Source organism: Parasteatoda tepidariorum, chromosome 4 (genome assembly GCF_043381705.1).
Source record: "Parasteatoda tepidariorum isolate YZ-2023 chromosome 4, CAS_Ptep_4.0, whole genome shotgun sequence".
Taxonomy (NCBI): Eukaryota; Metazoa; Arthropoda; class Arachnida; order Araneae; family Theridiidae; genus Parasteatoda; species Parasteatoda tepidariorum.
Window position 1 is genome coordinate 17,954,518 of NC_092207.1, and position 72,089 is coordinate 18,026,606.

Here is a 72,089-nt window from a genome sequence, read left to right on the forward strand (position 1 = left end):
AAAAAATCTGTAGTTTATAGAAACAAATTGCAGACATGAAATCAGTGATACGAAAATATTTTAAATCTGTCAAGAAATATCTCACTAAAAAAAATTGTTCCCCATTGTAACTAACATTATCCAAATCATATAGTATTTGCTAGTAACATGTACATAAACTATTATCGAAATCCTATAGCAAACTTTGCACTTTGCTTAACACATACATTGATTATAAATAATTGATATTATCCGAATTATACTGTATTCTCTCCTCACAAGATTAAAAGCGTCTTATATAGAATTGTTTTTGTTGAAAACTAACACAGTAAAAGTAGTGAATTATGATGTGTTAGTTTTTAAATAGTGTGTTAATTTTTATGATGTGTTAGTAGTAATTTTAAAAAAAAATTAAACCAATTAGTTTAAATATATTTATTTTAAACTATTTTTAAAATATTTTGGTAAATATTTCCTACTATTTCTAGATAGACGAACAAATAAAAACCTCAGTCAATACGTTTTGATTTAATGTAGGGCGCTATAATCTTTTCTTCTCGTTAAAATAAATGATAACCATAATTTTCATTCCGACCATCTATCAATGAGTTGGGAAGTTCAAATTACAGTTGTCAAAACACCGAGTCAAAAAAGAGCCATGAATAATTTTTGACATCGGAATTCTGTGTTGTGAATCAATAAATCAGCAAATAATAGTAAGAAAAAGTCTTCTTCATAGGCCATATTTCTTGATCTGTCAAACTTAAAATATTCTTGATGTCTTTTAAATGTAGTTTAAATTTTGTAATTTAATTCGATCTTTCCCTTATTGATTTATTTTTGAATGAATATTTCTACAAAACGTAAATAAATAAAGGCTGTAAATAAACAAAGAATTTATTTATTGATGCACTCGCATTTGCAAGAAAAATCCACTCGATTTGTTCGGTATTAAACAAAAAGAAATATCCAGATTGCTTTGGTTGTAATCAGCATAAAATTAATTAAATTTATAACTTAAACTATTTATCTGTAACCATGTATTTATCATTATTTCTTAGTAGAGTCTTAGTTTTAGTTACATATTTTAATTTTTGTTACTATTTAAAATTTGAGGTTTTAAAAATTATAAGGTTTATAAAAGGTTAAGCTAAAAATCGTATTTCTTAATAAATATATATACTTCTTTGGTGTGGCACCGTAAATTTGGGTATATAAGGGTAACACTATCATTATTAATTTTGTAAGGTTATCTTCAGCAATAATTTAAGTAGTGTTACAAAATTATCTATTCGTTAGGCATTTATTTTAAATTCATTTTGTTACGTTGTTTTAAGTAATAATTTAAACTAGAAGGCTTCGCCCCCTGCTCGCTCGCCAACCCCCGGAACTGCTTTCGCAGTTCATTTCGGATTGCTTCGCAATCNGCATTGCGTCATGGTAAATGTTATTCCTACTAAGTGGAAGTAGTTGTGTTTTTTTTATATTATACCCAATTACGTATTTTAATTTTTGTTACTATTTGAAATTTGAGGGTTTAAAAATTATAAGGTTTATAAAAGGTTAAGCTAAAAATCGTGTTTCTTAATAAATATATATATTTCTTTTGTGTGGCACAGCAAATTTGGGTATATAAGGGTAACACTATCATTATTATTTTGTAAGGTTATCTTCAGCAATAATTTAAGTAGTGTTACAAAATTATCTATTCGTTAAGTATTTATTTTAGATTCATTTTGTTACGTTGTTTTAAGTAATAATTTAAATAGTGTTGAATAGTTACGTTAATTATTTATTTAAAATAATTCTGTATGTTTATAGAAATGACTGTCGTTAGATATATACTAAAAGATACTCAAGTTTATAGATCGAAAGTAGTACAGCACTCAATGTTGCATTGAAATGAGTTTTCTATTTTATCTGACGACAGAGTGGGAAATAATTTTGATATTTCTGCTGCTTACTAAGCTGAAGTGTCCCGAACTTATACTTATGGCGATTTGTTTGATTTAAAGGTTGCTGGACATATTTTAAATTATTACTAAAATTCAATAACTAAAGAATTTCGGTAATATTGCGGACATATCTTGAAAATTGTTAAAATTGAAATCAAAGTACTTCTGTGGGGGCAAAGCTGCGGACAATTGTGAAAAAATTTAATTAACATATTGTTTAAAACTAATGAAGGTGTTGGAATTGGAGGAGGGGTTGTATTAGAATATTAATAACAATATAATTAATAAACATAAGAATCAGAATATTTTAAACAAATCTGATATGTATTCGGTTTGGTAACCATAAAAGTTTATATGTTCACAAAATAATTTTGAAAGGCGAATAAGCTGAACGCCAAAGGTGACAAGTTATATAATAAAATTCTAAGAAATCTATTTCCTTAAAATGCATATTTTAAGATAAATATATTTATTGATTGAAAAACTTCAATTTACTTTTTGACAATTATTGAGGTTGTAAACAACCAATATTTACATTTAGAATCAGCTTTACGTAAGTCCCACAGATTGTAAAGACAGGATTCCCAGTAGACCATTGAATTCGAGAATTACTGGCTGCTGTCAGTAAGAGGGTGGATGACCATTTTGATTATCTTGCGTAGGGACCAAGGGTGAGCGGAATCAATCCTCGGAAAACTGTTAAACCGTAAAGCGGTCGAATTCGCGAGCAGATCGTCAGCTACCAAATCAGGGGAGCCATCCACTCTGCATAGGATCAAAAGTGTGATGGCTTCTCTTCAGATCATAATCAGGGAAGTTTCCTAGACCGACGCCTATAGCCCATTGTGAAGTTCTAGTGCTACATAAACGAAGTACCTACCAACCTTATGTAAAACTGCACTCAGTTATCACGTACAACTTAAATAATGAATACAAAATAACTATTTTAAGATGTAAAGCAATGTTAGAAATTAACTTTTCGCATTGCCGATTGCTTTAAGAATCTCTTCGGCGAAAAATATTTTAGTAATTTTCATAGTGACTAAAACAAGTTTGAACAAGTTTAAAAAACAAGTTTGTAAGTAATTAGCTGAAATGGGCAGGGAATTGACGAGCGAAGTGGGCAGGGGAGATGTTCCTAATAAGGGTATGAAAAATTTTAATTTACTAAATGTAAAAAATGAGTTTTCAGAAATTTATTTGTAGGGAAAATAAATTATATAAAAAAAAGACAAGTTGGTTATTTAAGTACATAGATAACTGGCATAAACAGAAAATAATTTTTTTTTCGATGGAAAATAGAAAAGAAATCGAATATTAATCGTAAGCTGGATTAAAATTAAATTTGTGTGGCAAGGAAAACTTTTAATAAATGTCAAAAATGATTTGTACCAGAACCCTTTTATGAAATACATAAATGTTTTAATATTTCTTCCCATTTTTTATTCTTTTATGATTGTAACTTTCCTAATAGTTAAATTGAGAAATGTAATACCGAAGCTATATGCTTTTAGTCAAGTAGAATTAGACTTTATCTTCAAAAAGATTAATACTCAAGATTTTTTTTCTTCATAGAAAGCTTTGTTATGTTCTCATAAATTATCCTTGAAAGTTCCTCTACTCTCCTTTATACGCTTCCCTCTTTTTTGAGGAAAATCGGTGGATTTGAGAAGGACAATTAAATATCTCCTGAACAGGAGAAAGAAGCATCGTTTCTGATATATATATATNTTCATGTTAATTTGTGTTTATATATATATATATATATATAATTTTTTTTGCTAAATAGAATTAAGCCTATGATGAGATGATTGAATGAATAGTTTAGAAGTTATAAGGGTTCTATGTATAAAAAAGTACAAATTTGAACTTGTAGATATTTACTCAGTTGATATATCTATATAAAGTGGCGAGCGATTGTATTCTATGTATAGCTTTACGCTGAATCTAGATAATAAAAATATACACGAGACAATAGAGCGGATAGTTCAAAAGTTACGAACGTTTTCATGCTTAAAGTACTGTTTTTGACCTGACTTCTGTACACCTCTTACTTTGTTATCTAAAGGTAATCTGAACATGTGATGCACATTTTCCGATCATAAGTTTAATACTTAATTGAATATTAAGTATATTACTTTTAATTGAATACAAAGTTATAAAATTTGAGTTGATAGGATAAATCGTTTTGAAGGTATAAGGGTTTTCTTCAAAATAAGTACAATTCAAAAATATTATCTTAAAAACAACTTTTGAAATATTAGCCCTTTTATTTGATGTCAGTCAATAAAAATGATTAAGGAACACTACCTCACTTGTCAGTAGAGCAATGTATGATGTGTAAATAAGTGCAAGTACAGCATCGTATTTTTTGTACCTAAAATGGTTTTAACTTCTTAACTATTAATTTAATCTTTCCTACATTTTAGCGTGAAAACTTACACCAGAAAGAATACCTCAGATGTTCAGTTACTCCGTAGACAGTACTGTAAAGTGTATGTATAAATGCATATCAAGGAAAATACTTATTATACATAAAAGCTCGTGTGGCTCCTGAACTGTTCTTTCTATTAACTCGTGTATAGTATTATTCGATTCAGCGAGAAAAAACACAAGTACATAATTGTACAGCGCGCAGAAAAAAAAGAAGAAAAAACGGACCACCCTGAATAACTTTTAATCTAATGATCGGATTTTCACGCTCTATGACTCAATCTTAATGGTTTGAGGGGGTGACCTTAAATATGCTGATTAATAAGTGCAGACGATATTTTAAATTACGAAATTAGACGCAAAAATTAATTTCTCTGAATGAACATGCCTTTTTAATCGGCTCGAATTTTAAATGTTTAATTTTTTTGAAACTTAATTTCTAAAGAACTACGCAACCGAATTTGCTCAAATTTTGTATTTTGTCATGCAAAAGTATATTCTTTAAAATTATGCTAAAAATTGTATGCTTTACAATTCAGCACTTTTTTTTTTACCATTATTAAATAAAATAATAGAAATTAATAAATATTTACTAAATATTATTTTTCGAATAGAATGACTTTTGGATAAGCGAATTTTATAACTGTGTGAAAAAATTTTTCAATTCGCTTAAAAAGTTCTCGAGACATGCCGAAATACGCAAAAGATAAAATTAACATAAAGGGGTTCAAACTTCGGAGCGCTCTCCTGATCGAACTATGGAGATCATATTTCCCAGATTGTGGCTACCTCCCCCATACCTTGGGGGTCAGAAATCCGAATCCGTCGAAAGAAAGGTATGTTTATTCAGAGAAAGTACGTTTTTGTACCCAATTTTGTAATTTAAAATGCCGTCTACACTTATTAATTAGCATATTTGAGTTCCTCCCCTCGAGCCATTAAGATTGAGTCCTAAGATGTGAAGATCTAATCATTAGAACAAAAGTTATTTAGAATGGTCCGTTTTTTTTTGCTCACTGTAAATTATTTTTCACTGAAAACACTAATAACTTCTAGACCAGGGGTTTCCAACTTACATGAGGCTGCAGGCCGCGATTAAAAGCACCAGTCAAATGGCAGGCCGCAACTTATTCAAAATTTTATGTAGGACTTTTTTATGTTTGAAGGAACATTAAATATTACTGTCAAACTTTAATCAAGTTATACAAATCAAAAGTATTAAACTACAAATTAAAATAAGAAGTAGATTTTTACCTGACAAATGTTTTTTTTTTTGCACCGTTGGTATGTTAAATTTTACAGAAACGAAGAAATTAGGGTTTTTTTAACAAAAGAAATGTATTTTAAACCCATATAGATTTTTTACGAAAATTGTCCGCAAAAAAAGACAACTAATATATTTTAGTCCGCCGGCCACAAAAAAGGCTTCGCTAGCCGGATGTGGCCCGCGGGCCACCAGTTGGCAACCACTGTTCTAGACTATTGGTCGGATCGTCTTGTGAATGATTTTGTTCGATTCACCATAAGAAATATACACCAGAAACAACACCTTAATTGCATGTATAAATGATATATAATTCTCTCCCCTCCGAATAACTCCTATTTACCCTATAAAAAGAAAGGGTGAAATGTACGGAGGAAAATAGGGGAGTTTTCAGATAATGTTTGCAATGACATAACAAAGTTTTCTAGGAAAAATAAATAATGTGTATTAATTTTTCCGAAGAAGCAACTTTTTTTTTATATATCTACTGGAATATTTAATTTATTAATAATTGTAATAATATGTACCTTAAAATATATCAATTTTATGCAAATTTATGTTAGCCGTTATTTTTAAAAGAGGAATGCGCCCATTTTTGAAAAAAAATTTTTACTTGAAATTTAATAAGACATAAATATCATCGTTTTATACATTGAAGTAATCAAAATGATTTTAGATAAAAATGCTATCCGTTTCTAATAATCTAAGTTAAAACAACATTTAATTACCTTTCTCAATTTACTGCATGTCTTGGAAATAATCGCTCGTTAAGCAACACTGTCCGAGCATAAAGACCCAATCGAGCATGCATTAAACGAGTTAGCCAACTTTCGTACCAATTCATATTTCTAAGTCATTTACCGTTTATTGTTAAGCATTCTTTCGCAAGTCCTACCGAGTGATTTGTGTTACCGCTGAAGTATCGAAGTATTTGAAGAGTGGCAGGCTTTCGTCCTACCTCTCTCTCTTATATATATANGAGAGAGAGAGAGAGAGAGAGAGAGAGAGTTAGGGAGAGAGAAATGCAAAGAAGAATTATAAAATAAAATAAGAGAGAAAAGGTTTTTAATGGGAAAACGCAAAGGTTCTCTTCGGGACGCGTTCCTTTACGATAGTAAATGTAATATTTCAAAATAAAGAATCATTTTAAAATAAAATTTATTCTTTATAATGCGCCCATATTGCTAAAAAATAAAAAGCAATTGAAAATGGTTTTGAGATAAAAGAAAGAAAACAAACTTACCGACGTGGTGTAAAAGTTGAAATGCCTTAAAAATAGATACACTAAACTAAGCTATATATATATATCTATGTATGTGTGTGTTTTATTGTGTTCGCTGCGACATTTGAAACCAAGAGTTTTCCCATCTGTCAGTAATAGGGACGTATATTTCCTCTACAGGGGGATATGTAAGGATGATTTGGTAACAGTTTTCACCAAGGAAATGCTAAAGCTCGCATGAAATAGACATTTTGTTTTAGAACTCAAACACCCAAAATTATCGATTTTTTAATTGTAAATTTAATTACACAAATATTGTGTAATTAAATTCACCCTCCCCCCTGTTTCGTGGTTCCTGTGTGTTTATAGCATTCAATCGCAATTTGCGTATTATTCAAATAATATAATTATTATCAGAGCAAATTATCAAAAAAGAAAATAAAAGAACTGAACTAGATTACGATGTTGCCGCTGTACAAAACGTCAATACCTCTAACAAGAGAAAAGTGCAGCATTATGAGTCTACTGCCTTTCGTACCACATATTTACCCTAATGAATACTTAATTGTTATTAATTATTAGTCAAATTAATTTGTGTCGTTGCATCACAATATTTAATTATTATTTTTTAAACTAAAATATGCGTTTCAGTAAAGCCCATCTGTAAAAATGCTTACTCGACTTCACGCTTTTTTTTTATTTCTTGCAAAATGCTCTTAAAAATAAAATAAATCCATTTTGATCTATAAAAAAAAATATTTTTTTTCTGGATTTTAATAATTATTATTACATTTTAGAATTTAATCATATTATAGTCTTAGTCAATATTTTTTAATTCAATTTAAACACTATACCCTAAATATGTTGACACACGAAACAAATAGACTGATTCCATTTTTAAAAATAATGGCTCAATTGATAACTTCTTCAATTACCAAGTACAGGATATTACATTCCATAAAAATAGAACAATTCATTTGATTCAGCACTCAGAAATAAATCCCTGACTTTTTTAGACTGATTTTATTGTATTTCCCTGATTTTTATAAACGTTGGCATACATTTTGTTAATAATTTTTTCGTTATGCCGTATACATATATAATACAAAACACTTATTAACTATGAGAATAGAAAATAAAACGATTTTGCTTTAAAAACCTCTTACAAGGCCAAATCTTTTTGGAAAAGGTATCGGAATTTTAGGTACTTCAATTTATGTTAGGTGCAGCAATTTACATTAATTGCTTCAATTTATATTTAAGTGTATCAATTTACACCGAAGAGCCATTACATTATGACCACCCTGCTAATAACATGTAGGACCACCTTTAGCCCTTAAAACTGCTATCACCCGCCGTGGCACTGATTCCGGAAGGTGCTGATAGGTAGTCTGAGGTATCTGGTACCAAGCCCTAACCAACTGGACCTGCAATTCCCTCACATTGCGAGGGGGTAGCGTGGCAGCACGAATTTGGTTTTCCAAACAGGAACACAAATGCTCTATTGGATTAAGGTCAGGTTAATTTGGGGGCCAAGACATGACTTGAAAGTCACTGGAATGTTCCTCGAACCGATCCATGACGATTCGACTCTTATGACGTGGTGCATTAACCTGTTGGTAAACACCATCCCCCGCAGGAAAAACTGTTGCCATAAATGGGTGAACCTGGTCTGCAACTATGTTCAAGTAGCTTACAGACGTCAGGGATTGTGGGTCCTAATGTGCCCCATGAAAACATTGTTCCCGGGCGAGAAACCATGAAAACCTGGGCGAGCCCATTGCTATAGATGGAGGGTGGTCATAATGTAATCGCTCTTCGGTGGGTCGCTTCATATATATTGGGTGCTTCATATTAGTAAAATTCCAGTTCTCCCTGCATCATTAGTTCCGTCTGCGGGTTTATTTGACGGTTATAGCGAAGTAGTTTCCGTTACAGTAAGGCTACTTCGATTGAATTTATAGTTTTTAATTAATTAAAAGACAAACTATGATTTTTAATGCATTTCTTTTAAATGTCGTAGTTATTTATTTATTTAATCCTCTGTAAGTGATTTCTACTCTTAGTAACAAAGAAAAGTGTAGATTCCAATCAAAAGCAAACCTAATTTTTAACTCGGAGTTCCCTTGTCTTCTAATTCTGAACCAAAAAGAACAAATCAAAATCTTGTGTATTGTTTGGCACTCACGAGATGAGCTCCTGACTAAACTTGTTGATGAAGGTGACGAACTAACGGATTGTAATGTATTAATTTGTTTAACTTTTAGTTTTTATAACTTTTAGTTTAGTTAATAACTTTTAGTTGGTGGTAGTGCTATGGTTAGCGACCCTTGCTGAACTAAATACATGTTTCTGCTTGCTGATTGGTTTTCACCTTACTCTTATACTCCGCAAAATTAGCAAGTCTTTAACCTCGCTCATTTGTTGATGATCAGTTTGTTTCAAATCTGTTCTATATCGAAAGAGAAAAACAAACAACTAAAAAATGAGGCTCGTTTAATTTCAGTCGCAGAGGCAATTTTTTTGTTTTGGACATGAAGTATTTATCAAATTCCATTGTTTTATTATGGGAAATAGTTCCATTTTATTTATGCCCAAATAATGAATGCATACACTAGAAAATAAATAGTACAGCACAATGTTTGGATAATTTGGCATTTTTTGAAAAGCGGGATTTAATTATGTTTAAAAGGGCACATTGTTACATTTTCACAGCTTCAAGGTTATAAATTTTACAAAAACTTTGTATGGTTGCAATAGTTTTAAAACTGGTTTGCAGCTAAAAGTTTGAAATTATAAAATTATTCCAAAAATACACTTTCTATCAACCTTCTAAAAATCCGTTTAAAAAAATATGGCTGTCACTACTGTTTTTATAAATATTTACCGTGAGCTCTTCTTACTTTCATAACGCAAAACTATGTGTTTAAAAAATATGAAATTATGCTCATATTTTCTAAAATTCATTAGCTGGATTTTAGAAATATATTTTAGGAATATTCTGATATAAAATAGTTTTGAGTTATTCTATATCAAAGTTGAAGTTAATAACATATAAGAAAAAATGATAAGCCTCTAATATGCAAGAAAAAAGATATATAGCCTATAATAAAAAAAGGTTTTACATACGTAATGTTTACATAAATAATGTTTTAAAGATTTAACTGCTTTAACGCTTTTTTCTTTAAACACAACATTAAAATTGGAAATAATTCTTTAGTCTATGCTAACGAATTAAAAAGAAACTTCGCTGTTAGACTAAGTTTAAAATTATTTCTGAGTAAAATAAAAGAATAATCAAAAGTTGTAATAATTAATATCCAACTAACTTAAATAGTAATTAATAATTAATGTTATAATAATTGTCGAACTAACTAACTTCTATTCATTAAATTTCATTTGAGTTAAATATCTAATATTTCCGAAATATCTGCAGCGACTGATATTTGTTTCTTCTTTTTTAACAAAGAGATTTCCTATTTAATCAGATATCTTTAAGGGATTTCCTAACTGCATTTTATGTTTTTTTCGTTGCTAGTTGAAAAATAGCTAATGTTTAATATTTGAAAGCGTCCAAAGTTAATGAGACAAAGAATTAAATGATTAAATCTAACGATTTTTTAAAAGTCGTTTCAGTTTCACTTATTTATTTTTTCGCACAAACGAAGTTAATTTCTTTCTATACATTTCCTAAAAAAAGGAGTCATTTTTAAGTAAATTTTATTTCTACAGCAAAGTTTAAACAATAGATTAGTCATAGAAATGATATTAGGCTAATATTTTTTGAAAAATTAGATAAATTTCATAGAAAAAAAATACCTTAACTGAATTAAATTAAAGTAAACTAGAGGTAATAAACTGAAAAGAGTTAGACAAAAGGAGTTACTAGACATTTTTTCCATCTGTATGATTATTAATAACTTTTTCTTGCTTAGTATGGAACATATTTGTTATATTTTTTTCCGCGATTAACTTATCTTGTTTTGTTTTATTTCAAAATAGCTATATGCAACTTAAAAAACGAAATCTATTTTTGTTAATAAAAGTAACTTTATAAAAATGAATTTTATAATGAATTTAGTTACAAAAGCAATGTAATAGTTAACGAAATACAGTTAAAGTGCATTGTAACTACAATTCAGAATAGCAGATGGAGTTGTAATTATAGCGAGATTTCCGTTATAAGCGTATACACATATGTAATTTTAAAGTAGCAATAAAAAAGACTTGAGCGTATTATTGTGCAACAGCTTTTGTCGTAATTTATAACACTGAATGTTGATTTCAAGTAAATTGTCAAAGCAGGAAAAAAGAGACTATAGTAGAAAAGAAGCCAACAAAGGGCACACTTTTTGGTGTGTGCTGCAGGATTCTTCAAAAAAAGCAGTTTTATTCGAATGAGAAAGATAACTTAGCTAGTGGTTGCCCATACATGTTTGTTCACAATTGTTAATGATAAATATTGAGCCGTGATGGCTCAGGGGATAGAACGTTGACTTTCCTATGAGATTAATCCGGTTCGAATCTCAGCGATGGCTGGTCGATACGAATTCCGCATCCTGCTTGCACCGACCACAGTGCTGGCATAAAATATCCTCAGAGGTAGACGGATCATTCAGAGTCCTCTTGCCTTCAGGCTACCGTGGGAGGTTTTTGTGGTTTTCCTCTTCATGTAACGCAAATGCAGGTTAGTTCCATCTAAAAGTCCTCCGCGAAGGCAAATTTCTCCCAATACTTGATCCAGGAGTTCTCTTGTCTTCTGGAGTGGGTTTGAAATTACAAGACTACAGAGTTGAACATTAGTAGTCGTAAAACCAAAAATTATGTCGACTGTTCAGCGATGGTTACAAAATAAAATAAAATGATGAATATTAAAAGTAGAAATAATGTTCGGTTTTAACTTTTTTATATTGAGAGTAGATATAAGTAAAAGCATCTTCCATTTTGTTCTTTTTTGTATAATGTCGTCTTATTTAAAACGCAAAAAAGGCATTTTTCACAAAATAAATAAATATAAAAAATAAATAAATATAAAAAATAAATAAGTTTAAAAAATAAATGAATAAAATAACAAATAAATAAAATAACAAATAATTATATAAAAGTCTTCGCAGCCATGAAAGGACAGTTTTTTACTCATTATAAAGAAACAAATCTTTGTACCCTGATATTGGCACTTGAATGGTGACTTGGAAATCGGTCGTAATAGCTGATGACTTATCGTAATATGCTGTTCTCGATACATCAAGTTTTTCATGCAATTAAAACAACTGTTTCAGTAATATAATGAAAAATTTAAGGATACAGATCAAGGTTTCAGGACTATAATGAAATATTTAAGGATACAGACAAAGGTTTCAGGACTGTAATGAAATATTTAAGGAGACAGATCAAGGTTTCAGGACCATAATGAAATATTTAAGGATACAGACAAATGTTTCAGGACTATAATGAAATATCTAAGGATACAGACAAATGTTTCAGGACTATAATGAAATATCTAAGGATACAGATAAATGTTTCAGGACTATAATGAAATATCTAAGGATATAGACAAAGGTTTCAGGACTATAATGAAATATTTAAGGATACAGTCAAAGGTTTCAGGACTATAAGGAAATATTTAAGGAGACAGACAAAGGTTTGAGGACTATAATGAAATATATAAGGATTCAGTTAAAGATTTCAGGACTATGATGAAATGTTTAAACAGACAAAGGTTTCTGTACTGTAATGAAATATTTAAAGGCATACATGCATATGCAATTGCTTCTGTAGAATAAAAAATTCTATTGTTAGTATCCAGAAATTCCATGTCTTAAATTAATTGGAAATGTAACCTTCTTTTATTTATTACGTTTACAAAAATATAAGCATGAATAATAAAGAACATAATTAACTGAATGAAATAGGAAGAGGAATTAGCTTATTAAGCTATATGTAGGTTTTTAATTGTTTTTCTAAAAAAGAATTATTATTATTATTTTTTTACTAATTTCCTCTAACAAGAGAATTAGGGAGTTTAAAAATCTACATTTGAAATTTTTTATTTAAACATTTTATGATGTTTAAAATAAAGTTACTATGCTTTAATAGAATTTTAATCATACTCATTGAAATAAAAATAATTACAATGTCATTTAATTGTTGTTTTTTTATTAATTTTATTTTCATTGCACCTTTAAAGACACTGAGTAAATATTAGGTACTTTATAAGTGAAAAAGATGTTAAATAAATTTATTTTACTTTCATTATAGGAGTATGGATTTTAAATAACAGACCAGCCATGAAATGTTGTAAATAATTATATATTTTTTTAAAATTTAGAATTAATTTAAAGTATTTATTTGAATACAATTGGTGAAGAGTATTTTTATTTTGCTTCAAATAACATAAATACAGTAAACAGTTTTTTGAAAATAATTATTAAAAAAAAACAATTGCTAATACTTTTATGACATTGTTTCGTTTCAACATTAAAAGCATGTAACGTATACATGATACTAATGTAGTTTCGTAATTTGCTTGACTTATTTACATAGCATATGTAAAAGGGAAATTAAAAATTTATTGATAATTTTTATTTCTCTAAAAATTAAATGACATTTGTTAATGCTTTAATTAAGGAGAAAATTGTTTAATATTACATATTAGTTATAATTTATTATTGTACATAGTTTGCGACTTTGCATAGACATAGGTATTTACTACAATATATTAACTATTTTAAGCATGTATTTCAATCTAAAGTAATATAAATATCCTTTTTCAAAGCTTCCAGCACACAATTTTTTGTCATAAGTTTTTAGTAACTCACTTCCGTATTGGTTGGTTTAAGTGAAATCATCCAATATAAGTTTTGACCATTTTTCGACTAGTTAGAGCACTCAAATTTCTTACAGAACTCTATGTTTGATGACAATGCAAGTTCCAATCGTTTCCAACCTCTACATAAGAATTGATCGTCAAATAGAATTTATTGTTCATCGAAACTCTAAACATTTTTCATTAAGTAGAGAGCTCAAATCTAACGTAAAGCTTTGCGCTTGAATAAAATACAAATTTTTATGATTTATTGATTACTACAGAATCAAAATTGATCACTTATTGATATTACCAAAAGGATTTTATATTCAGAACATGTTTAAACCACTTTTCGACCAGCTTGGGATCCCAAATTTTAACTGTAGCACCTCACCTGACGCCGACACAAGTTTTTCAAAAAAGCTGAAAATATTTCCTAAATTGAAGTAAATAAAATTTCGAGCCATTTTATTGCCAATAAAATTTTTTTGTCTCAAACAAATAAACATACACAAAAATAAATAAAAAATAACAATGAAATAATTAAATAAAGAACATGTTTTTAAAATACAATAAAAAAATGATCGGAAGTCTACTGCATAGTGAGCACAATTTACCGAAAGCTCAATTTTTTGCGGCTTCGATGAAATACAACTATTAGGAAGACAAAAATCTTACTTTGTCAACAAAAGTTTACTAATTATTTAATTTGGGGCTATTTTAATATTACGAAAGCATCTACGGGGGGAAGAGGTTTGTGATTTGTTTATTGTTACTTATTCAAAGGGGTGGACGGGTATGAGCAATGCTTGCGCAAGACGTTAAAATCTCCATAACTTTCAATTCTTCTTTTATGTAAAAAGTCCTTTGTAACTACTCCTTACCACCCAGCATAATAATTTTGTGAAAAGGCATTGATTGTAAAATATTTTTCAATTTGCATTTTTTTATGCGAAATATTTGTATCCAGTACAACACATTTGTCGCGAGAATGTCTTGCGACGAATTATTTTTGCGATTAATTGTGTGTTTTTGTCCGAGATGAATTGTCGCTGTGACGAAACGATGCAGAACCCATTTTATGGATTTACGTAATACTTGTAAGTATATACAATATACATATTTCCAAAACAAATATAAGAACATGCAATGCATAGTTGTACTGAATAGATACGATCTATGATATCTATACATATATGTGTTAAAATATATTTGTACTCAGGTACAATTTATGCATGTCCATTGTTCACATATAATATATGTATAACCAATACACACTTAAATAACAGGCGCATTTTCACCCGTACAATTTATGCATGTAGCTATGTACTATACATGCATATCCAATAAAATGAATATTTTCACGCGTACAATTTATGCATGTAACTATGTACTATACATGCATATCCAATAACATGCGTATTTTCACGCGTACAATTTATGCATGTAACTATGTACTATACATGCATATCCAATAACATGCGTATTTTCACCCGTACAATTTACACATGTAACTATGTACTATACATGCATATCCAATGTATGTACAGTGCGATATAGGGGGTGGCCTCTAACTTGAAATATGATCCCAATAGTTTGAACAGGAGAGCGATCCAAAGTATGGACCACTTAATGTTAATTTTACCTTTAGCGTATTTCGCTATATACGAGAACTTTTTAGGCGAATTGATGAATTTTTGTAAGCAGATATGTAATTTCGTTTAAACAAAGATAATTCCTTGCAAAAACTAAATTTTAGACAATATTTATTATTTTTATTATTTTATTCAATAATAGTCGAATGAACTTTTAATTGTAAAGTATAACATTTTTACGTCATTTTAAAGAATGTAGTTTTTCATGGCAAAATACAAAATCTGAGCAAAATCGGTCGAATAGTTCCTGAGAAATCGAAAATTTAATATTACTATATAATTATTAATATAGAGTCGCGATGGCTCAGTGGTTAAGGCACCGAACTATCATTGTGAAGATCTGGGGTTCGAACCCCGGTTTCGGCTTGAAGCTCATTCAGCTTCAGATCTTTGGAATAAATGCGGCTTGTGCACAGAGCTGACCACATTGTCACAATCTTGCCGTTCGTCTCGAAATTGTAGAGACTTAAACTCTATGAACCCCCTGCCCCACAACTGTCTGTTGTGAGAATGCTTTTTATATTAAAGGAGGTGATTACGAAGCACCTTTAAAAGTTCTTTTGGTTAATTAAAGTTTTAATATACTGCTGAACTAGTATAACTATTTCAACTTCTACAGATTATTTATTAGTAAGAGTTTTAACCAAGGTTATTATTTTTATTATTTAATTAGGTTTACATTTGATAAGAAGATTAAATTAGCAGCATTTGAAATGTATCTTTGACATTCNAAAAAAATGTAATGTGAAGTAAGAGTTTTAACCAAGGTTATTATTTTTATTATTTAATTAGGTTTACATTTGATAAGAAGATTAAATTAGCAGCATTTGAAATGTATCTTTGACATTCAGACATGTTTTTATTTAAATCAAATACCATAAGAACTATATTTTAACTATTCCCAAAATTACTGTGTGATTGTATCCTTTAAGAGAATTTTTCAGGCTATTAACTTTTCGATTCTCGACTTTTAAGAATTTTTTAGTCTTTTATCTTCTTTATTTTCGCTATTTTTGAAATTCTTCGAAATGTTTATTTCTTCGAATTTCGTAGTTTTCGAAGAAAATTGCAATAGAGTTCAGTGACTTTGTGTGACCAATTTGCATTCCTATTCAAATCACTCTTTTTAAAATCATGTGATTTTTCAGTAAAATAAACGTAAATGCGCATTAATTTCTTAATTGATGAAATATCTTAAGTTTTGAATCTTTTATTTAGAAAAAAATTAATAATTTTAATAATTTATTATTTTTATTTCTAATATATATTTTTAAACTTATCACTCTTTCTAGAATACTTTGTAGCACTTACTTAAATAATTTCAGAAATGTCTAACCTCCATACAACGAAATTTTCTCTGTAACGAAGTTTTCAACTGGAACCAATAAAATTTGTGTCAGCTTTTTGATTAGATTATCTATATTTTTTATTCTTATATCGCTTTAGACACTTTAATTAATTAAGTAATGAAACAAATCTATAAGAATTTAGATTTCAGACTGATAAAATTAAACGTCGATTTGGTATAAATCTTATTTTAATAGCGTTTTGCGGGATAAAACCAATCTTGTTGGCTTACAATCTCCGAAAAATGAATAAAACAAATGAATTCAGCTGAGCAATATTACAATTCCGCGAGAAGAAACGATGTTTCATGTGAATCGCAGACTGATAAAGTTAAACGTCGATTTGGTATAAATATTATTTTAATAGCGTTTTGCGGGATAAAACCAATCTTGATGGCTTACAATCTCCGAAAAATGAATAAAACAAATGAATTCAGCTGAGCAATATACCGATTCCGCGTGAAGAAACGATGTTTCATGTGAATTGCAGACTGATAAAGTTAAACGTCGATTTGGTATAAATATTATTTTAATAGCATTTTGCGGGATAAAATCAATCTTGATGGCTTACAATCTCAGAAAAATGAATAAAACAAATGAATTTAGCTGAGCAATATAACGATGCCGAGTGAAGAAACGATGTTTCAAGTGAATCGCAGACTGATGAAATTAGACGTCGATTTGGTATAAATATTATTTTAATAGCATTTCGAGGGATAAAATAAATCTTGATGGCTTACAATCTCAGAAAAATGAATTCAGCTGAGCAATATAACGATGCCGAGTGAAGAAACGATGTTTCATGTGAATAGCAGACTGATAAAATTGGACGTCGATTTGGTATAAATATTATTTTAATAGCATTTTGAGGGATAAAATCAATCTTGATGGCTTACAATCTCAGAAAAATGAATAAAACTAATGAATTCAGCTGAGCAATATAACGATGCCGAGTGAAGAAACGATGTTTCATGTGAATGGCAGACTGATAAAATTAGACGTCGATTTGGTATAAATATTTTTTTAATAGCATTTTGAGGGATAAAATCAATTTTGATGGCTTGCAATTCTCAAAAAAATGAATAAAACAAATGATTTCAGATGAGCAATATAACGAAGCCGCGTGAAAAAGCGATGTTTCATAGGAATCGCGATAACGATATTTTAAAATGTATTCTATTAAACAATGTCTTACTTGAAATAGCGAATGTACCGTAACTACTGACAATTATTATCGACAACGGAAAACCTCAAATACTTTAATGTTGTGCATATTATTGAAAATGATCATGGTAATAATGTAGCAACAATAAATGCAGCGATTATTATAGACAATTATGGGTATTGAATACTATAGTATTGTAATTTCTAAAGATAACGATAACTATCGAATTCTATCTTATAGTGAATGTTGATAAATTTAATCTAGATATTGAAAATATTGACAAATGTAAGTTTGTGAAAGTGGAAAAATATCGCGATATATCTGGATATATCGATATTTTTTGCTTGTTTATTAAACTTACTATATTGCGCAGCACTATAAATGAATTTCATTACGTTTAAATTAGATAAGCACTTTTAAAACAAATTAATTAAAAAATAAAAACTAATTGTTTTTTTCGTTCGTAAAAGCCATTCTCAGAAAACAACTAAGAATGGTGATAAATTTCATTAAGATAATGAAAATATTGACTCGTGTAAATTTGTTAAATTGCAAAAATATCGCAATATATCAGGAAATATCAATATTTTTTGCTGGTATATTAAACCTACTATATTGCGCAGCACGAAAAATGAATCTTATTACGTTTAAATTAGATAAACACTTTTAAAACGGATTAATTAAAAAAATAAGAACTGATTTTGTTTTTTCGTTCATAAAAGCCATTCTTAGAAAACTGTCAATATAGAAACATTACTTTTAGTATTTGGTCAAGGTTAAGGCTGTTCATTTATGTAACTTCTTGGTCAAGGATGAGATCAGTTTGCCTTAAAAATGTATACCCAGAAATCTAAGAGAACGGTTTTTAAAGACCGTTAAGGTCAACTCAAGAAAAAACAGAAAAAACTATCTAGACTGAATAAAAAAATGTAATGTGATATATTAGAATGAAAAAAGAAATAATTACTCGGGATATCAACTCAAATTTGTCGCCTAAGCCAGCTGCTCTTAATGAATGAAAGCAGAATAAAAAATTGAAGTTTTTAGTGAATGAATGCGTATCATTTCACCTTACTCCAATTGTACTGAAAGGGTTACAATCACCTCATTAGAAGAGTGCACTTTTCCCGGGTTTCATAATTCGGCCAATCAGAGAAAAGTACTTCAACGCAAGTCAACCAATGGAGCGTCTGGGAGTTCTTTCGGTTTCCAAGTTTTCGGTTTTTGACTGGTTTCTCGTGATTCTTTTTGTTTGTTTACTTTTTATAGTAATCACGCCTACAATGAATATTTTCTTATGAATTTTTTTTTCTTCACAACGTAAGCAAAAGCTAATTTCGAAATCATAAACGTAAATAATCATAAGAGTTGAAGCGAGGTAGGTTTAAATGATCTGAAAGTTCAAGACGAAAATATAAAGTAAGTTTAAAATTATCGATTATTATGGTTTCGTTAAAATAACTTTTAATCTTGTTAAATAGTTTTGATTTAATTAGTTATTACCTGTAAGCCAACTGTATTAAATTTTTAACAAAATGCAATTTAAATTTTTACTTATTAACATTAAAATTGCAATTTCTTACTGATTAAACTTAAATTTTTTTAATGCATTGAAATGATGTAATGTATTTTTTTTACAATTAACAGAAACAAGCATGCTTGTATTAAAAATAAAACCTTATTTTGCACAATTCTGTTGCAAGTTTGCATATTTATGCTGCAACTTTTGAATCAAGCTTACGTTTTATAACTCCTGTACTAATGTAAAGATTTTCCTTTTTCCTTTTCTACGTGAAATTTTGACCCTTATTTCTGATATTTAGTGAAAATTGAACGTAATTAAAATTTTAATTCATATGGAAATAAAAACAATTACATGCTACTTTTGGAATTTGTTTTTTGCCAAATATTAAAATAATTCTTAAAAAGAAACTCCGTTACAAATAAATATAATTAAAAATATGATATCAAACAATATAGGATTAGAACAACAATTTGACAAAGTTTGAAAAATACTTACATGTAGTTTTAAAAACTATTTCTATACAACAAACTATACATGTACATATAGTTTGAAAAATATTAAGAAATTTATTTTTTTCAAAATTGCATTTCATTCAATCTCCAATCTTGCAGTTTTTAAACTAACATGATTATGATAATAATGTCAGACGATGGTATGTAAATATATTGCATCTTTCAAATTTATTTTAACTGCTTAAAATCAAGATTGAAATTAAGAAAAAGGTTTTGTAAATTTTTTATAAGAAAAACAAACTACGCCCCTTTAAAAAAAATTAAGCATTTATTTAGGATTAATTTTTTAATAACTTTTAAATTCTTAATTTTTTACGTGGCTATTATTTTTCAATTAACGCATAGAATGCATAGTTTGGTGTGAATTTAAATATATTATTGTGAATTTATCTTTTTAATACCTAGGTGAAAAATAAACATGCATTTGGAGCCACCCTATTCAAGCGAAGTAGCATTGTCATTCTCTGATAGTAACCAAACTGAAATATTTTCAAATTTATTCGATTCTGACTACAATTTATCAGAGTGGTACAATTTGACGGAAGTGGACAAGTTATCTGAGTTTCCTTTCCACCTGAACGAAAACGATTCCACTGCAAACGATGAATCACTTCCCAGTGATCTAGCCGAAATTCCTTTCGCAACTTTACTCTCACCCTCTGCAGACATAGATTTTTCAACAGATGAATCATCTCCACTTATACTAGATGGAGAAAGTGATGATGAAGAAGAATTTCTGGATTCACTGATTGAGTCCTGCTCACCTGCCGAATCGAGTGTTAGTTTCGATGGAGAACATTCCTCGTGGCCTACCTGTGCCAAAACATCTTCGTATCCGTATTCACCATCAGAGAGTTATAATAAACCTGCTATTTGGTCACATCTATCACAAGACTTTTCGAACGCAGTTCGAACTGAAGATTTTAATTTTAATAAATTTCAAATTTCAAACTTTGCAACAGACAAGCAGAACCAGTTTGTTGAGAGGATGAAGTTCGGTGGGCTGGATGCAAAGAAAGAGTTTGATAACACGAGCTGTTGCAGAAATGGAACCGATAACATAAACTCCAGCAGCAAAAACGTCATTCAAAATGGAATTGTTAGTTCTTCATCCGATCCATCCGTTGCAACAAATATAAATGTCAGGAAGAGACTGGCTGACATGATTGGAGCAGCTAAGCTTGGAAACAACGGCTATTACCAAAATCGTCAGCAAGCCAATAACTGGGAAACTAAATCATCAAACTTAAATGCTTCGGAACATTTTTCTTTTAATTTAAATCAAAATCACGTGACATCAACAGACTTTTATCGAAATGCAAATTTTGGAAAGAACAGGACCATTCTAAAATGCGTTGAATCTTCGAGTAAAGAAAAAGACTTTAAATCCAATCCTTCCAAAGCCCAAACTCATGCGCAAGTTTCTTTTACGTGTTATTGGATAGATTGCAATGCGAAGTTTCCAAGTCAAAGTTCCTTGGTGAGACATATTGAGAAGTTTCACGTTGACCAGTGCAAGAGAGAAGATTTTAGCTGTCTTTGGATTGGTTGTCCACGAAAACTGAAACCATTTAATGCCCGATACAAACTTCTTATCCATATGAGAGTGCATTCAGGTGAAAAACCGAATAAATGTATGGTAAGTTTTCAAATTTAACGTATCTATATTCAGAAATATGATTTGTTTTAATTAGAAAGTTTTACTGTATTATATTTTTTTATAGAAACATTTGATATATATATATATGAAATTAAACGAAAGATTATGGAAATTATTTTGTTTTGTTTGTTATAAAAACATTAAAGGAAATTAAATGTTTAGAAATTAGTATAATAAAAAATTAGTATAATAAAAAAAGCGTGCTTGAAGAGCAGAAGAAAGCGTTGATGATATACTTATGAGAAACGTAACATTAAAAGAATGCGTAGGAGGCGTGCTGTCATACGTGTTGTTTTTTAAAAGTATATTTTTTTATTGAATGTTGTTTATTTCATTAACTTATTATTGACTAAAAATAATTTTTTTTATAGAGGAATTATTTATAAAGATTTTTATAATTGATTTAAATTTTAAAGATTTTACGCTAGAAAAAATTTAAAATGGATTTAACTTCATAGGGAGCGAAGCGAACATGTTTTGACAAGTAAACCGTATAATCTTCTAGAGATGGGGAGCGTTAGCGTGAAGCCCACTAGTGTTAAATACTTATCATATATCCATGAATACTTATAGAATAGTAAAATATTAAATGTCTGGGATTAAAACTCAATCTCTGGGATTAAAACTCAAACTATTAAAACTCAATCATTTTTTAAAAGTAAATATGCAGTTTTACTCGTTTACATCTTCTTATGCTTCACTTAATCCAACACATTTGTTCAAATTTTGCATTTTTTGGGGAGTAAAATCTTATTCGCACATAGGGATTTAAGTCAATTATTCAAAAGCTTTATAATAGATCCATAACATTTTTCAAATTTCAAGATGAAAATAAATTCGTCCATTTACTTCGAATGAAAAGATTTTTATTTTGTTCAAAATGAAAATTTTGAATTATAAAATGGATAGGTTAGAAAACATCATACTACTTTTATCATTAAAAACTTTTTTCTGAAACGGAGATAAGCTACGAAAACTAAATAAATAATGGGAAATTCATTCATAAGTCTATAAGTGCTATGAGATAGTTTTCTTTTTAAAATTCCACTTTAATTTTAATGCGTCTTGCATGGAGAATTTTAAACTTAAAATACTAAATATTTTCCAGTAAAAGAATTTCGTTGCATGTTTGTAATAGGTACGTGTAAAAAGTTTAAGAACGCACACGTTATGGCAAATATTTAAATTAAAGGAAAGAACTTTCAAAAAAGTAATGTATTTTAATGCTTACTAAAAAGCAATGCATTTCTACGTTTGTGAAAAAACAATGTATTTTAATGTTTGCCAAAAATGTATTTAGTAAAAAAAAATATTTAACATAAAATGTTTTAATGTAAGTAGATTTACTAATAGATTTAATTAATTTAATATAAATTATAGTAGACAAGATAAATTTTAATACATTTAACTATTAAATGTAGTGGAAAACTATAAGTTTACTTAAATTCAGTTTAATGATTCAGAGATAAATATATAATGTTTGTTCAATTAACGACTATTGTTTTCTCATTTCCTCAAAAAAAGGTTATTTTCATTAATATAATAAACCTTGTGATATAATCTCGTAAGAATTAGAAATTTTGAGGAATTTTGAACTCTATTAACATTCTATTCTTTTAAAAATACTACTGTTTTATCATGCCCTAAAAAATCTTATTTTATTAATATAATTAACCTCGAGACATAATATCTCTAGAATCTTGAGGCATTTTGAATACAAATAATATTCAAATTCAATGCAATCTTGATTCAGTATCAATTTGAAGCAATTTATAGTGCTAATTAAACTATGTTGATCCTTGCATGATTGCATAAAATGCGTGTAAAAAGTTTGAGGATACTCAAATTAATGCACATATATTTAAATTGAAGAAAAGAACTTTTTCAAAAGCAGTGCACTTCGAAAGTTTTTTTTTACTCGATTTCTATGAACTTAATAATTGTTTGATCGTATTGACTTGATTCTTTATATATTCAAAAATAAATGAATGGCATCATGTTGTTGTCGTGTCTATGGAAGTGCTAAATATTTCCAAAAGTTTAGAGAGTGAGTTTTGAACCTGAAGACTGTAATAGGGTGTTTTCTGGTGGCTGAGGCTAGTTCAAAAATTTTTTTTGTCTGAAGGAATCTTTATGTTCTTGAAATGGCTCTTCTTGACTTCTCAGCTACCCCGAATGCTATGACATTACAGTTAGCATAAAATATTGCACTATCCATAGAAGATGGTTGCCATTGTCCCTTAGGGGTTTTTATTTTATTTTTTAATCGTCGTTGAACAGTCGACTCAATTATTTGAGTTTATGACTACTAATGTTCAACTTCGTAGCCTTGTAATTTTTAACCCAATCCAGAAGACAAGGGAACTCCTGGATCGAGTATTGGGAGAAATTTAATTTCGAGGAGGACTTTCTGATGGAGATAACCCGCATTTGCATTACGCGGAGAAGAAAACCACCAAAATCTGACACGGTTAGCCTGACGGCAATGGGAACTCTAACCCATTATCCGTCTTCCGCTGAAGATATCACTGTGGTCGGCGCGCGCCTAATGTGAAATTCGTATCGACCAGCCATGGTTGGGATTCGAACCCGATTCACCTCATTGTAAGGTGAACGCTCTACCCCCTGAGCTATCACGGCTCTGTCCCGAGGCTTTTTTTTTATAACCGTCGTTGAACAGATGATCCAATTTTTAGGTTTACGACTTCTAATGTTTAACTCCGTAGCCTTGTAATTTTGAACCAATCCAGAAGACAACGTAATTCCTGGATTAGTACCCCCAGAGGTATGATTTGTTATGGGAACATGGAGGACTTTGAGACTTGACAGATTTAATGTGCATCAGTCACCATTTGCTACACGGGGAGCCTTCGACCGGAGGGGATCGAACCCACGATCCCTTGGGCATGGGCTCAGTGCCCTACCAACCAGGCTTTCCCGGCTCTGTCCAGAGGGGCTAGATTTCTACTGGTCGGCTCGCGGACGGTGTTTTATTTCTCTTCTACCACCCAAGTGTAAAACCGATGCAGGCGTTCCCCTATCCGCCACCTGGGGACGCACTTTCTAGGGGTTACAGGTTCCCCAGAGAGGGTAACATGTTAATTTCCTTAAATGTATTAATATTTTAAACAGTTTGACAAGCTTTGTATTGTAGCTTTTAAAGCGATTAATGACTGATTCTATCAACCTCATGTGTTGATTTTTTATTGTCATAATTTCAGTCTTCAAATAGTAGTGAAAAATAAATAAATGACATTATTCTTTGTGAAGCGTATAGAAAAGCTGCTGTGGTTGTTAATACAAAGATCTTATGATCACTTTGATAAGTGCCTAATAGATAATGCACAGATTATCTAGGTAGTTTGCAGGCAGTTTAAGAAATGAAGCAAATTTTTGGCACTTCAAATGATCACTCTAGTTAATCTGCACATTAGATGGGTAATCTGTAGAATAAACGATTTCTACACTTTATCGGTAGCAAAGCAGTTAGAACAGTTTGGAACCGTCGGGACGTTAAAATTTACTGCAAACGTTATTTGGCGTAGTTTGAAGCAATTTATCGTTTAAATTAAACTGCGAGTACTAATTTAAGAGATTAAAAACGTTGACTTCTGTTCTCATAAAGGCTTGTTGAATATTTATTGCTACTTTTAAAGATACCATGAGAATAAACCATAATGTTTTTTATTTTTAAATAATTTTTGAAAAAAAATGATCTTAATTAAATATTTTACCAATTGTATCAGCTTCTCATGCATAGCAGTATAACTAACAAGATTTGTTTGACGAAATTACAGATTTTAGTACTAAATCATTCAATATTTCCAAATGTTCTTAAAGTTTTGCCACGTTCTGTTGGAATTTCGTTTTCATTAAGAATTGATTGAAAATTAGAAGCAAAAAATGGGCTTGGAAATAACAATCGCCGGCTCAATAGTTCCAAGAAATGTAGAAATCAGAGCTGTGTAGTGGGTAGTTGAAACGTTCAACTCCAAATCTGATTCCGAGCTTATCTGAGAGCTCGACTGAGATTTAGATTTATACTCAATTCAAATTTCCACCAAATCTCACACTGAGAAAAAAACTATGGTCAAAACTACCAGAATATGGTTTTATTTACTTAGTTTCTGGCTCTATAGGAACAACAAGAAGCTCGATAACTTTTACCGAAGCGCTTTGGTACTAATTTTGGTACAATTAACAATAACATATGGTTTATAAAACGTATCTCCATAATAGTGCGACTCCAAATCCAATTCCGAACTTCCTGGAAGCTTGTACAGACTCAGGTTTATACTAAAAAAAATTCCATTAAATACCACTCTAAGAAAAAAAATAAGGTCAAAACTACCAGAATATGGTTAAATTTACCGCGTTCTTGACACTACTTTCCACAGTGTCAGGAAAAGCAAAAACCTCGGTAATTTTTACTGAAGTGTTTTGGTTCTGATTCTAATAAAATTAACAATAATATATAGTTTTATATCTGATAAAAATTGGAAAATTTAGTAAAATTTAGAAATTTTATCACAGTATCTTAGAGCATGGCATTAAAAACATTTACCAGAAATAAAGGTCAGAATTTCCGGTGAATCATAGCCATATAAACGGAAAAATTACCAAATGAATGTTTTTTTTTTATACATTTTTATATATTTTGAAGTATATTTCGACTATATTAACGTATATTTTGACTATATTAACAAGAAAAAAATATATTTTCTTGTTAACCATGTATTCTTGTGTACCATGTAATACGGTGATTTTACCAGAACTTTTTTTTCAGTTGCGAGGTAGCTTAAAACATAATTTATTTTAATTCCCTGACCATCAACTAACCTTTCTCTTACCCGGGGAAGAAAAAAAACTTCATTCAAAATACACAACCCATCGCCGTCAAGTTTAAGTTATGAATGAAAATATCTCACGTCCTTCACCGTCAGAAATAGTCATCCACGATGAATTATAATTCGCCTCTTTATCATCGCCATTAGAAAAACAAAAAAATGTGCCAAAGATATAAAGGCAGCAATGCAATTTGCATCAAGCATGAAAATGACATTGACCGCCAGAGGAAGATAACCCAACACCACCAACCTTTCCTGACCTTCTGCTATTACTACTCTCTCTAAAAACACTATCTTCTGGTATTACGTAGACTCAAACGGAAGATGGTGGAAGAAGAAGAAAAAAACTGTTAATGCAAAATTAAGCATCTTAAAATGGACAGTTATAGTAAGCAGTGGGTGCGACAAGTGAGAAAGACTTCCTGTTAAAACTGTTCGTGGGAATAGTTGTCCCTAACGGAATATCAGCATCTCAACAAGGGTGCGATATAAATTGATATATGGAGCATTTTTTTGTTACTTTTTTCCACATGTTGATCTGATAAGAGATACCGTATATTGCAACCACTTCCAGAATATGATGAAGTATTGTGGTCAANAATCTATAATAAAATTTGGTAAATGTGGTAAAATTTGGTAGTTTTCATCAATTACAATTCCAATTTCAATAAGCTTTTTTATATGAATTAACAACAGTAATAGTTAGTTCTCATTAAAAAATTTAAAGCAAAGTATTCTAATTATTAATGTATAGTAATATCAAAAGCTTGTTTTAATATATCATGTAAATAAGGTATCAGTATCAAGTTAAATGACAGTGTACTAAGATTTCACAAATGTCAAATTGGTAGTGCAAAGTTATCCGTGTATTTATTTGGTTTTATGTACCTTAATAGTTTAAAATGATTAGGCGAAGGCTGTTTTTTTTAGTTATCATCTCAACTGTTCGGCATGTCTCTTTCTTTTTTTTTGTGTATGAATATTTCGTAATTCAATATAGTTGTAACCACTCATAGAATTTTTTGTTTGAACCGAACCCTCGTTTAAATTACATAGGAAGCAAAACTACTCCCACTTTAGCCAAACGAAGAGAAAAGGACATTTTTTAAACATTATATAGATATAAGGATTTTGCTTTATGAAGTGAATCTTTTTAGAAAAATCAGTATTTTTAATTGCATTAAAGTTATTATTAAATGTTTGTTAATTTTAAATTATTTATTTCTATTTATGCATGATTAAAGCAAAAATCATTTTATTTCAGTTTACATTCTGGATTATAGCATACCGATGGAAGAAATAAATTAATTAAAAATATATTTTTACAAAATATTGAATTGTGAAAAACTTATATAAGAGATGAACTACAAATCAATATTTAACTCTCACGTATATTAACATATTAATGATAAAAAATTGTATGGAATATTCAAGAACTAGGAAACCATAACAAATGATACACTAAATTTATTCGAATAATTATTTTTTAAATTTAGAATCTTAGCTAAATAAATTTAGTTTTGAAATTTTTAAAAGAGAACTTATTAATATATCATTTATAAAATCGATTTTTCAATGGCATAAATTGATGACATTTGCACAAAAGCATACAAATGTGATTAATTAAGTTTGTGATAAGTAATGATTAAAATAATTGACATAGTGTTTGTTATAGTAATTTTTATATAATTATAAATATTTTCTAAATAATTTTCATAAGATCAAAATTTTTCTTCTTCTCTTTTTTAAGATACTGGACCTAATTTATATCTAACCGGAGTCGAGCAAATTTTTCCGAAACCGTCAAAAGTTTCATTGACTCCGACTACACAAGCCCTGTCTATAATATACCAAAGAAAATAGACCATTATTTTAAGAATATCCTGTATTTCTCAGTTAAGAGTACAAATTTTGAAATCTGTCTTGCCCCACTTCATACTGACTTTCTTCAAAGATTAGTTTTTAAATAAAAGTCAAAATGCTTAATCATTTGTCAATCTATATGTTATCCATAAAGTTTGAAATTCGATTCATTAAAAATGACGTGAGGATTTTACAAAATGGCAAAAAATATACGCCACAAAATTAAACACGATTAGACTTCTTCCACATTACCTACACTATAAGAAATTCCAGCTCATTTTTTAAATTTTTTCTATATATTTGACGGCTTAAAACTGTTTTTTTTTTGTTGACAAAACGGTGTTTCTCTATTTTTTTTAATACTAATCATAAGCCGATAAAAACCGTCAGTTTAAATTCTAGTTTTTGTCACGCCATTTTGCTAACCGTACGATAACTCTACTATTTTTTAAATCATTTTTTGATTATTTTCTATTCTTGCTCTTAGTTTTCAGCAATTATTTTACGGTTGTTGAGTTTTATTATTTTACGGTTCACGGTTTGACTTAGTCAAATTGATACTTTACCCGATTATCATATCTTTTTAAACATAAAATTTTTTAGTAAGTTAAGTTGCGAAACATTTTTATACAGGTGTGCCACAGCCACTATAGTTTCAAACAAAAATGAAACGAATAGATTACATGAATACAAAAATAACGCTGTTCAACAACGGTTATAAAATAAAATATGTAAGATTTAAAATTGGGCAGCTGTTCAACGACGGTTATAAAATAAAATTTGGGTCAGCTGTTTAACGACTGTTATAAAATAAAATATGTAAGACTTGAAATTGGGTCAGCTGTTCAACGACGGTTATAAAATAAAATATGTAAAACTTTTAAGATAAAAACAGTTTAAGATTTGTCTTTATACTAAGACACTAGAGCTGCAGTAATTCAGCTTGCCTCCCTGTGATATGTCCCAGGTTCGAACCCCAGCGTTGGCAGACCGAATGAGTGCTGCATTTGACTCGCCCGATCACAATGATGACATAATTATTTTACGGAATATTTTGTAAAATAACAGAGTCTGTTTGTTAAAATAGCGGAGTTTATCAAAATTACAGTACTTATTAACGTAAAAAAGAGGTGTCTGTTTTTAAATAACTGTATTTTTCTTAAAATTAACGAATTTATACTGGCACACGTGCTGGTAGCTTTTTCCGTAAATTTAACATATATTTTTTACAGTGTTAGCATTCCATAAAATGTCAAATGATATATTGATCTATCATTTTTATATAATTTAGATGTCTCAAATTTTTACTTGATTAAATCAAAAAACTGACATTAACAGAAGCAGCATAATGAAAACACTACATATTTTGTACAATATTTATTTATATAATCTTTCTACGTTGTAAAAAAAAAAAAACGGTAGACTTGACACAAGAATATTTCTTCAAGAAATCATTTTTCATCTCAATTGATACCTATTTCTTTTCCAATTTAAAATATACAGTAGAAGAAGTCTATTATGCCCTAGAAAATAAAGATAGGAAGAAAAAAAAATATGCGAAGAAAAAAAGAAAAGAAGAAAAACTATCTTCAGTAGCAAAGAAGGCATTTCATATCTCCACATCAACGACATTTACAGTTGTGACAGAAAATTTAATGCTTCACTTCGTTTAAAAAAGATAAAAAGAAAAAAAAAACCTCTTTAAAGATGAAAAAAAAACCCTTTTTTTTACCCTTCTAGACTTCAATTTCTTGTTTTCCAACTCCAGACAAGATAACTTGTTAAGAGGAGAGGAAAGGAAAGGAGGCGGGATTGTAATATGAGATTCCTCTTTTCCGTTGTTCTTCATTTACCGGGCACAGGGGTCGTACAGTTATCACCTTTATTTATGTACTGGCGTTAATCGAAAATTTACAAGTGTTAATAATTAAGGTGACCAGATTTTTAAACCTTAATTTGAGAATAGATTAGCGGAGCGTCCTTGAAAAATTTTACGATTTGCGGACACCATATACTTATGGAAAATAATAATTTAATGCACAACAAATAGATTTTTTTTTAAAATTGATAACTGATATTGCGTGCAGAGCAATCTTCATTAAACTTGATTTCATTTCTAAGCAGTTTTAAAGTATCAAATAATATTTTGTTGAATTAAAATTTGTTTATTTTTTTGCTGAAATTATTTTAAGACAAGTATTGGGTTTTCATTTGTTAGTCTGTTAGTCCTAGTGTTAGCATGGTGGTATTTTGCTTTCTGTAAGACAAAAAACAATCTTTTTTTTTTAAAAAAAAAAAAAAGGGACATTTCTAATATTTTTTTGTTTTGATATTTTGCTGCAAATGAAAAAATGATTTTGCGTTTTCGAAGAAATTCGGGGACACATGTTAAAATTTGGGATAATTTTCTGTCCTCAAAAAATATCCTCAAAAATTAATTAAATTCGAGGACTTTTCTCAGGATTTGAGAACCAGGGCCGGATTAGGCGTACGCGGGGCCCTAGCCCATTGAAATTTTTGGGACCCTTAGATAAAAAATTTTTCTCGTTTATTTTTTATTTATTCAAATATAAAAGTATTTATGTGTCTTAAGAACGCATATTTAAAATAAAAATAAATAATAATAAATTAAATTTGACTTTATTTTATTAAATTGGAACTGAAAAATGATCATAAGAGGCTGAAAAAATTTGAAAAATCGTTGTTTTCTTAATTTTTTAAAATTTATTTTCAAAAAATCCATTTTAAGGGGGTCCCTAATCCTTAGGGGCCCCAGACCATGGCCTAGTCTGGCCTATGGGTAATCCGGCTCAGTTGAGAACGTCTGGTCACCTTAGGTGTAATGAAAGGAAAACCAGTAGCGTACAGAAAAGTGCATCCACACGGCAGTGGCGTGCATCTACAAGAGATACGGGACTCGTTTTTTCCGTTGTTTTTCATTTTCCGTTGCATGTCCCGGCGTGCATACGGCTGACTACCGACAAAACAGCCGTTGGCTAGGATTGAATTTACGCCCTCCTGCTCCTCACCAGCATCTAGTGACTAGATCCTAGTCAAAGGGGAGATCAAATCGGCGACTAAGATGATAACTTTAAATATGACACTAGATTTTTTTATGCTATTATTTTTTTTAGAGAAAATTCCGGCCAGATCGCGAAGTGGCATAGGATGGCTGGCCAATGTCCTATCTTTTCGTAATTTCGGGAATTGGCCGGCCAGATCGCGAAGTGGCATGGGAGGATCAGCCAAAGTTGGAAGAAAAAATCATTGGCACGTATTTTTGACTTTCAAAATTACTAGCTGCGGTACCCGCAGCTAACTGCGGTGGCATGTCGACCTTTGAGACAAAGTAAAAAATTAAATTTTTTAAATTTTAATTTAAAAACTTGTTTATATTTTATATTTTTAAATTAGAAGATTTATATTTTTAAATTAAAAAAGAAAACAAAAGGGGCAATACCTATCGAGCATTCTTGAATGATCACACCGCTTTTTGGCCGGAACATCGTGGCCACTTCGCGAAATGGCTGGACTTAGGGCTTTGGCCGTAATATATATATAAGATGTTCGATTTTTTTTTTTGAACTATTCGATTGATTCCACTCTAATTTTGTTTTTCGCNAAAGTGCGAAATAATGATCGTTTCAATTATTTCGCACTTTGGCCGGATTTATATATATTTATATATAATATCGTATATATATATATATAATATCAATATAATATAAAAAATCCACCTATTAAAAAATGTTATTTCATTATAAAGATAATCTTAGTAATGAACAGAATTTTAGTATCCTTAGTCATTGTTGTTGTTTTTATGCCGTTTTAACAACATGCTCGGGGCCATTGTCCTCTTCGCTCCCTTTCATCACGCAACTTATAAAATCTTATTAAGTTTTTGTGCTGTTTCATTTCATTTTATCCTCGACGTTGAACAACTGATACATTTCGGAATCATGACTATAAATACTCAACTTGATAGTTATGTACTTTTGAACCTTACCCAGAAGTCAAGGAAATTCCTGGATCAATCTTTGACGGAAAACTGACGTGTACTACGTGAAGAATTTTTTGATAGAAATAACAGGCATTTGCGTTTGATGGAGATGAAGCCCAGAAAAACCCTCTTGGTTAGCCCGATGTTTAGGAGTTTCTCACCTGTAATCTGCCTGTCAGTGGGAATGTTTTACATCTCTGGCCTGGATATGTCAGGAGCAGGATATGAATCGATCAGTAATCAGTGTCAGTAATCGTATACGAGGAATTTGCTGTCAATTAAACTATTCATATATGATTGTAAAGAATGCCTCGTTTTAATGATTCGCCGATTTCTCATGGCAAAATAAAGGCGCTTTTAATTTTAAAAAGTGTCCAATTTTAATGCGTGTAGTTACAAAAATTTTCTTTCTGTTGAAAGTTTTTAGCTACTGATTTTAACTGAGGGAAATATCAAGAACTGGTACGCTAAACCCTAGAAATTTTTAGAGCTGCTATGCGCGTACCAACTGAATCCCTTGGTATAATCAAAATCAATTGCCATTTTTAACAAGCGACATAAGATGTTCTTATATCGGAAATATCAATGGTGGGATGCCCTTAACATGTTTCATCGAGTCATGGATCGCTATCCATGGCCTTCTTAAATGCATGTAGTTTGATTTTTCATTTAATTTGTAAAATTTTTAACAACAGATTCTAATTTTGGGAAAATTATAGAACAAGTACGTTGAACTTTAGAAATTTTACGAGTTCCACTGAATTTCTTCACTTTAGATGGGCAAAAAAAAAGCAATTGTCATTTTTAGCAACATAAGACAATGTTTTTATATCAAAGTTATTAATGAAGGGCATGCCTAAACATGTTTCATCAAGTCGTGGATCGTTATCTTCAGTATATTTTTTTTATTCAATGCCTCCATTAACAATGCCTCTGTCAAGGCTGCTGTCTCTTTTTGTCTTGATATTGATGATCATATAACAGTTGCACATGCTTAGTTCGTTGCTCTTGTGCACCGGATGTTAGCACTATCAGGTTAGATATTTCATACAACATGTGGCCATTTTTTCATTACATCTAATGCAATGACTTAACCACCCTGTCTAACGCCATGCACGCGCAAGGACAAGGATTTCCAAGCCCCATCCATGATTTCCCTTAACTTTTGTAATCCTTTTTCTGATTATAATGAGTATCAAATTATAAAGAAAGCTTACTAAAGAAGGAGAGTATCTATTTCATAAAATTTCTTTATACAAAATGAAGCTTTTGTTACGATTTATTTAGTTTTTTTTCTTCAGTAATTAGAGATTTGAAGAGCAAAGAACTTACATTGGAGTACTTTGAAAGTGAAAAAATATTCATGTATTACAATAAATTCAATTTTAAAAAAAATACTTGCATATATTTGACTAACTTTACGCAGAAACATTTAAAACAAAGTAGAAACCGTGCATACTTAAAAAATGAAAAATAACTATCAGTATACAGTACATCAGTATATAGTTTGTCAGAAAATATTGTACGACAGCATATTGATCACAATTAAGAAATAAGGAAAATTCTTTGACAATTTTCAGTATGAAAGAAACAAAATAATGAAAATACACAATTAATTAAATATTTTTGACACTTAATAACATTTAAACGAAATGAAATAAGAAATATTGAAATTAAAAAATAATATCAAGTAAATTATATTAATTATAATAAAAAGTGATTACTATCATCTAAGCATTTTTAACAAGTAGTTAATAATATTAATTGTAATATATTTATTAAAAAAGCTAAATGAAAGTTATTAAACTATTTTTTAAATGTAATAACGTCTAAAAGAAATGATGGATTGAAAATAATTTAAAAATGAGAATTGATATTAATTATTGTATTTTGGTTATAATGAAGAGTAAATAAAAATAATTTGATAATTTTTGGCATGAAATAAACACTTGAAAGTAATAAGATCGGAGAATATTGAAGATGAAAAATAACATTAATCATAATAAAAATTGATTGTCATTATCTTATTGAAAAATAATATTTATTACACTACTTTTGAAAAGATAAAATACGAAAAGGAAATGCATATTGATATATTTAAATCATACAGGGTTGTGTTAAAGTGAACTAACGGTTTTTTAAAAAAATATTGTAAGAACATGGTTTAGGTTTAAAAAATTCTTGCAGCAGAACTATGTGACAGGGCATATTTCTTATACATATGCTGCCATTTTTAGTTCAAATTATTTTTGATTGATATTGCTAAAAGTAGTAAACCTGCGAATCAAAGAACAAAAATTAAAAAAAAAAAGTAACTAAAAAATAAGATAAAAAGAAAAGACAAATTATTTCGATAATTTTTCAAGGAATATTTTTTTAAATCTAATTTTGTTATTTTTTAAACATTTGCCATTAGTCATGTCGTATTCGCAGAATGAAATTTGTATACAACAAAACGCGACGTAGAAAAAAGTCAAATGAATTTGCCACGTTGGAAAAACTTTTCAAACTAAAACTAGGAATTCAGAGCGGAAAAATATAACATTTCCGAACTAAAGCTAGGAATTCAGAGCGGAAAAATATGTCCTGTTACATGGGATTGTTGCAAACACTTTTTATTTTAACCTGAGTTGTTTCTGTGTTATAAATATTTGAATATCTAATTTAAGTCAGGACACCCATATACTTCTAAGACTGATTCGAAACAAAAATAGTTGTACTCTGAATTGATTTACAGTTACAACTAAAACAAAAAAAAAGGAAAAAAAAACTTTATTTCTTCGAAAGAACAGTTTTACAAACTTTAATTTAACAAACTTATTGAACTTCAAAAGAATTTCTCTTTCTAAAAGCTTCTCTTTCAGGAAGAGTGATTTCTTTTGATGCTGAAAGGTTATTTAAAGTTGACTTTGAACTGAAAGAAATCAACAAAACGAACTATTTTTCGTAGTCTTAGGAATTTTTTTTTTAATATATGGGCAATCAACCGCTTTCAAAACTAAATTAATTTTTTTCTTTTTATATGCAGGTTTGGAATCTTTTCTTATAAACAGAGTAATTAATTTTGGTGGTGGTGTAAATAAAGAGAAAATTAGAAGGATTAAATTAAGAAACGCAGTTGGTCCTTTTTTGTAGCTGAATTTTTCTTTCCAAAGAAAATAGCAACACTTAATTAATAAATTGTGTTCAGTTTCAAGTGACTGAACACCATTCAAAAGCGAGGGTAAAAAAACGCTGCGGTTTAACGTCCCTTAAAAGCCTCTGTTTAGATTATAGTTAAGGGAATGGTTAACTAATAAAAACTCTTCTAACCACCGTTTTCCTGTTTACATTTTTTTGGAATTTCGTGGTGAGGAAGTTTCTTTCTCAGCTATATTAAAGATTGAAAATGTCTTCGGGTTTAGACAAATAAAACCGGTTTCATGATGTTTATTTTCGCAAATAAGACGGGAATTTAATCTTAGAAAAGTAAAGTTTTTGCATAAATTTCGACTTTTATTTTTATTAGCAAATAATATATTAAGAAACATCTTCCTACTTTAGAGGAAGAAACATCTTCCTACTTAACATCTTAATAAATTAGTGAAACTTCATACCTTCTGACGTGTATAATTAAAATAAAAATTACAGCATGAAATCATTACTCGAAATGATTAATAAAATAAATTTCTTTTGAAGGATACTTAAAATTAGATAAGACTTAACATTGATTTGTTACAAATGTAACTCATATGTAGGTAGATTTTGGACAAGATTTTTCGAATTATATATTTTTAATTCATGTTCGGTATAAAGTAATTTTTTTTTTTTTTGAATTCACACAAATATTTTTTTTTAAATTTGTGACACAATACCAAACTCAATTTTTTTTAAAACGTTTAAACAAGTTTAATTCAAAAGTCAACCAAACCATGGGTCAAAACTGTTTACTAATATACTGCTTTGGTTCACTTTTGCGTTATAATTGTAAATTATGCTAATCGTCGAAGATCTTTTATGTTTTTGTAAAGCTCCTTTTATGTTGCTTGTGTTAATAGTTTAGGAATTTTCTAATATCTAGCTACTCCAACTATTTTCCTGCTTTAGGCGTACTTACGCCATCCTCTGCTCGCTTCACTCACCAATCCCTACGAAGTGCCAGATTACCCATTAGGCCAGGCTAAGCCATGGCCTGGGGCCCCCAATGATTAGGGGCCCTCTTAAAATGGATTTTTTGAAAATAAATTTAAAAAATTAAGAGAAACAATGATTTTTTAAAGAAAACTAATTTCAAATATACATGTTATGATTATAAAATGTTATGATTATAAAATGCTATGATTATAAAATGTTATGATTATTTTTTAGTTCTAATTTAACAAAATAAAGTAAAATTTAATTTATTATTATTTATTTTTATTTTAAATATGTTTTCTTAAATTAAAAGTTATATAAATACTTTTATATTTGAATAAATAAAAAATATACGAGAAAAAAAAAATATAATCTAAGGGCCCCAAAAATTTTAATGACCTAGGGCCCCGCGTGCGTTTAATCCGGGACTCGTCTTTTCAGTTGCATGTCTCGGTGTGCATACGGCTGACTACCGACAAAACAGCCGTTGAGGATTGAATTTACGCCCTCCAGCTCCCCACCAGCATCTAGTGACTAGATACTAGTCAAAAGGGAGATCAAATCGGCGACTAAGATGATAATTTTAAATATGACACTAGATTGCCATTATTTTTTTAGAGAAAATTAAAATTTTTTCGGGGTAAATACTACGCTTAATCCGGCACTCTCCCTACGATTGCTTCACAATTTTGTTTTATTTCATAATGATAAGCAGATAGCTGCATCAAAATTAAAAATTACTCAATAAAAAGATGCCAAAATTCTTAATTACGTTTACATTTATTTGCAGCGACAGAGTTATTATTTGCTTCTGGAGTCGAGTAGTATGAAGTTGATTCTTCCCGATTATTATTGCTGCATTTGGAGGTCATTTTTTTTTTCAATTTTCAGCTTCTGCAAAAATCTGTTAAATGTTTTTCATCAAAGAAATTATTTAATCATCGTTCAAAAATATTTTAAAAGTTTTAAATAATCATTTCGGATTCATTATATTAAAGGCAGACTTTGATCGAAAATAATTTTAAACGAAATTTATTATTAAAGTAAATTTTACTTATTATTTTATAATCGTAAAACGGGAACTGAGTGTATTAATGGTAAAATGTTAATGGTATGCGGTTACATTTAAACACAATAGCACTTTTTGTTTCAAGGCTTTAATTTTTAATCATAATCAACATCGAAAATGCAATAATTAAAAACAGTAATAAAGACAATAATAAAAAAGCAATATTAATTAAAAGGGATGATAAATAAATGTTACTGATAAATACGTCAAATAAGGTATGTATATATGCAAATAATTATGTATAAGTATGAGCAGTTATCCCAGATGACTGCCAAAGATTTCTTTGGGAAATAAGACTTTTCTTTGCGAAATAAGATTCATAATGAATAATGTAATTTTTTTTGACCAATGAAAATGCTCGATAGTCACAAGATACAGTTGAAAACTATTATCTTTTAATGTTTATATGTTATATAGGGAAATAGTTCAACAAGAATTATCACAGTAAAATTTGAAAGGCAATTTTCTAGTCACATAAACTGTGAAAAGCAAATTTATGAATTTAATTTCATAGAAAATATAAAATCCATTTGTAAATTAAAGAGGAAATATTTTTAAATAATTTTTTTCCTTGCATTGTGATTATGACTTTAGTTGCAAATTTTCATGATTGTGAAATAATTTCTTTGAAATTTAATAAAAACTTAAAAGTTTCAGAAAATGGTTACAAATTATAAATGTTTTATTTTTGCTAAATAAAACATTTAAGTGTAATAAAACACTTAAGCATAAGATAAATAGACAATAACTATTTATATTTGTAATAGTACAAATATGAAATGGTTATAAAAGAAAATGGCTACAAACATAAATGTTTCATTTTTGCTAAATAAAACATTTAAGTGTAATAAAACATTTAAGTATAAGATAAATTTACAAAAATAGACTATTTATACTTGTAATAGTACAATGATGAAATGGTTATGAAAGAAAATGGTTACAAATATAATAGTTTTATTTGTGTGGAATATTGATAAACGTACAAAAATAAACTATTTATACACTATTTGGAAGAAAGTGACGGGACACGACACCATAACGACATAAACTCATATTTATTAAAATTAATATCCATAGTTCATGCTTGCTTTTGGGGAGTGGGGGGCAGGCCCTCAACCGACAGTCCAATTCGTCCCAGAGATGTTCAATTGGGTTAAGATCAGGGCTCTGCGCCGGCCACTCCATGCGTTTAACGTTGTTGTTCACATACCAATCAAGAGTCCTCCTTGCAACATGGGATCTTGCGTTGTCGTCTTGATACAAGCAATCATCCATACCGTACGTTGCTCACAAGGTAGGAAGAACATGATTGTCGAGAATATCACAGTATCCATCGGCATTCATCATACCATCTACCTTCACCAGTGGGCCAGCCCCATACCATCAATCCTCCTCCACCAAACTTTACAGCTGTCCCGTCACTTTCTTCCAGATAGTGTATTTGCAATAGTACAAATATTGAATGGTTAAGGGAAGAAAATGGTTACAAATATAAATGTATTATTTCAGTAAAATATGGATAAATATACAAAAATAAACTATTTATATTTGTAATGGTAAAAATTATCATATGAATCGGAATCAGCACAAAGAAGAAAATGAATGCAATTTAAATATTTATATCTTGAAACTAATACACATATTAAAATAAGTGAAACAATAATTTAAAATAAAATACACCAAGTTTTATTTATTTAAAAATTCTCGATGTATCACCCTGTTTTGCAAGACAAACATCTAATCCCTTAAAAATATCCAAGTTATGCTCTTAAACAATATCCAAGTCATTAAATAAGTCAATATCCAAATAGCAAGTGATTTACCCATAATCACATACGCTTTAAGACACACAAATACTGTTTTCAAGACCCTCACGCTAAAAACAACGCTGCAAAAATGTTTTGTTAAAAACGTAATAATTATGTAACTTTGAAACAGAAAATTTCCATTCTCTAAAATTACAGAAATTTACTGCTAAACTACATCGTAATGTGTCAATAGAGATATTTGTTCTCTTAGGTGGTTCACTTTNTTGGTATTAAAGCAGCAACAAATACACTGAAACAGATGCCGACAGGTCTGTATAGTGGCCAAAAAGTTGCCCTCATACCAGGAAGGTCCCGAGTTTGAATTCCGTTTCGGGATGTCTGATCTTAATATAAAAAATATAAAACATTAAAATTATAAAAAATCGAAAATATAAAAAAAAAAGTTACTACGATTCTTTTCAACGTGATTGTTTTAAAAAGCTCAAAAAGCGCGAAAGAAAAATAACACGAAAAATGGAATATTAAAAACCAATCAAAATTTTAAATAACTAGTTCACCTTCCTTAAATACCTAGTTCACCTTAGCAAACCTTCATAATTTTTTTTTTACCGTACCCTGAATTAGGAAAAATATGTGGTGTGTACAAACACTTTCTGTATTGTTTTTTTTTTACAGGAAATTCTTGCAAACATGCTTTTTCCGTAGCAAGAAGGTAATCTCTGGCAACTTTGCTGTCAGAAATTACCAGCTTTGCTTTTCCGTAATATAACAGAATTTTTTACAGTGAACTTAAACAAAGCCTCTGTGCTACATTGTGCAGCTTCAAGAAACACTAGTGTGAATCTACAAAATGTGTGAAGTGAACTTAAATGTTTGTCTGAACTTAAATGTTAGTTGATGTTTTAACTTAAATGTTTGCTAAATGTTTGTCCTGTAAAGACCCAAGCATAGAATATTTTCAGCTGAAAACATACATGGTATTTTTTCTTTAAATTTGAGTATTATTTATTGCAATCTTTGCAGTACTTTAAAAAATATAAAGATTTAAATTCCACTCATTTATTCATGCTTACTTTGTATCTAGTATGAACTTGACTTTTTAAAATGTAAGAAAAAATCCTATTATAAGAAAATTTAATTTAATTTAATCAATAATTGCATTTAACTCTTACTTTAGTTTTGATTATTTTTTTTCCGTTTAGTTCATTGGCTGTGATAAAGCATTTTCTAGATTGGAGAACTTGAAGATTCACTTTAGGTCCCACACAGGCGAAAGACCTTACCAATGCCAGTATGTGGGATGCCCGAAGGCTTTCAGTAATTCTTCGGATCGTGCCAAGCATCAAAGAACGCATCAAGATTCTGTAAGAATTGATCTTTCATCTTTTAGGAAAAGAAGTGTAGTCTTAGAATTGTTATTTACTTTCTGTAAAATGTTTTGAAAGTAGAACACCAGACAAAGTGAAATTTTTTTTTAAAAAGAAAAGTAGATTGTTTTTTTAATGCTGTTTTCCGAAGCTCTGTCTGCGAAGAAATTAAAAAAAACATAGTTTAAATGCCTTACACTTGAAGCAGTGAGATGATTTTAAACTATATACATAATCTTGCTGTGAAAAATTATCTGTTATTTGTTAAAAGTTATTTAACTTCTTTAAAAATCGCCATTTTTTTACCCAAATGAAAATTATCCAAATCTCTGCCTTATTCTTATTTTTTACAAATTTCTACGAGTTCAAGTAAGGTAGCAATAGAGAAAGTTTTTAAATATTAAAAAATTAGACCACAAACGCTTTTCATTTTCACAGAACTGTGGCTTTTCTCCATATGGACGTTTTGCGCCATTTTCAAAATAAGCGAAGACAACGCTGGCTCTAGATAGCCTATATTAACCTTACAGTCATGAGTAACAGTTGCAAACTCACAACAGTTATAAAAATGGCACATTAATCGCAAAAAAACATCATTTCATATTACGACGGAGGCTTCGAAAAACAGCCTTAAGTACATTTGCATAATTCAATTTACATATTTCGACGATCTCAGACGATGAGCAAATTTATCTGTTACATTATTGAATGGAATATGTAATCAGAAGTTCGAAACTCAAATAAAAGAGAATGCTTCAGAAGATATTGAATTTATACATTAATGGATAAAAGAAGTAATTACGAATTTGAAACTGATATAAATTAGAAGGATATCGATATGATGCAGAGGATATCAAATTTTAACATTAAATGATTGAGCGAACAGTTATAAAATTCGAATAACGGTTACTGAATGCTGAAAAAGGTTTCTTACATATAAAGATTCCATAAGTTCCTATACATTACAAGTAAAATGAATTGTTTATAAATCAATATTTGATCGATATTTGACAGCAATACTTGTGTTCGATTGGTTACTATCAATACTTACACTTAATAGTATTGACAGTTATTGATACTCTCTTTCAATAGCATCGATCCTATTACAATTTATTTTGTAATAACATAATGGTATAAATAGGCTTTAATGAGCTGTATATAAATTTAAATTTATTACTCTGTTCACCAATAATGGGATGAATTAAAATACACATTTTCGGGCTAATTTAAGCTGCAACTCATTCAATTGACTGTGGTCAGCAAAGATTTTAAATGACGACTAGTGGAAGTCATTGAAATATTACAGATATAGCAAAAATACACTCCCATTTTTCATTTTCCACCTGGATAAGTGAAACATGGTTGTCGCGAAGAATCTTATTATTAAATACTCGAACTTTGGTTAAAACGAAATCTTTAAGACATGCTTTGTATCCAAGTAACTTTTGGCTGAAATAGGCTAATTGAATAAACCGGCTATTTTCAATCAGCCAGTTATCCTACAATGTCTCGTGAGTTTTCTAATTTGTCTGGAACTTTTTAGGGTTGGGCTCAAGTTATTACGAGCGCCAGTACTTTTAGGATAACTAAAATATATATATATATAATTTATACTTGAATTAACCTAATTTATTTCAGGCAGTTTGCAATAAGCCGAAAAAAGTATAGGCTTATTGCAAATTATCTTTATTGCAATAATCCTGAGTAAATTCAGTCTGATTAATTTTTTGCCTACTTCCCAAATAGCCTAAAAGACATATAGGCTGATAGTAATAAGCCTAAAACATTTAAGGCAGGTAAGAAAATGCCAAAGACTTTTCCACCAACCCTGGAACAAAATACCAATGACATTTGTATGGAGCCGGACTTTAGAGTAGGTTACGACAGATATAAGGTCTTTATGTGTCCTTTAATGATGTTTTCTACTCACAGTCTACAAAATGTGCATGAACACGAAATTCGGCTATTTCTTAAAAAAGAAATATGCATGTACTTACACTAATTTTTATATTTTTTCAGAAACCCTATTATTGTCAAGAGCCAGGATGCTCAAAAAGGTATACGGATCCAAGTTCTTTAAGAAAACATGTTAAAAACCACATACTAAAGATGGAGCAGATAAACAAAAGGGTAAGAAATTTTTTCTTTTTTACCAAAACATATACAAATTTACAAATAGTTTTGGACTCACAAAAATTGTTAAAATGCAAACTCTATTAATTATTTCTTTAACTTTCAGAGAAAAGCTTATTTTTTTCTAATCATATAAGATTTTTATTTAATTTAGTAGACATTAATTGTTTTTAATGAAAAAAATATATCTCTTAATCTCAAAATAAAGACAAAATTTTGTTTATTGCACAGCTGACATTTTATGAGAAGCAAAATTAAATATATTTATTATAAATTTTGTTAGATTTTAAGATTAAAAATTTTCGATTACATTATAAAATTTTGTATCAATTTTTTTTTCAGGCACGTCTTTCAAAACAAACGGTTCATTTTGAATCGAATTGCCAGCAAGAATCGATGAGTTACTTTGACAGCTCCAGTTACGATTCCAAACGTTTGTCTGCGAGTTCCTACACAGGTAACTAGCGAATGCTTTAATATTCTGTGAGTTTTTGCATAATTCTTCATCCAATTCACTACGATCACTCGCTTATTACCATGTTCACGCGTATTAATTTTCTTGAGCATTTGTAATGCACTTAAGTGAAAGGACCTAAGGGTTCAAATGGACAGGAGAGCAATATCTTCTTCTCATGAAACAAGGCTAGCAAAAAAGTCGAATTAATTTATTTAACCATTATAAAATGTTCGCAAAGAATTGGTTTTAACTTATTTAAATAATTACATAAAGTTTGTCTTGAATTTAGTTGAATCGAAACCACTTGTGTATCTCTGATATTTGCTTCGAAAACATGAGATAGGTACACATTCAAGAAGAATACGTAATTTTTTTTATATGTAAAACATAAGGCATACATATTTAAACTAGAAAAATTTTGTCTACCTAGAATATTTTTTTCTAAACTCCCAGATTCATTTTTTAAAACAAACTACATTTTTCATTAATATGGAATTTGTTTTTATTTTTTCCTTTTGTTTATTTGTTAATTTGTTTATTTGCTTCCCAGAATATTTTTTGATCAGAATACGAAACAATATATTGCTAGGGTCATGCATAATATGCTATGCTTATTTATTAATTATCTAAATTGATTAGAAATATGACGTATTAAGAACGAAATAAAAGCAATAAATAACAGTTAGCAGCATTAGCACTTCTACAATAGCAAATAAATTTTATTTTATTTTATTACCAGTGTTGAACAACCAATCCCTTTTTGGGTTTATGACTATCAATATTCAACTTCATAGCCTTGTAATTTTTAAATCAACCCGGAAGACAAGGGATCTCATTATTAAGCAGTGTGACAAACTAACCTTCGTGGTGGACTTTAATAATGGAACTAACCAGCATTTGCGTTATATAAACAGAAAATTAACGAAAACCTCTCAGCCCTAAGTGGATATTTTACACCGGCAATGTGGACGATGCGAGCTGGAAGCAGAATTCTTACTGCCTAGGAATCTCTGGGAACGAACCTTGCTCACCACATTACGAGCTGAGCTTTCCATGCCTTGAGCCACAAAGTCTAATACCAATGACATTATGGCTATTTATCAAAATCTATTTTAATTATCTTTTCTTTTAACGACTTGCACTGAACTTATCGTTCTACGCCATGGGAAGTGCAGGAAGTTTTGCTCATTTCTCGCTGTCTGGTGAGCACCTTGTGACCAAAGTCACGGAGGCGAGCAACATTATTCGCACCACACTGCCACCATATATGGCAACGTTATTTTTAAAAAGTAACGAGTAAAAGTACAAGTATTTTTAAAAAAAGTAACGAGTAAAAAGTAAAAAGTTCTTATTTTAAAAAGTAACGAGTAAAAAGTANTATATGACTGCCACAGATACCCGTTCATAGGGTGGGCCACATCCGCACATCGCACACAACAGAGGACAACACACGGAGAAACATCCATTGCTTCCAAACCAGCAGTCATTGGCTTCGCAATCAGGCACGCTAACGGCTCGGCCACCTTATTCTAATTATCAAACAAATCGTGAATATCAAGAATCATTTTCGTAATAAATGCTCGCCATAATAACGGTAGTAAAAATAATAATATGTTCCTAAATAACAATTTTTAAGCAAACTCTGACTTAGTTTCCATGTTTTTTTTCTCTTCAAACTAGCATAAATTTAAATTCTTATAAGTTGTTGAATGTAATCGTAGTATTTACTTTTTTTTACACATTATTTAAATCAAATTGTAATAAATTGATCAAAAGCGATCGATGAAGGGTGTCTGTGTTAAAATTTAGAAAGTAGTTAGATTTTAGGGGATAGTTGAGAAGTGAGAAATACAGAGTGTTCTATTAAGGCAGCCCTAAATATATATTTTTCAAAACGCCTTTAAAAATGATGGACAATAGACTAAACAAATTAGTGGTCGCAAATTTATTTGAATGCTTAAAAATACTCTGACCAATCATTTCTACTTAAATCCGAATGAGTTAAGTAAAGATTAAACTAATCAGAAACCAATTTATTTGATGAACGGAATCGGAAGATATTCATTCATCGCCAGATATCGCCTTTAAATACCATTCTTAAATTAACTGGTCGTAGATAATTTTTTCCCTCCATTGATTTTAATGATCTCGATAGTGATTAGTCACAGCTTCCACAAGTTTTGTTCCTCATTATTAATTTGTATCACTTAAATTGCGCAGATTTTTAACTGCGTAGTTTTCAAAACGCAGGAGTATAACACTGATCTAAATTTTAAGCTCTGATAACAATTAGTTTTAAATTTACCTCATAGTAGAATTTTAGTGCCACTTTATTCTCTATCTAATATATATCTAATTCTATCTAAATGTGGATTGTTGAAAGTTGGGTAATTTCGAAAAACTTTTCTTCCTAAAAATTAAATATTTGATTCAATTCGATTTATAAAAATTAAATATTCGATTGAAATTTCATCTGCAATTCGAATGTTTCTTGCACTTAAAAACTTAATACAGCAGTGAGATTTTGGATTAGAGACGTAAATTAATAAAAGAAATGTAAATCATTACTTTAAATCTGCATTTTGTTCCCCTCTTTTAACAATGTTAAAAAAAATGTTTAAAGAAACAAAACAAAACAATTTACCTGAAGTAGTAAAGTTTTAGCACCTACATCATTTTTACCAACATGCAGTATCAATTATTTTTCTATATTATAATTTTATTTATTATGTGTAAAGATAAAATTAATTCTCCGCTGTTACTATTTATGAAAAAATTGCAAGCTTTTATTAAATAAACTATTTTATACTTAAAGTTAATATTAAAATAAAATGACTCATAGCTAGTCCAATTTACACTGCAAATCACTGAAATTATTTTCAGTTAAATTATAGAGTGAAATAAAGTTTAACAAATGGTAGAGAATGGAGTGGAAAAAAGTAACAGAGGGGAAGAAAATAAGTGGAGAAAGATTGTTGCTTGTGCAAATTTTTTCCTACCTATATTCCCTTTAACGTAAAACGTAATGACATACTGAGCTAAAAGTCAATAAATTAAAGTTGAAAGCAATCCTCCCCATATTATTATCTAATATTAAACTTAAACGAAAAACAAAAATGAAAGAAAGCGAGAATCAGGAAAAAAAATTACATTTATTTCTTATTTCTATAGTTTAAATATAATAAAAATTATTAGCAGCATTACAATTACGAAACGAAAATCGATAAACCTGAACTACTATCTACATTTCCAATTATCTGCTATGAACATGGTAACATAGTGGAAGAACAGAGGGGATATAAATACTGAAATAGCATTTAACTGTTTGATTTTTTTCTCAAAAGTAAGTTTTAAAATGTTAGCTATGCAGATTACATATAACTAGATAACTTAAAACTATTTTTATTGAACAGTCGATTTAATAATTTTATTACAGTTAAATAAGAGGCACAGAAGGTTTGAACGTAGCAATTTAGTTGCATCTGGCGCATTTAACCGATATTACACAGACATTACGTTAGACATTATGTTAAACGATAGACACAGATGTTACATTTAAAATACAAACTTCTTTGTAACCACTTTTACTATAAAATACATAGTAAATTAACTTAAATGCACAAATATATTATTCGGAGTTTTATTTAAGTAATTAAAAGTATTTGAAGTCATGGGACAAATGGTCACCCACCCGCACACTGACCACAGCCAGTGATGCTTGACTTCGGTGATCTGCTGGGAACCGTGTCTTAACGATCAGTCTACTGCGGGACTTTTTATATTTATGAAGTAACTGAGCGAATACCAATAATACCAAAATCAAAATACCAACAACAATTTTTATAGTGTTTAGATGCGTACAAATAAAAGTATGGTGTGTAAAGTTTAATCAGAATGATTGCTTGATAATATCCTTAACCAATCACAGCATGACATCGATAAATTATGTTACTCTTTGAAAGATTTTTTTTAAAAAAAGCTGTTGAATGTTTTGATGCATGCCCGAAAAATGTACTACAAAAAACATCAGATTTAAGTATGTACTTTTGATATTTGTTAATATTTAATAATACTTTGTAAAAGTATTATTAAATATTATAAATAAATATTAAATATTATTAAATATTTGTTAAATATTTTTTATTTTATTTCTTTACTAAATATTTTTGTAACAAAATGTCATTTTTTCATGTATGAAATATAATATGTGTTGCTTATGTTACATGAAATTGTCGGATAATTGTAGATGGATTTTCCTAATCCATAAATTCATTGTTTAAAATAATTTAATGCTTCAAAGTTGAATGAAAAAAAGTTTATATTGTGTTGATTTTATTTACATCGAAAAGTATAAGTGATGAATATTTAGAGCATATTTACATAAATATCAATAGAATTCAGAATTGGCTGCTGTCTAAGTTACTGTTTTCACCTTTTGAGAATCTAATCACACAATTATTTAAAAATGCTTATACACCTCAGTTGTTTAATAATGATCCAATCATTTAAAAATAGCTATTTTTCCGCCCCAGTCGCTTAAAAATGATATATAAATTTCTATATATTCATGATGTTAAAACGAGGGCAATTTTAGTAAATATGACTTAGTTTTAGTTATGCATGACAACAAATAAAATTTTTAGTTTGCATATTTCTAATGCATAGTTTATTTTTATTTAGATGAAGAATATTCAAGAAGTGTTGTTTCTGATAATGAAGAAATATGTATATTCTCATGGGCTACACAAACTGTTGTAGATGAAAAAGAATGGTATAGTTCCATTTTTATTTCCTCATTTAATATTTAAAATACAAGATCAGATACACTATATTGGCTGGGAAAAAAGAATATTATATGTCGTTATTAAACGTAAGAAAGAGATTCAAATAAATGCTTAGTTAGAATTTATATATATCTTGCATGTTAATATATTATGGAGAATATTTATTAGAATTTACGTAATTGTAGACTTGCTAAATTTTGCTAATTATTATAATACGCTTTTACATATTATATACAACGCATTATGCATGATCTTTCAAAATATTATGAACGATTTAGTAAATTTTATCCTTTATTATATTAATAATTAAAATATTTATATTTGAAGTGGTTGGTTCTGGCATTTGACGAAAACGAATATTAGAAATATAACGCGCTTTCGCCCAATATATATAAAATTTGATAAACAAATGAAGTAAAATTTGTTTTATTTCATCTCACTCGTAATTAAAACATATAAACTTGAAATATTAAATACGAGTATGTATTTCAAAATAATAAGTTTTTAATATTATAGATTGCAAACAAATGTTTATACAAATGCAGTGTATAACTTTAAACTATTTGCTATTATTTCTTTTTTCTCTGAAAAATGACATCAATGTTATTCACAGTTTTATGTAATTCTATTAATAAGGAATGTTAGCTTTGTTCTGTTTAATTGTTAAATAATAATAAATATATTTGATAGTTAAAAATATATTTAAATCTTATTCGTTTCATTGTATAATATTGGTTATAGAAACTACAGAATTTCACGTTTACGGAAATGTTTAAAACTGCATTAAATTCAAATAGTAGAAATAAATTTATTGAGTTTGGAAATGATAAAAATTTATATATTTTAAATGTTGCCGTTTGAAATGCTACTAGTATTTTATATTAAATATTTATTTGATGTTTCAAATTAAACGATTTCGAAATAGCAGTTACAATTTTTGAAGCTTCATTTAAGGCTTTATTTATTACTTATTTAGGAAGTTCTATCTAAAAATTTTAATGGAATTTAATTTATGCTTAAAAGAAATATAGTATCTGAATGTTGTAGTGCAGATGCCAAAAAAATCTTACAATTAATTTGTAATTAAATGTTCGTTATTGCAAGACTTGAAGTAACGAACATTTTAAAAATTATGTAAAATATCTCTCTTGTTCAATAGCAAAACGTTCCAAAAATCTGCAAAAAAAAAAAAAAGAAAAAGAAAAAAGAAAAGAAAAAACTATGATGATATTTTTTTCCTAATAAGACCAATATTTTGCGGGGTTTTTTTTGCCCAAAATTTATCAAGATTGTCCCGGATACGTAAATAAAATCGCATGTGTATCTCACTTTTTAAAAGCAACAAAATGTTATGCATTTACATTACAAAATTATATATAAAGGTTGGTGTGCTATACATTTTTTTTTTGTTTATTTATGCTTTGAAAGATTAACAATTTACCTGCGAAATAAATTAGACTTTTGCGTTACGTGAATTATTTTATTATTAGCTTTTTGCAAGTTTTTCACAGAGACTTAAAGAGAAAAGTACCGAAAAATGAATAAATAAATGATGAAAATCATTATAACTTGAATCATTTTTGACCTAATGATCAGGATTTTACTTTCATCCTGAAAGTTTCTTACATAGGCATACTACAACGTACTTTTGATGGTAAAAATACCTTATTTTATGAATTATTTAAGCTTCTGATCCATGTAGCCGTAATATGAAAAATATGACATTAATAGTTTAATCAAGAGATCTGTCTAAAGTTAGCGTATTTCTCTTATCTCTGGATCAGTGATACTCAACCACTGTGCCGCGGCACTTTTGTGTGCCGCCAAATTCTTAAAATGTGCCGCCAAATATTAGAAATGATGCAATAAAAATTATAATGCTTTTTTTATTACGAGTAAACTTTAAATTAAAGAAAAGTGTATATATATACTTTTTATAATTTCTCCACTCTTTAACCGCGTGAACATCTTTGTCGGCGATTGTCTTGTCTCTGACAATCTTAAAATAAGATGGAAGTGTTTAAATTGTCTTTGGCACACAATTTTAAAAAAATGTTGAAATAAGTAGGAAATTTAATGACTATTAAAGTTATTAATTAACAAAGGAATGCAAGCTAAATATTAACTTTCAAACGGAAATAAAAACTAATCATTAAAGCAAGCTATGCAATTAATAGTTATAAAAACAAATTTAAAAAGGATAACTAACAAAAAAATAAGCTAACAATTAATAATTAACAAAAGAATTGGTTCATAAACATAGTATAAATCAGTATAATTCAGTATAAATCACAAAAAAGTATAGTATAATTCAGTATAAATCACAAAAAAATAACAATGCAAAAAAAACAGTTAATAACAATAGAAAACAAACTAACAATTAATAACTAGAAAAAAGATAAATAACTGTTACTAACTAATAAAAAATTACTCGAAAGAAAAAAAATCAATCCCTTAATAAACGGGCTTTTGTAATACATATTATTTTATTTCATATTCAAAATTATTATCACAAACTATTTAACACAGTGTATTATTGGTTAGTAAACAACTTTTAAACTAATTTTTTTAATTGTGTGCCGTCAAATTTCGAAATCATTAAAAGTGCGCCGTAACAAAAAAAAAGGTTGAGAATCACTGCTCTCGATCTAAACACGAGAATAAAAATTGGATCACCCATTTCTTTTTTAATCTTCTATTTATCGGAAGTTATTTAAATTATTTCAAATAAATGTTTGACTTCATCATTAAAATTATATAGTTTAAGAAAACTATTAAAGTTTATATCTTCAAGTTGAAATTTGTTAATTTTTACTAGTAAATAAAATACTTAAAAATAACTAAAATTTAATTAATTCTTTTCAAAGAATTATATTAGGGCAAACTAGTTTTACGAATCGAAACAAAAGATTTTTTTATTCACATTTGTTTTAAACTAAATTTTGAAATGTTGCTAAATAAGCAAAATAGCAGTTAAATGCCAATATGTTCGTCCGGTCTCTAAAGAGACAGAACAATTCTCATTACAGACAATTACGAACGTCAAAACGTTATTACAGGGCAGGGAACATAGTTCTCAGTCCTGCCTCTTAATTTAACTAACGGGTCATAGTTTCCGGATAAGTTTCCTGAATTAAATTATGCAGATCAATCCTTCTGGATCGGTTTCCTGACTGCAATAACGGGATCATAGTTTCCGAACTGATCGCCTATCTATGCTGGATATAATTTCTTGACCAGTCACATAATTTAATTCGGAGAAATATTATTTCCTGACCGGTCTCCTGATTTCCGTTATAAGATTATGTTTCTGAACCAATCAAACTTAACAATAGGCTTATAGTTTCCAGACCAGTTTCCTGATTTCCGTTATAAGATTATGCTTTCTCACCAACTAACTTACCAAAGGCTTATTATTTCCAGACCAGTCTCCTGATTTCCGTTATAAGATTATGCTTTCATACCATTCTAACTTAACAATAGGCTTATAGTTTCCAGAACAATAGTGTTATAGTTTCCTGACAGGTGTCCTGAATTTAGAATGATGACCATAGCTTTAAGAATTTTTCTTTTCTATTTAAATTAAAAAAAAATACTATAGCTTCAAGAATGTTCTCATGATTAAACGATGAGAACTATAACTTATTCCTGAGCTATCACCTGACTTGAATATAACAATCATAGCTTCCAAACTGGTCTTTTGGATAAACTATGGGGACAATAACGTACATAGAATCACCATGTTTATTTTAGCTGTCAACATAAACAACATTAGTTTGATTCAGGATTTATTGTGAACAAAAGGATAAAGAACAATATCATTCGAATTCAAGCTTGTTAATGAAAGAACTTTGGCAACAGAGGAGACACTATAATATATGTATTGGTGTTTATGTACCCACTGAGGACAAGGAAAATCCTGATAAGGAAAGTTTTTACGATTTGTTGGAAAATATTTGCGAGAATTGCCCACAAAGTAGAAGCCGTAAATTATCACTTGTGCTTACTAATTACGGTATCATTGATTGGGATGTCGCGCCATGGAAACTGCATCTTAATGTAAAAACCATTATCGAAAGTTATTTAATGTGTTATGGTTATTTTTAATTTTGTGCATAGTGCATTGATTTCGGAAACAGAAACGGAATTAATGACTAGATGATAGTAAATATTCAAATGTTTATGACTTTTTCTACGCATCTTTACAATGTTATTTATATTTTAGGGAAGAAATGCTCGTACAGGAAGAAATGACTGGTAGATATTCACCGATCAATTCATTATTAAATGATGTATTATAAGATATTGAAGATGGAAGGAAAATATCGATCAGTCATGGGAAAATGCTTCTTGGAAGAAGATGTAGATGGATGTATGGCACACTTCTCAACTGAAAACTATTATCTTTGTGTTATTTATTAAATTTCCTTTCATAAGCTGCTTTTTTTTTTAATCTAATTCAATAATTCAGTATAAAATTAAAATTAATTATTAGAATATTATCAAATATTTTTTATTGTATTGTCATCCATTTTGACATATTTATTTATAAACCAGAAACAGAATTTCTACAAATCAAGCTAACCTATTCCGCAAAAATGGAGCTATTGTGTCTAAATGAAATTAAATTGATAGCTTTATTTTTATATTACTTATTTATTTTCTAATAATTTTATGTAGACTTTGTAATGTTTTTTATAACTAATTCAAGAATGCAATTTTATATTGAAATTAACTGCTAGAATATTCTTCAATATTTTTTATTGTTATCCATTTAGACATATTTATTTATTAAACAGAAACAGAATTTATAAAAATCAAGCTAATCTATTCCGCAAAAATTGAGCTATTGCGTCTAAATGAAATTAAATTGAAAGCTTTATTTTTTATATTATTTACTTATTTTCTAATAATTTTATGTAGACTTTGTAATGTTTTTTATAACTAATTCAGAAATACAATATTATATTAAAATTAACTGCTAGAATATTCTTCAATATTTTTTATTGTTATCCATTTTGACATATTTATTAACCAGAAACAGAATTTATAAAAATCAAGCTAATCTATTCTGCAAAAATTTAGCTTCTGCGTAGAAATTAAATTAAATTGAAAGCTTTATTTTTATATTATTTTTCATTTTCCAATAATTTTATGTTGACTTTGTAACGTTTTTTTATTACTAATTCAAAAATGCAGTATGATATTAAAATTAGCTGATGGAATGTTCTTGAATACTTTTAATTGTCATCCATTTTGACGCATTTATTTATTAACCAGAAACCGAGAGAATTTATAAAAATGAAGCTACAAAAATTTAGCTATTTAGCTATAGCAAAAATTTAGCTATTGCGTCGAAATGAAAACAAATTGAAAGCTATTATTTTTATATTATTTATTCATTTTAAAACAATTTTATGCAGATTTTGTTACGGTTTTTTTAATAACTAATTAATTAATGTAATATAATATTCCAAATTTCTAGAATACTCTTAAATAAAATCTTTTGTAATCTTTTAATGCATCTTAATTTATTAACTGGAAATAAAGATAATCTCTAAAAACAAAGCTAATCTATTTTCGCATTATAAGTTAAAGTATCTTAATTAATTTAAATTAAAAATTATTCTGCTTTATATTATTTATTTAACTTTCAATAGTTTTATGCAGAGTTTATAATGTTTTTTTTGTTGCTATAATGATGCAGTAAACATTAACAGTATTTAAAATTCTCCTAAATAAATATTAATTTTTATCAATTTCAGAAAAGAAATTCAATTTTTGTAATTTAGTTAAGCACATTCGCTTATTAACTGGAAATGTAGAGCTTTTCTAAAAACGGATTTAATCTATTTCTTACAAATAAATAATTGTGCAGAAATAAAACTGAATTGAAAGCTAATCTTTTGATTTTATTTATTCAATTTCTATATATGTTTTGAAGAATTTATATTTTAATCATAGCTTAATCTAACTGGAGCTTATCAATCTGAAATAAATAAATTATTGTGTCTTACTAAAATTACATTTAAAGTTATTGTTTTCATGTAATTTATTTATTTTTCAATAAGATTTTAGTAGAGTTTGAATTGCATTTTTAATAACTTATTCAATTATATATTATAATAATAGAAGTGTCTAGAATTCATATGCATAAAATCTAATTTGTGTTAATTTTAAAATTCAATGCCAATTTTTGCAATCCATTTTGTTACATTTATTTAGTAAACCATTTCTTCCCACTGATCTTTAATAGGAATGGTTTAAAAATGCATAATAATATCCACAAAAATATGTTCAAAACATTCTTATCTTTTTAATTTTTCAATGATAGCAAAATTTGAGGGTTTAGTTAAAATTTTTTATTCATTTATATTTTTTATTGGTATTTTTTTATCTTTAAGTTTTTCTTAAGATGTGAATTAAATTAATAATTCATTCCCAAGTTTAGTATTTTAATAATATTTTGTATATCGATGTAAAATATAGCAAAGTCAATCCACCAAATAATATCCAATAAATATCCACTAAAACATGTTCAAAACATTCTTTTCTTTCTAATTTTTCAATAATTGCAAAATTTGAGGATTTAGTTAATATTTTTTTTTATTTATACCTTTTATTGTTATTTTTTTATTTTTAAGTTTTTCTTAAGAAGTGAATTTAATTAATAATTCATGTCTAAGTTGAATATTTTAATAATATTTTGTATATCGATGTAAAATACAGCAAAATCACTTGTAAAATTGAAAAAAAATCATACCCAAAAAATTTGATACTTGAAAAATTTAAAAACTTCCTGCCCTTGAAAAACTTGAATTGTCAGTTAAATTTAGAAAAGTAGTACAAAATGTCAAAAAACTACCAAAATCAAAATTCAAAGTCCTCAGAAAAAAATTTTTTTTTTACAAATAACTGATGCGAAAATTCTCATAATTTCAGATTCTAGACATTTTTCGGCATTTGTATGTATTTTGTCATCTAGGAAGACAATGCCAAAAATAACAAAAATTTAAAAGAGGTTTCAAGTAATCTCAAAGAAATTATATAGTTGTAAAATGTTTTTCTTTCTTGGGATCTGACAGAATTTTAGATTTTAGTAACTTTTTTTATATTTTGAATTTCTTTTCTTTTTCTTCAGAAATTTTTAAAATTAAGTGTCAGTGAGGTCCTCAGAAGGAAAAAAATTTTAAAAATAACTGATGAGATGTAAATCTTCATAATTTCAAACTGGAAGTTTTTTGCCATTTGTATGTATTTTGTCATCTAGAAAGACAATACCAAAAAATACGAAAATTTAAAAGAGGTTTTAGATAATCTCAAAAAACTAATTTGGTATCAAAATGTTTTCTTTTTTGAGATCTGAGATAATTTTAGATAGTAGAAAATTATTTGATATTTTGAACAACTTTTTTCGTTAGAATGTTTTAAAATTAAGCGTCTGTAAGGGTCTCAGAATGAATTTTTTTTTAAAAAAAATAACTGACATGATGCAAATCATTATAATTTCAGACTATAGAAATTTTATGGCATTTTTTTTGTATATTTTGTCATCTAGAAAGACACTGACAAAAAATACGGAAATTTATAAGATGTTTCAAGTAATCTCTAGAANTTAATATAAAATCATTATAATTTCAGACTATAGAAATTTTATTTCATTTTTTTGTATATTTTGTCATCTAGAAAGACACTGACAAAAAATACGGAAATTTATAAGGTGTTTTAAGTAATCTCTAGAAATTTATATAGCTGTAAAACGCTATTTTCTTGGGATCGGACAGAATTTTAAATTTTAATAATTTTTGTTATTTTGAATTACTTTCTTTCTTTATAAACGCTTCTTTAAGTTATTTTTGAAATTTAGTAATGTATTCTTAAATTTTAGGTATTTTTAACATGTTTGAAATAGAGAAAAAAAAAATAGTTTTTAGTGTTTTTCCAAGTGATTTTATGTAATTTAAAAATGATATACAAAATACTAATAAAATACATGATGTGAACAATAATGTATTAATTTGAATCATTTTTAATTATTATAAAAAAATTATTTTATAATAATTTAAAAAATTATTTTATAAGAATTTCCCTTATATTATAACTATTTTTTTTAAAAAAAAAAATTTTATTCAATGAATTATTTTTTTTAAACAGTGAATGATTCGAATTTATTAAAAACTTTTTTAAAATTACACTAATTTATTTTAAATAGGAGTAACTTTATTTTATGGAGTTATTCATTTAACTGAATGAAGTTGAAAATTTCATTTCTTCATAATTACTGCCCTCGATTGCATTGGAATATTCAGGCTTCTATGTAGTTATTTAAATTTAAACTAAGTTTTCTTTCATATAATCTGTATAATAAAAAACACTTTCATTCAGTCAGCTAATTTATTAACTTTTATCAAGTGTCTGATTAGAAATTTTGATTTCTGTATTGTTATATAATTAGTTTAATTTGAATAACAATAACAACTGACTTGACAATAAAAGTTTATGTAAAGTTTTATTATTTAAATTTTGTTAACATTAATTTCGTAAAATCCATGAATTGATTCATTTGATTAATATTAAAAGGAATACATTTTAGTAATTAGATACTCTATTAGTTAAATTTTATTTATTTATTCAAAACTTGCTCCGAGTTCTCAATTACTTATTTACATATAGACAACTTTTTCAGACACTTGGTTTGCCTTTCAAATGTATTTTCTGAGAAGGACCCTGTTTTTATCTCTCATTTCATTCAATTAATAAAATTCCTAATTATTCCTATTGAAAAAATATTTTCAACTCATTAAGCAATAATTATTAGCTTTAAGCTCATTTATCTTGAATAATATATTAATATGTACCAAAAAAAAAAGAATTTTTGACAGAATATAGAAATTTTTATTTAAATTAATTCAATCAATCCAGGAAACTAAGCATTACTTTTCGAAAATCAAGATTAATTTAATAAAATAAGACAGATGTATATATGTTTTAAATTTATTTCATTAGCAATTTGTTTCAGTACCGAATTAATTAGTTTTTAAATTAATATGAAAATGATTCGAATTAAAAAAGTCACTTATGAAATTTTATTAATTATTTCATTTATTTATATTTTATTTAATCTCGGAATATATATATATTTTTCATACTTGATTCAAATAATGACAAATATAGTTCTTTAATAGTTTGATAATTAATAGTTTGAGCTTCTTAGAATTGTTCAATATAATTTGGTCTATAGTTTCTATAATGCTGCCAAGTTAATGTTAAGCCTGTTTTTTTTCAACTTATATATTATACACATACCATTTTTCACGAAGAGGAATATTTATATATTTTTATAAATGCTTTTATCAATTAGCTTTCATATTTATAATCAAACGCACATTCTTGAGACTGAGCATAATTTATTTTTTTAATATAGTTGGATAGAGAAATTTTCTTTTGATCATTTTTATTTTACTATATGTGATTCTAGGTGAATAAGATATATATCAAAATATTTTTTTTCCTAAAACACTGTTGAGTTTTTGATAAAAAAAACTTGATTTCTTTTAAAGAAATAAAACTATGAAGCGTGATTTAATAGTAAATTTCAATCATTATCAATTTCACACATAGAAATCAAATAATTTTCTTGAAATTCTTGATTTATCAATTTTCTGGAAAACAATTTCTGGACAACAGTTTTCTTCAGAAGAATTTTATCAAAGGAATTTTAACATAGAAGTAAATGTTATACTTCTCGTAAAAAAGATCGACGGAATTTTGAAATAAGTTTATATTTTTGCTATAAAATAAATTTTGAATTGTTTGATAGTTCAACTTTATTATTTCACTTTATTGTTTATCATGCATTTTTCATTCGAAATAACATTATAAATATTGTTTTACTTAACTGTCCATTTGTTTTCTGATGTATTTTATGATCTCATTGTACATATTTAGTTGTTTGTTGTTTACAATTTCTTTTATTTCCATATTTGGACCAATTTTGAAGTGCAATAAAAACATTTTGATTAAAAAGTATCTTTTGACTTTTCAGTTATTTATTTTTAAAAACAATTTATTTATTTCGAAGAAAGAAACATGATGTAAAGGTAGATTTCAACTATTTTCAATATCTCACATAGAAATCTAATAAATTTACTGAAATTCTTGATTTATCATTTTTCTGGAGAACAATTTCTGGACTGCAGTTTTCTTTATAAGAGTTTTAACATCGAAGTAAATGTAATACATCTATAAAAAAGAATCGAAGATTACATATTTAGTTATTTGCTGTTTACAATTTCTTTTATTTACACATTAAGAAAAATTTTGGAGTGCAATAAAAACATTTTGATGAAAAGAATCTTTTGACTTTTCAGTTATTTATTTTTAGTTTCCTCTAGTGAATTAGTATGCATTGGTGTGCACTAGTATGCACAAAAACGAGAGAGTTTTCGTATTTCCAAAACAACTGGTATGATTCAATGAAATTTGGATTGAAGATAAATTGTAATAGAGTAGTAGTACTTAATTTAAGTTACACTAGAGCTGCACAATGAGCTATTGGCGACGGTCCTGGGAAATATCTCTCTAATAATTTGTACTCTTCTAATAATTTGTTTGCATTCTGACATTTTGATTTTTTTTCAGTGATTAAAACTTCATGGCATACTACAGGCTTGCCTGAACTCGCTTTTTCTTTCTTTTAATTTTAAAGTAGTAATTTAGATTAAAGAATATTTTCGATGAAAAGTTTCTCCAGTAGTATGGCGTCCTCTTAAGGTATCCGACTTATTTCGTCACAATTCTTTTAATAAAATGCGCAATTAAAATTTTAATTTAATGTTTGGTTCTGAAGTTATAAATTAAAACGAAAGTTTAAAAATTTATAAAATAGCTTTCAAAAAAGGAAGATTCGACATCTTCATGTCAGAAACTTTTCATGTTGCGATAACAGCTCTATAACAAAATATAAATCATATATTTAACAATACTTTTTTTCTAGATTATGCGATTACCAGTGATATATATGTGATTACCTGTGTCTTGAACAAAAACTTTAAAAAAAAATTAAAATTAAAAAAAAAGCAATGAAATAGTATTAAATGCATTGTTTAATATCGAATTTTTAAAGAAAAATTCTAAATACTCTTACTTAAAGCTTGATAAGAATAACAAATTCTCAATTAGACCTTAGCTTGTAATTTAAAACATCACTGATATTATACGAACTCTACCAACAAAATTTCAAAGAATTCTATCATAAAATTCTTTTGCAATGTATTTTAGCGCAAGGAAATTTTCCCTTCAGAAAATGTATTTGAAATGCAAGAAAATACTGAAACGTAAAAAAAAGTCTGACAAAAATTAATAATAATATAATTTATTTCTGAAAATAAATTTTATTTGTCTTAAAAATATAATTCATTCGAATAAATAAAGTTTAAAATACTTAAATTAAAAAGAAAAAATATTCTAGTTTCGTTTTCGGGTGCTTATTTTCGGTTTCGTCAGTCAACATAAGAAAAAACAGCTGTAACCTCATTTCTAAAAATTTTAGATCAAATTTTTAAGGATTGTGGAAATCTAATGTAGTAAAATTCAAATGCTTTTCACCGTGTCGGATACCTTAACGAGGACAGTTAATCAGTCCCGTCACATGCTGATCAAACTAGACAGCCACCATCTCACTGACAGCTGACAGTAATGCTTAATTTCGGTGATCTACTGAGAACCATTTCTTACGATTACTGTAGGACGAAAATAAATTAATACAATACACTACAAAGAAAATAAATTTTTCATTGTTCTAATACCCACGCAGGATGGTGTGCAACATTAAAGGGTGTCGGGAGTTATCAAACAGTAATTACAGAAATAAACAACAACAACAAAAAAAGATTAATAAGAGGATTTTATTTTTTCTTGAAAAGTTCCAGTGATTCACGAGAAGTCGTCCTGGCTCAGGGGATAGAGCGCTCGCCTTCCAATGAGGTGAATCGGGTTCAAATGCCAGCAATGGCTGGTCAGTACGAATTACACACCGTTTCGCACCGACCACAGCTCGGACGAATAATATCCTCAGTGGGAGACGGCCCACACGCTGGATTCCCCTTGCCGTCAGTCTAACCGTGGGTGGTTTTCGAGGTTTTCCTTCCAATGTAACGCAAATAAGGATTATTTACATCAAAAATGTCCTCCACGATGGCAAATTTCTCCCAATACTTGATCCAGGAATTCGAATTCCACACCGTCTAGCACCGACCACAGCTCTGACGAATGATATCCTCAGTGGGAGACGGTCCAGGGGTTAGATTGTCTTTGCCGTCAGTCTAACCGTGGGTGGTTTTTGAGGTTTTCCTTCCAATGTAACACAAATAAGGATTATTTACATCAAAAATGTCCTCCACGATGGCAAATTTCTCCCAATACTTGATCCAGGAATTCGAATTCCACACCGTCTAGCACCGACCACAGCTCTGACGAATGATATCCTCAGTGGGAGACGGTCCAGGGGTTAGATTGCCTTTGCCGTCAGGCAAACCGTGGGTGGTTTTCGAGGTTTTCCGTTCCATGTAACGCAAATACGGATTAGTTACATCAAAAATGTCCTCCACTATCGCAAATTTCTCCCAATACTTGACCCAGGAATTCCATTGTCTTCTGTATTGGGTTCAAAAATACAAGACTACGAAGTTGAACATTGGTAGCCGAAAACCCAGAATTGGGTCGGCTGTTCAATGGCGGTTATAAAATAAAATGATTCATAGGTTTCACTCTGTGATTCCATACTGGAAATAGAAGAGTTTAGTTGTTAGTGGGAAGGAGGAGGAGAAGCTTAGCACTGGACAGGGCTTTACTGAATACTCTGTATTATATACTCTGTATATGCACTGAATACTCTGTTAAAGTCTGGATACTTGACTGGCCAACATACCACACGTAATTATTCAATTTTCAGAAAATTCTTTACTAAATTAGTGCTATGTGGCAGCACGCTTTTGTTTCTTATAACAATCCTTTCCCCACCAAATCAAGAACATAGCCATAAAATTATAAAAAAGTGAAAACATAGGGTACAGGCATCTTCAGAAAACGGTGGGGGGAAAATAGGGTTTTAGGAAATAATTTTAGGTAAGTATCAACAAAAATGGTTGTTGAGCTGATTTTCATGCAAAACAGTGTTGTTTTTTTTCTCTCCCTAACTTATGGATTGTATTTAATAAAAATTTTTGTATAAGAATAAATCGAAAAGAAAATTGAAATCTTCATTTTTATTAATTGTACGGTATTTTTATTAAATGAATCAATTTTCAAATTCGAACTTAAAAAAGCTCAATTTGAAAATATTTAAAAAAAAGTAAATAAAAAGAATACAATGTAAATAGTTTATTTCATTTTGCTATTAGTGGTAATATTTGCTAAAGAATTTGTGATGTAACCACTATAAATATTAAATAACAATTCATTAGTGTATAAAACATGCTAACTTGCCTCTATTAAAAGGTACCTCAAGATAGAATCAAGTTAACATGTCTTATATATTACTGAATTGGTATTTAATATTTATAGTGGTAGTTATTCAATACTTATAGTGGTAGTTATTCAATACTTATAGTGGTAGTTATTCAATATTTATAGTGGTAGTTACACCCCTTCCAGAATTTTATCTGGGATAGAATTCGATGAACAGATACCACTAGTTGATGCATGCTGTTTATTTATTTATAATAATTTTTTTGCTCATTATATTTTCTTCATTTTTTTGCTTATCGCATTTCGTTCATAATTGTACCTTTTGATGGATGAAGGTTGACATAGTCTATAAATAACCTCCCCACAAATTAAAACATAAACTATAAAAAGGAGTGATAAACCGGAAGGGTATAAAGCACGAATGACTTTACATAGTCTAGCTTTTGAAAGAGCAATCGATTCGAGATGTTTTCTTTCTGATGGTTTTTTATCGACAAAAATCAACTCGATTTTAAAATTTAAAGGGCTTAAACTAACATAATTTAAAGAAATAATTAGGTTGATTTTCACTGCTGCGGCTGTCATTTACCACAAAATCTGTAGCGCCATTTAAGAACAAAAGGTTGAACTAATTTTACAATGTTAATTTTACGAGATTCTTACAACCATTAAAATTTCATTGTCCTTTTCTACTGTATCGCATTATATAATATATCTAAATAATAGGAAATGGCTAAATCTATATCACTTTATTTATTTTAAGTCAAATACCTGGAATATTTCCTGATTTATTTATTCTATTAATCTAATAACTAGTTGTTTCATTATTTCTTATGTTCTGTCTTGTCATATATAAATAGAGTAATGAATTTATTTGTCTTGTCATATCTAATTTATATTGCTTATAGCTGCCAATAAAAGAAACCTCTTTTTCGTTTCATGGTAAAGGACAGCCTTTATTTGGTAACATATAATAATTCAGCTCATGTCAACAAAAGTATGTAGCTTATAGGATTTTTCGATAGGTATTACGGTAGTACTTACGTTTTAATGATTTAATGGTTTCATAAGAATATTATAGCCAGTAAAAGATACAATTCAATATCTAGTTAAAGAAAAAAAATCAAATGCTAGAAAAGTACAAAAAATTAATATAATAAAGCTTATATTATTAGGTTAAGTTACTAAATAACTAATCTTTTAGTACTTTCTGGATGATAACTTCGCTTAAGATTCTTTATATGTTTTAAGTAATAACTATAAATATTTTCAGTACCTTGTTTTTAGTTGTTAAGGGGAATTTGATTGCGATACAGACCTACATAAATAAAACCTAAACTATTCAAGTTTCAATCGTTTCCTGACCGTTATTGTCAGAATTTATTGTTCTTTTGTGGTCAAATAGTATTTTTCGTTAATCAGAATTTGAATCACTTTTCGACTATCTAGAGTGTAAGCATTTTTTCTAGATAAAAACACAAGGCTCAGTCATTCCTTGGTCGCCTGAAACTGAAATTATCTCTAAATAGAATTTCATGTATATCGAATTTTAGAAAAATCTCGATTCACTAGGGGACTAAAATTTGAAATGAAGCTCTGTGTCTGATGAATACCTGATACAATTGTTTCCTAAATATTGCAAGTAAACCATTAAAATTACACACCGATTACTTTCTGATAAATATAAAAATATACACAAAACGGAGACTTAAAAAAGACCTTTTTCTTAAAAAAAAAAATATGTTTTTCAACTCAAGTTCATGAAAAAGAAGGAAAAAAAAAAGATTTTTTTTTGTCACATATGAAATTAAAAATGTGGTGAGCATCACTTTCTGAACGAACTTTTATCATCATCCCCCACGTCTTTCGAAATTGATACAACCTACGTGAATCATTTTAGGCACGACTCAAAAATAGAATCATTTGCTTCTTTTTAGCACACATGAGAATCATGGGATTTAAAGTCTTTATTTTATTTTATTATTTTGAAAGCTTGATTTTTTTAAAGTTTAATTTTTTTTTCTTCATATGCATACGTTATTAATACGCAGTTATCAAGCGAAAATAGGGTAAAACTTGAAAATGTTTTCAAAGTTGTGGCTGAAGCCCAATATGGATCTTTAAAAATTGGTCTCCCACTTAAGGTAAGCATTTATTATTTTACGCATAAGTTGAATGAGATCATACCCCATCTTATAAAGAAAACAGTTTAGAAGTTAAAAGGGTTATAAAAGTTTGATGAACGAAAAGTAGAAATTTTAATACTATGTATTTTAATATCTGACATTGAAAGTTAGGCAAGTGAGTTATTGCTATTAATTCGCAAAATCTAATAAAATCCAAATTAAAGTCCTGGAAATAGGAATTGATAGGTTAAAAAATGTAAGGGTTTTGAGTAAAATGGTAAAAGCAAAAAATTATAATTTCCATATATTAAACCAGTTTAGAATTATCGACCATCCGTCGCAATCATATGTCATAATCGGAGAATGAAATTCGCATTCACCAAAATGCAATATATTAAAAAAAAATGACCTATTGCGCCATCTGTTGATTTAAAAAAAAATAAAACCAGGAAACTCTGGAAGGTGTAATTAATTTTTTTTAAAAACCCTAATTGTTTCTCCGTGTTTGAAAATATAATCGAACGTAGCTCATCATGTATTATAATTTTAAGGAATTTTTAAAATGTCCTGACAATACGGAAATTTGCTAGATAATTTGTATAAAAACGTTTCTAAAAGTGGTTATTTCAATTGAAAATTATAAGCTTATAATCTAGTGCTGTTCTGGGGAGATGACAGCCAATGTCAATTAACAACACGTATCTATGAGTCACAATATCACTTATCTATGAGTCACATTTCTTGTCCCATATCTATGAGTCACAATTCTTATCACTATGACTATCTTTCGTAAACTTTATTTTGTTAGTGTTACAAAATGCCATTTCTGCGATTGTTTCACTAGTTGATCGCAATATTAAAATAAAAACATGATGATTTTTCCGAATTTTAAATTAATTGTTTTAGTCAATACCTTTGTCAAAATGTCTCAATTGATATCTCATAAAAAATATGTTTTTCATTTATCACTTTACATTATTAAAGAACAGATTTCACCATACAGATTACAAAATTATAACGATATACCAAATAGGTTAAATATTATAAATAAACCGGTAGAAATCAATTGATATTGAAACTACTATTTTCAAATAATAAATTGTTTGAATCCACTGCCATTGTCAAAGTATGTTTTGATAAATATCGAGTAAAAATGTTCCCAAAATAAATACTTCTTTACATGACAGAACAGAACTGTGTTTCAACTAAAATACATATAAAAATCGATCCACAAACTAATGTAATCGAATAAAAAAATGTAAGGTAAAACGAAGACTTTCTTTATATACCGATTCAGATATTGGTATTGTTTACTCTATCTGGAAATATTTTAATATTTTCTATAGGGAAGATAAAATTTTATGGATACCGCATATAGTTTTATTGCATAGACTTTATTCGAATTGGGTAGTTTGTATCGAAGTCGATTTATATTCGGGGAAATTTATTCTCTATGACTCATTTTTTATTTATTTTAAAGCAATATTATTTCATGCAAAAATTGAAACATTTAAAAGCATTATTTTTATTTAAGGACATCCAAGACAAAATTCTTTATAAATTTTATATTTGTTTCTCTGTATAACATAAAAGAGTCTAAAAATGTTTCTCACTGTTGTCGGTATTTTCTACTTGGCCAGAAAATCGCATGTTGCTGCCTCTTTATCGAATACCTGCAAGTGTCATCATCGTAGGTAAATTGTGCCAATCAGAAGTCGATTCAGAAGCCAATCAGATTCGACATCCACGCTTGACGTCGCTGACAGGAGTCCAATTAAATCATAGTAAGTCATAATCACTTCACTTCTTTTCGAGTTGCTAGTATACAATTAACAAAAAAAAATCTGCATTTTTTTGTTGTATTCGGTATAAAATTTATTAAAATCTTAAAGCAACTTTTTGAAAGTAAAATATTATTTCTTTATCACTTATTTATTGGTATTTACTTGTATTTATCAACGTTTCATATTATTATTCGATATTATTATAACGTTTCAAATTTTGATCATTATTCGAAGTCTTAAAACTGAATATGGTGTTCCTTTAACGCAGGGTTTCTTAACCTGTGGTTCATGAACCCCTAAGGGGTCCATGAGTTATATTTTAGGGGTCCGCTGACTACTCCTAATTTTTAAAACGTTTGGAAGCCTACCCATTGCTTGTACAGCGAGCTAGGGCAGCTATAATTCCGTTTGCTACAGTGTATCTTTGCAAAGAGGGATTTTCCTCACTTGTGACAATAAAAACTGAACATCCAAATCGATTGAATGTTGAACATGATATGCACGTTGCTTTGTTGAAAACCATCCCTCAATTCAATTTATTAATTAAGGAAACGCAGCAGCAACCTTCACATTAAAAATTTTAATTTTAAAAATTTTGTATACTATTAAAATAATAAAATTAAATGTTTTCTAATAATTGACGTTTTTTACAATTATTTTTTTCACAGGGGGGTGGTCCGTGACTTCGTAAAAAATTTTAAAAGGGGTCCATTATATAAAAAAGGTTAAGAAACACTGCTTTAACATGAAGTAATTTTATGATATTACTTATAACCACGCTACAACTTAATATTTTCCTATTTGAAACGGTTTCTAACTAAATAACCAGTTCATCATTAATGAATAATAATTAAGTTGCATTCACTTTTAGAGTAAAACTGTATTCCATATGAAACTAAAGACGAGAGCACAAAATTGTGAACCATAATTAGGAAAACTTTTTAGGCATTTAGTTACAAAATTATTCAAAAATGATTTTCTAAATATTATCTTTGGTGAAAAACCATTTAAAGAATTTCTAAAGTAACCCAAAACTAATAATGAATTTAAAAAGAAAAAAAAAACAAGTGAATAAGTGTGTGGATGAAGTTACAATTACAATGGTGGCCGGGCAAAATTATTAGTTTTAAAATTTAACCCAACATGGAATTTAAATCTATGAAACAAAATCTCTTTTAATACTACAAAGCAATTAATTTATACTTAACAATCTGCTTATGATCTATATATGTATATATAAATTAATGTGTCTCTTTATAGACTCCTAAGCCATCAGATCGAAAGGGTTGAAATTTGGCACACAAATAGTTCGAAGCACGAGGAAGGTCACTGTCGACATTAGAATATACTATGAGGAGCCGTTAGAGCGGGATGAGTAAAAAACGAAATGGAACTTTTTGAATGGTTCGGTGTCAACCATTGTTTCAAATTTAAATAAATAGGATTACATTTTTTTAATATTTTAAAGATAGCATCAATGATATTTGTTAGATTACAGCTCTATTTGACCAAAAAAAGTTTATTGCAAGTACTGAATGATTTAACTATGTTTTATTCTATATGTTATATAAATTAAAAGAACAATATTAACGTGATAGCATTTGCTGACTACGTCACCAAATTAGTATTTTTAAAGTGATCTAGTATCACGTGCTTATTTTGTTTATAGTAATTCTTTTAAAGTGTGTTTCCAGAGAAACGAATAATTCAAAATAAATGGTAGCTAAAACGAGAAAAAAATTATTTACGAATTAAAAGGAAAATTAATCGAAAAGTGTAAATAATTCACTTAAAAGAAATGTAAGATATCTCCAGATTGAATGATTCTTAATTAATTTAGGGGTAGTATATACATATAGAAATAAAAGAAATAAGCTATGTACTAAAACACAAAATTGATAGAATAGAACATATTCGTTTAAAGTCACCTTAAATTGCCACACTATTATTAACGACAACGATGCTTTATTAATGTTGATAGCATATATTAATTGAAATTTAAAAAAAACTTATCTACTGAAAAGCAAAGTTAATGGAGAAAAGACACTTATTAGTTTTGGGGATATTATTATTAGCAATATTATTAATGATACCAATGCTTAATTAAAATTGGTAATACGCATTAATTGACACAAGAAAGTAAGCTAAGTCCTAAAAAGCAAAGTTAATGGAGAATCGCGATATGCAGATGACGCTTAATTAATTTTGGTAAGATGTACTACGGGTATTATGGTAATTTTTTTTAATAAGAATTGGTTTGGAAGGAATTCTACAACTGGTTTTCCATAGTTTCAGAAAATATTTTTCCAGTGGTAGAAAAGATAGTGTATTAATATTTTAATAACTTAATTAAAATAACCCTTTCCACCAATTTCCAAAAATGAAAGGTCACATAGGGATGGTTATGCTCCAAAATCCTGATCGTCGCTTTATAAGAATTCTATTTCTTTGTAAAAAATTTCGACTTTAACTTGATACCAATGATAAATGTATTTTGCACAAAATTCAAATGTTGAAGAGTTTCCAGTACCAATAAAAAAAGGGGTAGTAAGTACCAAGTATGTCAATATAGATATAAAGTATTATATTGATATATTTGGTGATTATTAAAACTGCACAAATACTAAGCAACTCTAATATTGATACCGTGAAAATAAGTGTTTTACGGTCCCTCTAAAGGGATATGGACCAGAGAAAAATGCTTGATAGTTGTAAATTTTGACTATCATTTTGAGTTGGCTTTGAGCAATAGCATTATGCCTAGTAACGTATATACAGTTCATCTCTATTCTGATAAGATGAACTGATGAAAAAAACGAGTTTGCTTCATTTAATAACTTAAAGCCACCACCACTTGAAAGGGCAACAAATAATAATAAATAAAAATAAAAATGAAATTATATTAGCTTTATTAAATGAAGAACTTGGTGGAAGAACCAGGGGTTACAATCAGGGAAAGAAGAAATATAATTGGATTCCGACTATTTTGTGACTTATTTATTAGAAAGCAGGACTAATAATTCTTCGTCTTATTTTATTTGCCACTGACTAATTTATAAATAAAAAACATGCAAGCATACTAAAAATTAATATGGATTAATTATGTTAAGATTAAAGTGAATCCAAAAATAATTAAGTTACATTAAACGCAACTAAGTTGATAAAACCACTTTACATTATTTTCTCGGATTCATAAATACCCTTAAAAAGGTCAGTTACGTGGTTCTTTCACTAAGTTATTCAATTGTGTCAGTATATGCCTTTTAGTTTTGTGTATGATTTCATAATGTTGTTCAGTACTGATTAATTTTTTTTTTCATTTTATTTTACTCATCCCGGACGAAGAGCGGGTATTCAGAGAGCCTAAAAATAAAAATAATAGCGTAACAATCGTAGTGTTTGATGAGTGGAACGAGCTGCACAGTAAGAGTTTCCTGTTTAAACTACGGTAAAAAGTACCGGCACTCAGGGTGCCAGTACCTTTTACCAAAAAATTTATTTTTGTCGTAAGAGTTTGAGGAAGAAAAAAAATCTGATATGCTGTAATTTTTATAGTATTATTTATTATAAAACCGCTAAACAAATCTAATTGACTAAATATTATTGTACAAATTTACAGTAAAAATGTAAATGGATTTTTAAGATGCTGCTTTATCGTAATTTACGACGGAATTTTTTACAGTAAGCTAGAAGAACCCCAACTTATTTTTTCATAAAATATGTTTTTTTTTTTTTAATTTTTTAAATGGCAAAATACAAGAAAATAAGATCGTCAGATATGAATTAATTTTGATTTTTGCCTACGGGTAGTTTTATTTTTTTTACTATATATAGCTCGTTTAGAGAGTGTTTAAAAACAGCAGCTAGAATTTTTTTCAAAATCAAACATGAAGTTGCAAACTATATAAATTAATATTAATTATAAATAAATATTAATTTATAAATTATTAATATAATAATGTATTAATATTAACATAAAAATTGATATTTTGTCGTGAAAATGAGAAAAAACAAAACACTATCGAAATCTAACAAATCTCTAATGAGGAAAGAGATACTCAAACTGTCGAAGCCTGTTTGATTGCCTTGTGAAAGTTAGAAGTGTTTTTAATAATTATCTTTTAATTCCAGTCTGATTTCTCTCACAATCACACAGATTTTTTTTTTCCACTGTGCCTGCGGGACTGTCCACACATAATGCCAAACTTCTTTGTTTTAATATCCTTGACTCCCTCTTCCTTTAGCCTCAGAGTGTCATATTTCACCTAGCTTTCTTTGTCACACTTCATCATACCCTCTACTCCCCTCTTGTCGCATGTCACGCTATATTATATACATATACTTCCAATTCAGAAACAAAGAAATATGTTATGGATCACATCGTAAGTTTTGTTTTTAAACTTTAACTATGTTTTAATGACGTTTGTTCACTTAATAATAACAATGATTATATTTGAAGAATGCATGAGCAAAAAATATAACAAAATACGACGCTAATAAAATAAAAGCTATCGAACAAAACAGCAATCGAAAACAGTATTTTTTTATTCCTAATGAATTTGCAGTACAAATTAAATACTCACAAATAGTTTCTTCTAAATTTTAACTTTTAACAAGAACATAAATGAAATCTTTGTCCACACGGATCTTTTTTGATATAAAATCAAATCAATGAATATACAAAACAAAATCGCTAGAAGAAACAACCTTTTATCTTATCACCATATCGTTAGAATAAATATGAAAATAAATAATATAGGGGAGTGTTGGGTACCCCCGTAACATGGTAAACAATAGTTTTGGAAATATGTTATACAGTAGTCATGAAATTAAGAAAAATCGGTTGAATTTTGTGATAAAAATGATAAATGAGGTTTATCTATTGCCAATACATTGGTATTTTCATGTACACCTGAAAAAACAGTCAAAAAACATAATTTTTGTAACTGGGCGGGGCTAACCCGACACATTTTGAAAAGAGCTGAAAAACATGTTTTTTTAAATTTTAATTTTTTAAAGTTACACTATTCTTTTTTTGGTTTATTCTTTTTGCACTATTTAATTAGATGATAAAACAATAGAAACATACAAAATATTGATTATTACTCAATAGTATACGAAAATATAAGCAATACTCCTTAAGTGTGGGGGGGAGGCTACCCGACTCTCCCCTATATGGAGTTTTCTACAGATGTAGATTTTACGAAAATTTCACATAAAAAAAANATCCAAAAGACAAGGGAACTCCTGGATCAAGTATTGGGAGAAATTTGCCATCGTGGTGAACTTTTTTGATGGAACTAACCCACATTTGTGTCACATGGAGAGGACAAACACGGAAACCTATCATGGTTGGCCTGACGACAAGGGGTCTCTAACCATTGGTCAGTCTACAACTGAGGATATCTCACGTCAGCACTGTGGTAGGTGCAAGCCCGATGCGGAATTCGTATTGACCAGACATCTCTAGGATCTGAACCAGGTGAACCTCATTGGGAGGCGAACGCTCTATCCCCTGAGCCACCACGGCACTTTATCAGAATTTAACGAATCGCGGAGTAGTGATTCGTAACATTATCACACCTTTTTTCGTTTTTAAATCTTAATCAGAAACCTTAATGAGCATATTTTTAATTTAGTTTATTTAATTACTATCTAAAACAATGTATTAATTGAGTTGATTACAAAACTTTGTGTACAGTTTCGCAGAATAAGAAACGGACACCCTGAATAACTTTTGATCTAATGATCAGATCTTCTTGGACTCAATCTTCCTGATTCGAGGGGGTAATCTCAAATATGCTAATTAATTAGTGCAGGCGTTATTTTAAGTTATGAAATCAGACAAAACGTAACTTTCTCTGCAAAAGCTTACCTTTTTTTCAATGGATTCGAATTCCTGACCCCCAAGATATTGCTGTTGGTCACAATCTGGGAAATACGGTCCTCATAATTTAGACAGGAGAGCGGTCCAAAGCTTGGACCACTTAATGTTAATTTCATTTTTTGCAAATTTCGCCAAATCTCGAGAACTTTTTAAGCGAATTAAAGTTTTCCACACAGTTATAAAATTTCGTTTTTCCTAATATAGTTATGATATAAAAAATAACTTTCTTATAAATATTTTTTTATTGTTTTACTTGATAATGGCCGAAAGAATTTTGTGCTGTACGATATACAATTTCGTACACTATTCTGAAGAAAGTAATTTTATTTGGAAAAAAATAAAATTTGAGCGAAATCGAATTTCAAAGAAGCCGTATTTTTAAAATTCGATTTCTCCGGAAACGACTTCAGAAGAGATGCATATTTGAAAATCTTCCATAATAATTTATTTTTTTCAAATTTAAAATGATACTTAATCCAAGTGCTTGGCATTTTAGATATTCATATTTTGGATGCTTTACTATAGTTGGTTTCAGGAAGTTAATACCAATTTTTAAGTTTTGGCATATTAATTAAAAAAAAACTAGCAAATCTGTATTAAATCTTTTAAAAATATGTTTTTATAAATTTATAGGTATAAAAATATTGAAAACATATTAGTTCACAGAACTCTGTTATATAACGTAAATCAAAATATGAGTATTAAAGCAAAAAAGTTAAGGACTCATTAATAATATAAAATTTTTTAATGTCAAATATCGCAAGAATTTATTTTATCAGTTCATTAATTCAAAAAAAATATTTTAAGATTTAAAAACATTAATAATTTAAAGTTTTAAAACTCAAAATGTCTCTCAAAACGTTTACGAACTTAGTTTACTGATTACATGGTGCAATGGAAAA

General features: G+C 28.6%; 1 protein-coding gene across 1 annotated transcript; it reads left to right on the top strand.

Moving 5' to 3' along the window:
* The first annotated feature begins 20,272 nt into the window (after nucleotides 1-20,272).
* On the top strand, nucleotides 20,273-42,769 carry LOC110282662 (zinc finger protein GLI1-like). Its single transcript, XM_043044154.2, has 3 exons — nucleotides 20,273-21,500; nucleotides 40,385-40,546; nucleotides 42,569-42,769. Exons 1-3 carry the CDS (start codon nucleotides 20,280-20,282, stop codon nucleotides 42,767-42,769), a joined length of 1,584 nt encoding a protein of 527 aa, XP_042900088.2. The 5' UTR covers nucleotides 20,273-20,279.
* The last annotated feature ends 29,320 nt before the right edge of the window (nucleotides 42,770-72,089 follow it).

Excerpts from the sequence above, each read along its gene's own strand:
- LOC110282662 (XM_043044154.2), top strand. The coding sequence starts at position 20,280 with ATGCATTTGGAGCCACCCTATTCAAGCGAAGTAGCATTGTCATTCTCT. Across the intron at positions 21,501-40,384 it reads AAAAACCGAATAAATGTATG|TTCATTGGCTGTGATAAAGC; the intron begins GTAAGTTTTCAA and ends TTTTCCGTTTAG. Across the intron at positions 40,547-42,568 it reads AAAGAACGCATCAAGATTCT|AAACCCTATTATTGTCAAGA; the intron begins GTAAGAATTGAT and ends ATATTTTTTCAG.